Source organism: Carex rostrata, chromosome 18, assembly GCF_964058835.1.
Source record: "Carex rostrata chromosome 18, lpCarRost1.2, whole genome shotgun sequence".
Taxonomy (NCBI): Eukaryota; Viridiplantae; Streptophyta; class Magnoliopsida; order Poales; family Cyperaceae; genus Carex; species Carex rostrata.
Window position 1 is genome coordinate 78,439 of NC_135935.1, and position 72,089 is coordinate 150,527.

Consider the following 72,089-nt stretch of genomic DNA (forward strand, 5'->3'; position numbering starts at 1 on the left):
TTGAAACAGTACAATTGGAGTGCTCTATTAGGGATGTAAATGCCATATAATCTTTCAATCTTGAAACAGTACAAGAGTGCTCCAAACACCTTCAATTGGAGTCTTGTATTAGGGTTGTAAACACCCTATTATCTTGCCATCTGGAGAAACTACAAGAGTGCACCAAACAGCTTCAATTCGAGTGTTGTGTTAGGTTTGTATATGACTTATTATCTCGCCATATAGAGACACTACTAGAGAGCAATGCCCTATAATCATTCCATATAGAGACACTACTAGAGTCCTCCAAACAACTTCAATTGGAGTGTTGTATCCGAGTTGTAAATGCCCTATTATTATCTTGTCATCTGGAGCAACTACAAGAGTGCTCGAAACACCAACTGAAGTCTTGCATTAGGGTTGTAAACGCCATATTATCTTCCCATTTGGAGACACAGCAAGAGTGCTCCAAACACCTTCAATTCGACTATTGTATTATGGTTGTAAATACCCTATTATCTCGCCATATAGGGACACTACTAGAGTGCTCCAAACATCTTTAATTGGAGTGTTGTATTAGAGTTGTAAACGCCCTATAATCTATCAATGTAGAGACACTACTCGAGCGCTCCAAACACATTGAATTGGAGTTTTGTATGAAGGTTGTAAATGCCCTATTATCGTGCCATCTGGAGACACTGCTAGAGTGGTCCAAGCACCTTTAATTGGAGTGTTGTTTTAGGGTTGTAATTGTCCTATAATCTTTCCATATAGAGAGAGACTGCAAGAGTGCACTAAATATCTTCAATTGGAGTGTTGTATTAGGGTTGTAAAAGCTCTACTATCTTGCAATCTGGAAACACTACTAGATTTCTCCAAACACCTTTAATTGAAGTGTTCTATTAGGGTTGTAAATGCCCTATCATCTTGCCATATAGAGACACTACTTGAGTACTCCAAACACCTTCAATTGGAGTGTTATATTAGGGTTGTAAATGTCCTATTATCTTGCCAGCTGGAGACACTACAAGAGTGGTTCAAACACCTTCAATTCGAGCGTTGTATTACGGTTGTAAATACCCTATTACCTCGCCATATAGAGACACTACAAGAGTGCTCTAAACACCTTCAATTGGAATATGGTATTAGGGTTGTAAGTACCCTTGTATCCTGCCATATAGAGACACTACAAGAGTGCTCCAAAGAGCATCAATTGGAGTGTTCTATTAGGGTTATAATCTTTCCATATAGACACTACAAGAGTGCTACAAACACCTTCAATTGGAGCGTTGTATTAGGGTCGTAAATTCCCTATTATCTTGCCTTATAGAGACACTACAAGAGTGTTCCAAACACCATCAATTGGAGTGTTGTATAAGGGTTGTAAATGCCCTATTATCTTGCCATATAGAGACACTACAAGAGTGTTCCAAACACCATCAATTGAAGTGTTGTATTAGGGTTGTAAATGCCCTATTATCTTGCCATATAGAGACACTACAAGAGTGCTCCAAACAACATCAATTGTAGTGTTGTATTAGGGTTGTAAATGCCTTATTATCTTGTCATCTGGAGACACAACTAGAGTGCTCCAAACACCTTCAACTGGAGAGTTGTATTAGACTTGTAAATGCCCTATTATCTTGCCATCTGGAGACACAACTAGAGTGCTCCAAACACCTTCAACTGGAGAGTTGTATTAGGCTTGTAAATGCCCTATTATCTTGCCATCTCGAGACACAACTAGAGTGCCCCAAGCACCTTCAATTCGAGTGTTGTATTAGGGTTGTCAATACCCTAGAATCTTGCCATCTCGAGACGCTACTATAGTGCTCCATGCACCTTCAAATGGAGTGTTATATTAGGATTGTAAATGCCCTATAATCTTTCCATATAGAGACACTACAAGAGTGCTCCAAACACCTTCAATTGAAGTGTTGTATTAGTTTTGTAATTGCCCAATTATCTTACCATTTAGAGACATTACTAGTGCTCCAAGCACCATCAATTGGAGTGTTGTTTTGAGGTTGTAAATGCCCTATTATCTTCCCATAAGGAGACACTACAAGAGTGATCCAAACACCTTCAATTGGAGTATTGTATTTGGGTTGTAAATGGCTCATTATCTTGTCATTTAGAGACACTAATAGAGTGCTCCAAACACATTCAATTGAAGTGTTGTATTAGGGTTGTAAAAGCCCTATTATCTTGTTATATAGAGACATTACTAGAGTGCTCCAAAGACCTTCAATTGGAGTGTTGTATTAGGGCTTTAAATGCCAAATTATCTTGCATATAAAGACACTACAAGGGTGATTCAAACACCATCAATGGGAGTGATGTATTAGGGTTGTAAATGCCCTATTATCTCGACATCTGGAGACACTACCAGATAGCTCCAAGCACCTTCATATGGAGTGTTGTATTAGGGTTGTAAATGCCCTATTATCTTGCCATATAGAGACACTACAAGAGTGTTCCAAACACCATCAATTGAAGTGTTGTATTAGGGTTGTAAATGCCCTATTATCTTGCCATATAGAGACACTACAAGAGTGCTCCAAACAACATCAATTGTAGTGTTGTATTAGGGTTGTAAATGCCTTATTATCTTGTCATCTGGAGACACAACTAGAGTGCTCCAAACACCTTCAACTGGAGAGTTGTATTAGGCTTGTAAATGCCCTATTATCTTGCCATTTGGAGACACAACTAGAGTGCTCCAAACACCTTCAACTGGAGAGTTGTATTAGGCTTGTAAATGCCCTATTATCTTGCCATCTGGAGACACAACTAGAGTGCCCCAAGCACCTTCAATTGGAGTGTTGTATTAGGGTTGTCAATACCCTAGAATCTTGCCATCTGGAGACGCTACTATAGTGCTCCATGCACCTTCAAATGGAGTGTTATATTAGGATTGTAAATGCCCTATAACCTTTCCATATAGAGACACAACTAGAGTGCTCCAAACACAATTAATTGAAGTGTTGTAATAGGGTTGTAAATGCCCTACTATCTTGAGATCTACAGATACTGCTAGAGTGTTCCAAACAACATCAATTGGAGTCTTGTATTGGGGCTGTAAATGCCCTATTATCTTGTCATATAGAGGGACTACAAGGGTGCTCCAGATAACATCAATTGAAGTGTTGTATTAGGGTTGTAAATACCATATTATCTTGCCATATAGGTCTACAAGAGTGTTCCAAACACCATCAATTGGAGTGTTGTATACGGGTTGTAAATACCCTATTATCTTGCCATCTAGAGACACTACTAGAGTGCTCCAAACAACATCAATTGGAGTGTTGTATTAGGGTTGTAAATGCCCTATTATCTTGTTATATAGAGACACTGCAACGGTGCTCCAAACAACATCAATTAGAGTGTTGTATTAAGGTTGTAAATGTCCTATTATCTTGCCATCTGGAGGCACTACTAGATTCATACAAACACCTGCAATTGGAGCGTTGTATTAGGGTCGTAAATGCCCTATTATCTTACCATATAGAGACACTATAAGAGTGTTCCAAACACCATAAATTGGGGTGTCGTATAAAGGTTGTAAATACCCTATTATCTTGCCATTTGGTGACACAACTGGAGTGCTCGAAACACCTTCAATTGGAGTGTTGTATTAGGGCTGTAAATGCCCTATTATCTTGCCGTATAGAGACACTACTAGAGTGCTCCAAACACCTTCAATTGGAGTGTTGTATTAAGGCTTTAAATGCCAAATTATTTTGCCATATATAGACACTACAAGAGTGCTCCAAACACCATCAATTGGAGTGTTGTATTAGGGCTGTAAATGCCCTATTATCTTGCCGTATAGGGACACTACTAGAGTGCTCCAAACACCTTCAATTGGAGTGTTGTATTAAGGCTTTAAATGCCAAATTATTTTGCCATATAAAGATACTACAAGGGTGCTCCAAACATCATCAATTGGAGTGTTGTATTAGGGTTGTAAATACCCTATTATCTTGTCATTTGAAGACACGACTAGAGTGCTCCAAACGCCTTCAATTGAAGTGTTTTATTAGGGTTGTAAATGCTCGATTATCTTGCCAGATAGCGACACTACAAGAGTGCTCCAAACACCATCAATTGGAGTGTTGTATTAGGGCTGTAAATGTCGAGCGGTTCGTATCGACTGTTTGAACTTTGAGAATAAAGATAAAGAGGTGGGGGTATAGTTGGGGCACAAAACCAATGGTGCATTTTAACCCTACTCTATATATATATGTTCATGAATGTTATGTACAATTAATATTTTCTTTAAGTTTAGATTGGTATTTTTGAAATTACAGCAATTAATGTTGAATGATGAATCTGAATTAATTATATGTATTTGTGCATGCAATGTGTGTTATTATTGTTCTGTTAATGATTACAACACACAAGATATTAATTAGAAGCAAGTTAATATTTAGTTAATTTTCTATTGAGTTGATATATCATGTACATGATATTCAATAATTATCTCATTATTCAATATATTATATATGAATTAACTTAATAACACGATACATATAACCATCCGTACTTGAATACATGGAGAAGAAGTTTTTTTTTACTTTTTGGTCTAGCTATATATATATTAGCTCTAGGTACCAACCGCATGTACATATTACCCTTTAGAACATTCCCATCGATTCAAAAAAATAACAGGGTTGGTATTGATCAAACTAATGCTAACGACTCATATACATCACGGATGGCAAAGATCACCACATCTACACGATCGGATTAATAGTCCCACCGATGTCGCAAGTCAATCAAAACCAACGGTTGGGTAAAAATTAACCGATGGAAAAAAGGGACAATCAGTGCTATCGGTTTTTTAAACAACAACCGATGGTAAAAAGTTCAACGTAATTACAGCGCTGCCATTCGTGACGAACACCATCTGTGCGGAAGCACATCCGATGGTAAAGGAGCGATGGAAAAAATGGCTTTGTAGTAGTGTATATTTGTTATATTCCTATTCAGATATTAACAAAATAAAAGCTTTACGAGGTTAAAAAAGATTAAATTAAGAATAACATCAATTAATCTTATCTTCATATCAAACATTCAACCAAATAAGAATTTAGTCACGAGATTTTCTTTCCCTCCCTTCTTCTACTCTTCATCGAAACAAGGTGTTAATGTGTCTAAACTCGACAAAGATTATCGATTGGATGAGAAAAGTAGATTTTTCTTTTTCAAAAAAAAGACACAACAAATTTTTTTCGGAGGTAAGGAATGAGAAGATAACCGGCCATTTTTTTAATACCAAAAAAAAAGAAATTACAAAACTGCTCACTATATCATTTTTTTTTAAATCTACCCAGACCGCCTGGCCTATGGGCAGTCCAGATCTCTAGTGAACCGTCTGGGGCTGGGGCGGTCCATTAGAGACCTGACCGCCCACTGCCCGGGTGGTCCTCTATTTTTTTTTTTAGAGAGAGACCTTAATATTTATGAGTGAGATGTCGTAACTTTTTATAACTTTGATTTGATTTGTCAGTTGGATATCACAAGTCTAATAAAAATACTAATTAAGGACTTTGCCTTGATTCAAAAATTTTCAAGTTCTGACAGCTTGTTGATATTTCAAAAATTTTGATTAAATGATATCTTGGAGCTTTGATATTCTTCTCTTTATTTCTGGTACTAAAACAGTAGTTTAAAGCTACTAAAATATGTTCAAACCTCAAATTAGATCTCTGCCCATGCACAAAGCAACCTAGACTGACCTCTGGTATGGTACCAAGTCCAAACTCAGCAGCCAAGCACTAAGCAAAGGCCACTGGTATAGTGCAATGCACTAAAAATATCAAATTTGACCTCTGCTGGTAAATCAGCAAGTCTTGATTGATACAGGAACCAAACTGCAAAAGTGATTATATCAGCATGTAGAGCATTAAAAAATAGACATAATTGATATAAATTTCAATTTATTTGGATTTTTCTACAGTTAGTTATAAATTTCCAAAATTCAGCTTTCGAAAAAACTTTAAACATCTATAACTTTGGATAGGAAAGTCAGATTTGAGCGTATGATGACTTTTCGGAAAGGGGGGGGGGACGAGACGGATCTAATTTTCCTCAGTGGTGCACTGGGCATCGTCACATCAGAAGCATCAGAATTTCAAAAAAATGTCGTTTACTTCCTCAAAAACTCAGTTGAAGTTTTCGTTCGATGGTAAACGTACAACGATCGGTATTTTGTTTAGTAATGAGCCTAAGATATTATTCAAGAATTATTCATATAATTATTTTAAAATAGATTTATTATTTATTGTGTTCGTTTGCCTATCTCCGAGCAAATGGTATATATTGATATTAATCAAATAATTTAATTATTCTCTCTCTCACTCTCCAATTATTCTCTAAAAAAAAGTTGACATCATTGATACAACCTAAACAAGAAAACATGAAAATATTAAGGTCTCTCTAAAAAAAAAAAAATAGAGGACCGTCCAGGCAGTGGGCGGTCAGGTCCCTAGTGGACCGCTCTAGCCCCAGGCGGTTCACTAGAGATCTGGACCGCCCATAGGCCAGGCGGTCTGGGTAGATTTTAAAAAAAAATCAATACAGTGGGCAGTTTTGTAAATTTCTTTTTTTTTTGGTATTAAAAAAAATGACCGAAAGATAACTCAAGAGGTATTGAAAAGTGAGAATTGTAACTAGACTAACGAAATATTTTGTTTTAATATAGAAATTAAAAATGAAATTATTGAAAAAAATTGATTGATTTTTTTAAATATAGATGGAACTGCATTAATGTTATGATTCTTTCATACCTTAAACCTCATTACAGTGAAATCACTAGTGAAAAAATTGGAATCAGGATCGGCCTATCTGGATCGGCTCTACGAACCAACCGATACTAATACCTATCTGGATCAGTTTTATCAATAAAACTGATACTAAAAGCTAATGAAAGCATAGCACATGAACTAATTGGATCGGTTCTTAGCTTAAAACCGATCCAGATAGTATCAGGATCGGTTGTAAGCTAAGAACTGATCCTAATACTTGATAATTAGGATCCGTTCTTAGCTTAAAACCGATCCTAATAGTGCATATATAGCTTTTTCCAAAGTCTGATTCTTCACAGAATCATTTTTCTTTCCTCCTCATACCTCGCCTCCATTTCTTGGCGCAGCAGCTATCTTACTAGGCATTGATCAGCTATCTCACTCTTCCTTTTCTCAGGTTCATTAATTGATTGATCATCTCTTTTCTCAAGTTTGATGTTAGATATAGCACCATTTAGGCTCTATTCCGCTCATTTTATAAACCCTAGCTAATCTCTCTTTTAGGTTTTAATATATTTTCTATTTGAAGCTTTTCTTTATATGTGAAGATGAGCACATTCATGTTATATATGAACTTTTGATATAACTATATTTGCACATGCATGCTATATATGAGCTTTTGATATATACCCATATATACCCTAGCATGCATCATATATATGTTATCTCTCCTCCTTATTAAGGAGCTTAATGTCTAGATCCTGCAAGGGTCCTGATTTACTGTTTTTTTTTTTTTAATGATGCTCAGCCGTTGAATTTCCAGATCGCACATAGATGAATTTTCCAAATTATGAGCTTCAACACTTAAGTATGCACTGGTCGTGCCACATATGATTCCAATGTCAGTTTACCGCGCGCCGCACCCGTGGAACGCGCCTCTGAACCATGCACAGCTCCTGCGGACCAAGCCTATGCACTGCGCACCCTTTTTCTTTTTTTCTGCTGAAGGCGGGATTCGAACCCAGTTGGGTTCTGTTGGTGCCAAAATTCTTACCACTACACTAGAGTTCACATGTATTATCTTGTTGATAAATATAGTATTTAACTATTTTTCACTACAAATTTGATTTAAATTATCTCTCCTCCTTATGAAGGAGCTTAATAATTTCTACTACATAATTTGCTCCCGTTGTTGTGCACGGGCACGATTACTAGTATATATATATAGGAATATGCTAGCATGCTATGCATAGCATAGAGCCCCTCCATGCAACGCTTTGGATTTTGACTTTTCAAAATTATAACGGTCGATCCGAACCGTTCATCTTGTTCTCCATATTAATATGTGTCTGGGGACCAAATTTTACATTTTTTGGAATTTTTTTACTATTTCTTTAGATTTATTGAAAATCGCTGTTTTTTTATGGTCCAGATTTGCTGAAAACAGCGATTTTCAATAAATCTAAAGAAATAGTAAAAAAATTCTAAAAAATGTAAAATTTGGTCCCCAAACACATATTAATATGGAGAACAAGATGAACAGTTTGGATCGACCGTTAGGATTTTGAAAAGTCAAAATCCAAGCCGTTGCATGGAGGGGCTCTATGCTATGCATAGCATGCTAGCATATTCCTATATATATATATATATATATATATATATAGGAGGGATATATATATATATAGGAGGGTTCAAATGCATTCAAATTTTTGTGCACCCAAATGCACCCTATCTTTCAAATTCTTTTTCTCCGTTTTCAAAGTCTGAATAGTCAATCCAAACCGTTAGATGCGATCTACATATTAAGATGAGCTTGGAGACCAAATTTTACATTTTTTGAATTTTTTTTACTATTTATTAAGCCACTTTGAAAATCGCTGATCCAATGGTCCAGAAAATGTAAAATCAGTGATTTTCAAAATGGCTTAATAAATAGTAAAAAAATTCCAAAAAATGTAAAATTTGGTCTCCAAGCACATCTTAATATGTAGATCGCATCTAACGGTTCGGATTGACTATTCGGACTTTAAAAATGGAGAAAAAGGATAGGGTGCATTTGAACCCTCCTCATATATATATATATATATATATATAGAGGTAGTCTACGGTGAGTTGCGAAGTAAAACGCGTTTCTACTTCACGCTGTATTTTTATTTTGAAAGTCCAAATTACCGAATCCGAACCGTTAGATATTTAATCCATATTGAAATGTGCTTGGAGACCAAATTTTATATTTTTGGAATTTGTTTACTATTTATTAAGCATTTTTAAAAATTGCTGTTTTGCTGTGAACAGTAAAAAAACAGTAAAATTTTCTGGACCATCAGATCAGCGACTTTCAAAATTGCTTAATAAATAGTAAAAAAAATCCGAAAAATGTAAAATTTGGTCTCCAAGCACATTTCAATATGAAGAACAAGATGAACGGTTCGGATCGACATTTTGAACTTTAAAATCGCAAAATATGAGCGTGAAGTAAAATAGTCGCTTTACTTCGCAACTCACCGTAGCCTAGCTCTATATATATATATATATATATATAGAGTTAGGCTGGGGTGCTATGGATAACACAGTGGCCTCTTTGCTACGGCTCAATATTCAAGTTTTCAAAATCCAAACGGTCGATCCGAACCGTTCATCTTATTCTCCATATTAATATCTGCTTGGAGACCAAATTTTACATTTTTCTAAATTTTTTTACTATTTATTAAGTATTTTACAAAATTGTTGATCCAACGGTGGCTGCACAAAACAGTAAAACCGTTGGATTAGCGATTTTCAAAGTGGCTTAATAAATAGTAAAAAAATTTGGTCTCCAAGCAGATATTAATATGGAGAATAAGATGAACGGTTCGGATCGACCGTTTGGATTTTGAAAACTCGAATATTGAGCCGTAGCATAGAGGCCACTATGCTATCCATAGCACCCCAGCCTAACTCTATATATATATATAAAGAGAGAGATGGGCTATGGTGCATTGCAATGCATGAACCCTCTTATGCATTGCACTATAAATCATGGATTTAAAGTCCAAACGACCAATCCGAACCGTTCATCTTGTTCTTCATATTAATATGTGCTTGGGGACCAAATTTTACATTTTTTGGAATTGTTTTACTATTTATTAAGTAATTTTGAAAGTCGCTGATCTGATGGTCCAGAAAATTTTACTGTTTTTTACTGTTCACAGCAAAACAGCAATTTTCAAAAATGCTTAATAAATAGTAAAAAATTTCCAAAAAATGTAAAATTTGGTCTCCAAGCACATTTCAATATGGATTAAACATCTAACGGTTCGGATCGGTCGTTTAGACTTTAAATCCGTGATTATAGTGCAATGCATAAGGGGGTTCATGCATTGCAATGCACCATAGCCCATCTCTATATATATATATATATATATATATATATATATATATATATATATATATATATAGAGAGAGAGAGAGAGAGCTAGGCTACGGTGAGTTGCGAAGTAAAGCGACTGTTTTACTTCACACTCATATTTTGCGATTTTAAAGTTCAAAACGTTGATCCAAACCGTTCATCTTGTTCTTCATATTGAAATGTGCTGGGAGACCAAATTTTACATTTTTTGGAATTTTTTTACTATTTATTAAGCAATTTTGAAAGTCGCTGATCTGATGGTCCAGAAAATTTTACTGTTTTTTATTGTTCACAGCAAAACAACAATTTTAAAAAATGCTTAATAAATAGTAAAAAAATTTCAAAAAATGTAAAATTTGGTCTCCAAGCACATTTCAATATGGATTAAATATCTAACGGTTCGAATCGGTAATTTGGACTCTAAAAATAAAAATACGGCGTGAAGTAGAAACGCGTTTTACTTCACAACTCACTGTAGCCTAGCTCTATATATATATATATAGACACACACACACATCCCTTATTTAGGTTCCGATGGTTTAATTTTGTAGTTTGGCTATTATTGAGAGATTTGGTGCAGCGATCTTCATCTCACTCGGTACGACATCTAAAAAAGTTATAAGTACAACATAAAACTCATGTTTAATTAGTTTTGAGCATGAATGTGTATTTTGATAGCTAGAGTAAATGTATTTATATTAAGTATGTAGTTAGAATAAATGTATTTATATTAAGTATGTAGCTAGAGTATTGTTTTATGAGCCACAACCGTCTGATTAATGCCTTTAGGTTATGATACCCGTTCAAAATTAATCCATTAGGGATTAATTTTGAATAGTCCCCATTTTGGGACTGCTCTTTGAATACTTTGTCTCATTTAGGATGTGGCCACATGTTAGTCATGTTTTAGCATTTAAGAAAATTTCGGCAGCATTTCCCCTCATTAGTTCCCTGAATACTCGGGGAACTAATGGGAAATGCTGCCGAAATTTTCTTAAATACTAAAACACGACTAACATGTGGTCACTACTGAGATAAAGTATTCAGAGAGTGGGATAAGATGGTAACCCGGCCCCATGTAAGCCCTATATATTGTGAACATAATTGAGTACCCCCAACATTGTTCTTAATTAATTGTGTTTTATTATAATTGCAGATGGACCGCATTTGGATGTAAGAAGCATCACGTCTATCTGATGAATATATGACAGGTGTCGAGGAATTTATCAGAGTTGCTATGGAAAATATGGCGAATAAGGGGAGTACACTGATGTCGTGTCCTTGTCGTGATTGTAACAATGGTCAAAAATTTTACAACCCGAACCAAGTGAGGAACCATTTAACCTGTCATGGATTCAAGCAAGGATATAAGTGTTGGATATGGCATGGTGAGAGTTTTGCAACCGACATAGGTACTGGTACTGAGCATCAGGAATACCATACCGGTGGAGATGAGGGGAATGACCTATGGGGATTGGAATCCAACATAGGTACTCTTACTGAGCACCAGGAGTACCATACCGAAGAAAATGTTGATATAGTGGTAGATAAATGTGATAATTTTGATCAAATGTTACGTGATATAGAAGAGGATTTTGATAATGATAAGCGGTATTGTTTATTTGAGAATTTGTACGAAGATTCTAATAAGGAACTGTACCCCTGTTGTTCTCAATTTTCCAAATTGAAAGGTGTATTAAAATTGTATAACCTTAAAGCATCTAACGGTTGGAGTGTTAGAAGTTTTACTGAGTTATTACAAACTTTAAAAGAAATGCTTTCGGATGGAAACGAGATACCACCCAATGTTTATGAAGTGAAGAAAATATTGTGCCCGGTGGATTTGGAAGTTCAAAGAATACATGCGTATCCAAATGATTGTATATTATATCGAAATGAGTATAAAGACCTTCATGAGTGTCCAAAATGTGGTGCATCACGTTATAAACCAAAGTAGGTCGACAGTGATAAAAGTGATGATTGTAAACCAAATAAAGGACCTCCGGCAAAAGTATTGTGGTACCTCCCTGTGAAACCGAGATTCAAACGTTTGTTCTTAAATGCTAAAGATGCAAAATTAGTGCGTTGGCATGCCGATAACCGGAAAAAAGACAGAAAATTACCGCACCCCGCTGATTCTCCTCAGTGGAGGAATATTGACAGAGAGTTTCCCGAATTCAGATGTGATCCTAGAAATCTAAAACTTGGGCTGAGTGCAAATGGAATAAATCCGCACAATAGCATGAGCAGCAAGCATAGCAGTTGGCCGGTTCTATTGTGCATTTATAATCTTCCTCCTTGGTTATGTATGAAACGCAAATACATCATGTTGACCTTGCTCATATCAAGACCCAAACAGCCCGAGAACGACATAGATGTCTATCTAGCACCATTGATCGAGAATTTAAAAGAATTATGGCAAACCAAAGTGCAGATATTTGATGCATACAGCAATGAGAAATTCACTTTACGGGCCATGATTTTCTGCACCATTAATCATTTTTCGGCTTATGGAAATTTGTCAGGTTACAGTGTCAAAGGAGAGAAAGTGTGCCCTGTTTGCCTGGACGATACAGTCGATGTGTGGCTCCTAATTCCTCTAAAAACGTGTACATGGGTCATCGTAGATTTCTTTCTGCCAACCACACACACCGAAAGAGAAAGAAAGAATTCAATGAAAAGACCGAGAATATCAGAGCAAATTATCCATTGACCGGTAAACAAGTTTATTCGCGAGTGAAGGATATCAAAGTTCAATTGGGGAAATTTAAAAAGAAGGTGGTGAGAAAGAAATGGGCTCCGAAAATTAGTTGAAAGAAGAGGTCAATATTCTGGGATCTACCATACTGGGAGCACTTAGAGGTTCGACACTGTCTCGATGTGATGCATGTGGTTAAAAATGTGTGCGATAGCATGATTGGAACATTATTGAATATTCCGGGTAAGACTAAGGACGATGTCAATTCTCAGAAAGACATGCAATTCTTGAACATACGGCCAGATCTACAACCAGCAAAGAAGGAAAAAGAAAATGAAAAAACTTGTACATATCTAAAACCCGTAATGCATACGCTGTCGAAAGCAGAGAAAAAAAAGCTTGTGTGAATGCCTTCATGGTGTGAAAGTTTCATCTGGATATTCTTCAAACATGAAAAATATAGTTTCACTGGATGATTTAAAATTGACAGGAATGAAGTCTCACGACTATCATGTTTTAATGACACAGCTTCTTCCTGTTGCAATTCGGGGCATATTGCCAAAGTGTGTTAGGCAAACCATCATAAAGCTTTGTTTTTTCTTTAACGCAATTTATTGCAAAGTAAATGATCATGATACGCTAGATATCATTTGCAGAATGAGGTTGTTGTCACTCTTTATCATCTTGAAATGTATTTTCCGCCGTCTTTTTTTATATCATGGTTCATTTAATCGTTCACCTAATTAGAAAAATTAAGATGTGTGGACTTGTTTTCTTGCGGTACATGTATCCGTTCGAGAGATACATGGGATTGTTAAAGGGATATGTCAGGAACCGATATCGTCCTGAGGGTAGCATCGTAAGAGCTTATACTGCCGAAGAGGTTATTGAGTTTTGTACTAATTATATGGATGATGTCAAAGCCATCGGCATCCCTAAATCTCGGCACGAGGGTAGACTTCACGGGGTAGGCACAATCGGTGTGAAATTATTCGTGCCCGATAGTACATTAATGTCACTAGCACATTTTCATGTTTTGCAACACTTGATTGACGTTCATCCTTTTTGGGATGAGCAGACTCTCTTGCGGTAACAGAATCCTAAGAAATCCGACAAGTGGTTAATCGGCGAACACAATAAAAAGTTTGAAGGATGGTTTACACGTAGAGTCATGCAAGCTCCGGAGGGAGAAAACATTAAAGAAATTATCAAATTGTTGGCTCTTGGTCCAGTCCATGTCGTGAGGACCTTCCAAGGATATGACATCAACGGGTACACATTTTACACAAGAAATCAAGATTCAAAGAGTACCGTGCAAAACAGTGGAGTGACGTTATGTTACGTTAAAAAAAATATATCGTAAAATGTTATAACGTTTTTAAAACGTTATGTAACGTTTTTCACTGTAAAACTTGATAAAAATGGCGATTTTATGAAGGTTGGATTCAATTAAAACGTCATAACGTTTTATACACTAAATTATGCGTTTTATACGCTATTTCTTACGTTTCTCACCAGCTGAATCGTTATAATGATTTACCAAAACGTTATAATGTTTTATACACTAAATTATGCATTTTATACGCTATTTCTTGCGTTTGTCATCAGCTGAATCATTATAACGATTTACCGAAACGTTATAACATTTTATACACTAAATTCTGTGTTTGATCGCTCTTTTCCTACGTTTTTCACCAGCTGAATCGTTATAACAATTTACCAAAACGTTATAACGTTTTATCCGATAATGTGAGGGTCTATTTAGCAAAATTCTTGCTTTCTCTCCTTCTTTCTCTCCATCCTTTCCCCCCTTCTCTTGTGTGCTCCGCCTAAAAGAAAGAAAAAGAGAGAGAGACCCTCTTCTCCCTCTAAAATCCATCAAAAGCTTAGAGAAATTGAAGAAGGAAGTCGGCAATTGTTGATTCTCTCTCTCGTAACCATCTATTGCTTCAATTGGTACTTCATTTTTCTCCTCTCTTCTCAAAATCTGAAATTCTCACCATTGTTAGAGTTTTTGCTTGAACCAGAATATTGTGTATAATTTGTGAGTAACCCATCTCTATTGAGCTTCTATGTTGTGAATTTGGTAATTTCTTTCTCGATTCCATCTAAACCTTGATTTTCCATCTAGGGTTTGGTCTAAATCCGAAAATTGGCGAAGAATTGTGATTTATCTAGTTTGATCCAACAAATAGAGGTGTTAACCGACAAGTTTTTCTCCCTTCTAAAATCTGAAATTATTTTGGGTTAAATCGAATTAAGGTTTGTGGGTTTAGAGAAATGAATGATTAAATGGGTATTTGTGCAATTGTTCCGATGTGTGGAAATGTATATGGGTTGTAGGACCAAATGGTAAATTGTATGTGATTATAAGGATTTTGTTAAGGAAAGTATGATTTAAACTAATATGACTCGAGTAAACATATTGACAGTTGAAGAAATATTAAACCAAGTATGTATACGTTAATATAGGCGTAGGCTCGGTTGAGCACGATTCCGCGGGACCTCTCGAGACGTCTAAACCTTAAGCGCGAGATACGCTCCTCGTAATCAGGTGCGGGATTCTTGGACTTGTTTGATACTTTATTTTCAGGAATTAAACTGTTTATTCGTTTGTCATGTTGAATGCTTAATTGTTGCATATTTTGGAATTCATGTTGTATATTGATTCTTGCATAAATGAGAATGATTTGAATTGTTCGGTTAAGGTTATTTGGCATGTTGGTATGGTTATTATTTGATTAGTTCTATTAATTGTTCTTTATGTGAATGAATCTGTCAGGCCGACCTGTTTAGGTGGCTGGATAAGGTGACGCTGCTGACTTATGCGTTGACCTGTTATGAATATGCCAGACCGACCTGTATAGGTGGTTGGATAAGGTGACGCTGCTGACTTATGTGTTGACCTGTTGTGAATTTGCAAGGCTGGCCCGTATGGGTGACTTTGATATATTTGATTGAAATTTGCAAAGTTGACCTGTATAGGTAACTTTGATTCCATGTGAATGCATTTGTCGAGTTGAGCTGTATAGCTGACTTGGAACCAGACCTTAGGAAATGGTTAAGCCAAGCAGCTACAGATGGGTGTCAGATAAAGGGTCCAGCTCGGTGGGCCATCTGTAGGTGTTAGTAACCCTACAGATGTGGGTTTGATAAAGGGTCCAGCTCGAAAGAACATATGTAGTTGCTACAAGCCCTAATGAGTCGAGTTAAGCCAACTACGTGTTTACTTTGAAATTCATCTTAGAAATTCTGTAAACTGTGATTCGGTTTATTATTTGTTGTCGAGAATATGCATTCTTTTTTATTATGAATATGTATTTATTTGAATTACTATTGAATGGGTTTCATTTTTGAATATGGAGTTTGATTGCAAGTCCAATAATCTAACTGTGGCAAATTCGCACTGATAATTTATTCTCACCCCCACCCTTCGGGTTATTTTACAGGTTCTGGTGCGACTGATTCCGAGGAGGCACGCAAGTAGTAGGCCTTTGGTAGTATACCCTTATATGACCTATATATATATATATATATATATATATATATATATATAGAGTACGGCTAACGCGCTTCCTCTAGCATATGGGCCGAAATGCTTCCGATGGAAATTTGAAATTTCACAATCCAAAAAGTCGATCTGAACCGTTCATCTCTTTCTCCATATTAATATCTGCTTGGAGACCAAATTTTACATTTTTCTGAAATTTTTTACTATTTATTAAGCCACTTTGAAAATTGCTGATCCAACGGTGGCTTAACAAAACAGTAAAACCATTGGATCAGCGATTTTCAAAGTGGCTTAATAAATAGTAAAAAATTTCAGAAAAATGTAAAATTTGGTCTCCAAGCAGATATTAATATGGAGAAGAAGATGAACGGTTCAGATCGACTTTTTGGATTATGAAATTTCAAATTTCCACCGGAAGCATTTCGGCCCATATGCTAGAGGAAGCGCGTTAGCCGTACTCTATATATATATATATATATAGAGTAATGCTACGCTACTTCATGAATTAAATTGCCTGTTTTAATTCACGTTTCTGACCCTCCGATCTGCTTCAAAAATAGTGCTGATCTGATCTAACAAGGGCGGAACTGGACATCTCCATTTGAGCTCCCTTTGTATATCCCACCTAATTAATATGAAACGGAGATCTCCAATTAAACCCCAGACCTCCCTCCCGCTGTTTCTCCTTCTCTCTCACGTGAAAAAGAAAAGAGCAGCGCCTCTCTAAACCCTAAGTCGCGATCAACGCCTCTCAGGCGATCAGCGCCTCTCTCAGTCTCCTCGCGGGCTCAGTCGCTTCTCTCTCTCAGTCGCCTCCCTCTCTTCCTCTCTTCCTCACGCTGACGGACCCAGCCCCAACTCCAGCGACAGCGTCGCTCTCACCTCTCTCTCTCTCTCTCTCTCAGTCAACTCCAGTGGCAGCGGCGCCTCTCCTACCAGGTAACAATGGTGAAATCATTAACCTATCTTCTGATTTGTTCATTCACAATCATAGCTTCTTTTTTTAGTAGAATTTGATTTGAATTGAAATATTCGTCCATTAAAAAATTAATTTAGGGATTGGTTTGTTAATCTGATATGGCCAGAGCTCTTAACTTGATCCGTTGTTGCAAATAAGATCTCATGTTAATGGGTTAATTTGTAAAAGAAACCTAGACAAAACAGAAAGTGCTAAATTACTCTACTGATGGGCCTGCTTATTTTGGTATTTTGCAGATGAGGTGAGGATAGTAATTAGCTCTCTACCAGCAAAAGAACAAGAGTATTCGCATGACAGTAAACAGGCTTAAGCATGACAGATTGTAGGAATAGACACCTGGTGTATGCTTATGCGCATGTTAGTGTTAGTGTTAGAGAGAGAGAGAGAGTGTGTGTGTGTGTGTGTGTGCTATTGAAGGATATTGTACTTGTGAGTGTTGGTGCTGTAGTGTGTGGTATTAAAGCACTTCATTTTGATTGCTTAAATTCTGAAATTCTGAGATGTTTGTAATTATTGAGGCATTGTTGTTAGATTTTATAATTTATTTGCTAAATCCTTATATGTAATGCACAATTTAGTGTTAATTTAATATCCTAGTATATCAAAATGAGCAAGAGATAATGAGCATATTGAACTTTAGGCATTTTGCAACTTGCCATGTATCACTGGATTAATGATTGCTTGGATTTATAAGAATGTCTTAAACTTGATGGTTCTGTTGAATTGCTAGATTTGAGTGTGTTGAATTGCTAACATGTAAGTGCCCTGCAAGTTGTTATTGTAATACTCTTTTAGCTGATTTAAGTGTGTCTATCATTTGTACTTGTTGTTCTTACTGGCATTGTGCAATGAAACTAATTTTGTTTCCTTTGCCATTGCTTTAGCAATTAAAACTACAGCATTAATAAAATTGTTTACTCTAGGCATTAAACTTTGCCACTTTTGTGTTGTTGTGCTTGGGACTAAAAAATGTTAGATAACAACATATCAAGCAGCAAAATTGACAATTTTTTTTCATGTTGGTACCAGAACATCACTGAGCTAAGATAACATGCGTTCAATACAATACAAAGTAAAAAGAAAACAAGCACCAGTACCTCAATAAACAATAAAGTAAAAAAAAAAGAACTGAATCTTTATTCAATCATTCTGCTTTGACTAACTCTACTTAGCATATGCTTACAAGTTACAAATGCTAAAATTTAAGATCTAAATCTCAAATAAGAAAAACAATTACAATTACCAAAAATTACAACAAAAGAAATTCAAAAACATGCAACTCTATACAACTGATGCTATCCAGCATCTCTAAGAAGACTCCAAGTTGGAGGGCTTCTAGGTTGAAGGAGAGCTTCAAGGCTGTAAATCAATGACACATTTAGATAACTTCACAGATGATTCATGCAAATATAAAAGAAACAGGGGCACGTGCGTACATTTTTTATATGACTGGCAATTCAACCTGAATACAGAACAAATCTCATGCTCCAAAAGAATGTTATCATCCACTATATCTGAACTGTATGTAATAACTACTGGCACAACCACAACAATTGATTTTGTACCCACTTATAATCAGGTCTTTACCTACTTTGAACTCTAGTAAAGTATTATTCTGGTAAAAAGATACCAAAGTCATATGGAAAATCAGCCTTGACAATATCAAGCAGATGTGTGCAAAATCAAAACATACAAAACCAATCAATTCAAATTGAAGATTAAACTTTAACCAAATTAGCATGCATATGGTACGGATCCTTCAAATTGAAGATTAAATGAAAGAAATTTAGTGAGAGAGATAGGATTTATAAATGCAACTCCCCCCCTCTATTTGTCGTTTCTATTTCAAGTCCTTTACAGCATGAATAACAATATACGATAAAAAAATGGAGAAATAAAATTAGTTCAATTTTGTTAACCAGTAAACGGTGCTGAATATTCAGTTTCAGAAAATTTTCAATTTTGTTAACCAGTAAACTTGTATTAAAGACAGGTACAGACTGGTACTAACTGGTACCAGTGACTGGAGAGCCTTCGACTAAGCCTTCTAACCAAAAAAATCACTGGAATAAAAAAAACAGTACATAAAAAGAGAGAGATAGAGAGAGAGCGCACCTGCGACTGAGAGAGAGAGAGCACCTGGCAAGAGACTTCGCGACTGAGAGAGGGGATCGCGACTGAGAGAGAGAGAGAGGCGACTGAGCGAGACAGGTAGAGCGACTGACAGGGAGAGGCGACTGAGCGACTGAGCGACTTAGAGAGGCGCTGATCGCGACTAGGGTTTAGAGAGGCGCTGCCTTTTCTTTTTCACGTGAGAGAGAAGGATAAACAGCGGGAGCGTCTGGGGTTTAATGGGAGACGTCCAGTTCTTTAATTTGGGCAAGGAGATGTAAAGGAGATGTACTGGAGACGTCCATTTCCGCAAATTTTAGATCCGATCAGCACAATTTTGGAAGCAGATCGGAGGGTTAGAAACGTGAATTAAAACAGACGGTTTAATTCGTGAAGTAGGATAGCATTACTCTATATATATATATATAGAGTTAGGCTGGGGTGCTATGGATAGCATAGTGGCCTCCCGTGCTACGGCTCAATATTCGAGTTTTCAAAATCCAAACGGTCGATCCGAACCGTTCATCTTATTCTCCATAGTAATATCTGCTTGGAGACCAAATTTTATAATTTTCTGAATTTCTTTACTATTTATTAAGCCACTTTGAAAATCGCTAATCCAACGGTTTTACTGTTTTGTGCAGCCACCGTTGGATCAACAATTTTGTAAAATACTTAATAAATAGTAACAAAATTCAGAAAAATATAAAATTTGGTCTCCAAGCAGATATTAATATGGAGAATAAGATGACCGGTTCGGATCGACCGTTTGGATTTTGAAAACTCGAATATTGAGCCGTAGCACGGGAGGCCTCTATGCTATCCATAGCACCCCAGCCTAACTCTATATGAGTTAGCCTGGGGTGCTATGGATAGCATAGTAGCCTCCCGTGCTACGGCTCAATATTCGAGTTTTCAAAATCCAAACGGTCGATCCGAACCGTTCATCTTATTCTCCATATTAATATCTGCTTGGAGACCAAATTTTATAGTTTTCTGATTTTTTTTACTATTTATTAAGCCACTTTGAAAATCGCTAATCCAACGGTTTTACTGTTTTGTGCAGCCACCGTTGGATCAACAATTTTGTAAAATACTTAATAAATAGTAAAAAAATTCAGAAAAATGTAAAATTTGGTCTCCAAGCAGATATTAATATGGAGAATAAGATGACCGGTTCGGATCGACCGTTTGGATTTTGAAAACTCGAATATTGAGCCGTAGCATAGAGGCCTCTATGCTATCCATAGCACCCCAGCCTAACTCTATATGAGTTAGGCTGGGGTGCTATGGATAGCATAGTGGCCTCCCGTGCTACGGCTCAATATTCGAGTTTTCAAAATCCAAACGATCGATCCGAACCGTTCATCTTATTCTCCATATTAATATCTGCTTGGAGACCAAATTTTATAATTTTGTGAATTTTTTTACTATTTATTAAGCCACTTTGAAAATCGCTAATCCAACGGTTTTACTGTTTTGTGCAGCCACCGTTGGATCAACAATTTTGTAAAATACTTAATAAATAGTAAAAAATTCAGAAAAATATAAAATTTGGCATACAAGCAGATATTAATATGGAGAATAAGATGACCGGTTCGGATCGACCGTTTGGATTTTGAAAACTCGAATATTGAGCCGTAGCATAGAGGCCTATATGCTATCCATAGCACCCCAGCCTAACTCTATATGAGTTAGGCTGGGGTGCTATGGATAGCATAGTGGCCTCCCGTGCTACGGCTCAATATTCGAGTTTTCAAAATCCAAACGGTCGATCCGAACCGTTCATCTTATTCTCCATATTAATATCTGCTTGGAGACCAAATTTTATAATTTTCTGATTTTTTTACTATTTATTAAGCCACTTTGAAAATCGCTAATCCAACGGTTTTACTATTTTGTGCAGCCACCGTTGGATCAACAATTTTGTAAAATACTTAATAAATAGTAAACAAATTCAGAAAAATGTAAAATTTGGTCTCCAAGCAGATATTAATATGGAGAATAAGATGAACGGTTCGGATCGACCGTTTGGATTTTGAAAACTCGAATATTGAGCCGTAGCATAGAGGCATTTATGCTATCCATAGCACCCCAGCCTAACTCTATATGAGTTAGGCTGGGGTGCTATGGATAGCATAGTGGCCTCCCGTGCTACGGCTCAATATTCGAGTTATCAAAATCCAAACGGTCGATCCGAAGCGTTCATCTTATTCTCCATATTAATATCTGCTTGGAGACCAAATTTTATAATTTTCTGAATTTTTTTTACTATTTATTAAGCCACTTTGAAAGTCGCTAATCCAACGGTTTTACTGTTTTGTGCAGCCACTTGGATCAACAATTTTGTAAAATACTTAATAAATAGTAAAAAAATTCAGAAAAATGTAAAATTTGGTCTCCAAGCAGATATTAATATGGAGAATAAGATGACCGGTTCGGATCGACCGTTTGGATTTTGAAAACTCGAATATTGAGCCGTAGCATAGAGGCCTCTATGCTATCCATAGCACCCCAGCCTAACTCTATATGAGTTAGGCTGGGGTGCTATGGATAGCATAGTGGCTGGGGTGCTACGGCTCAATATTCGAGTTTTCAAAATCCAAACGGTCGATCCGAACCGTTCATCTTATTCTCCATATTAATATCTGCTTGGAGACCAAATTTTATAATTTTCTGAATTTTTTTACTATTTATTAAGCCACTTTGAAAGTCGCTAATCCAACGGTTTTACTGTTTTGTGCAGCCACTTGGATCAACAATTTTGTAAAATACTTAATAAATAGTAAAAAAATTCAGAAAAATGTAAAATTTGGTCTCCAAGCAGATATTAATATGGAGAATAAGATGACCGGTTCGGATCGACCGTTTGGATTTTGAAAACTCGAATATTGAGCCGTAGCATAGAGGCCTCTATGCTGTCCATAGCACCCCAGCCTAACTCTATATGAGTTAGGCTGGGGTGCTATGGATAGCATAGTAGCCTCCCGTGCTACGGCTCAATATTCGAGTTTTCAAAATCCAAACGGTCGATCCGAACCGTTCATCTTATTCTCCATATTAATATCTGCTTGGAGACCAAATTTTATAATTTTCTGAATTTTTTTACTATTTATTAAGCCACTTTGAAAGTCGCTAATCCAACGGTTTTACTGTTTTGTGCAGCCACCGTTGGATCAACAATTTTGTAAAATACTTAATAAATAGTAAAAAAATTCAGAAAAATGTAAAATTTGGTCTCCAAGCAGATATTAATATGGAGAATAAGATGACCGGTTCGGATCGACTGTTTGGATTTTGAAAACTCGAATATTGAGCCGTAGCATAGAGGCCTCTATGCTATCCATAGCACCCCAGCCTAACTCTATATGAGTTAGGCTGGGGTGCTATGGATAGCATAGTGGCCTCCCGTGTTACGGCTCAATATTCGAGTTTCAAAATCCAAACGGTCGATCCGAACCGTTCATCTTATTCTCCATATTAATATGTGCTTGGAGACCAAATTTTATAATTTTCTGAATTTTTTTACTATTTATTAAGCCACTTTGAAAATCGCTAATCCAACGGTTTTACTGTTTTGTGCAGCCACCGTTGGATCAACAATTTTGTAAAATACTTAATAAATAGTAAAAAAATTGAGAAAAATGTAAAATTTGGTCTCCAAGCAGATATTAATATGGAGAATAAGATGAACGGTTCGGATCGACCGTTTAGATTTTGAATACTCGAATATTGAGCCGTAGCATAGAGGCCACTATGCTATCCATAGCACCCCAGCCTAACTATATATATATATATATATATATAAAGAGGTGGGCTACGGTGAGTTGCGAAGTAAAGCGACTATTTTACTTCACGCTCATAATTTGCGATTTTAAAGTTCAAAATGTCGATCCGAACCATTCATCTTGTTCTCCATAATGAAATGTGCTTGGAGACCAAATTTTATATTTTTTGAAATTTTTTTACTATTTATTAAGCAATTTTGAAAGTCGCTGATCTGATGGTCCAGAAATTTTACTGTTTTTTACTGTTCACAGCAAAACAGCAATTTTAAAAAATGCTTAATAAATAGTAAAAAAAATTCCAAAAAATATAAAATTTGGTCTCCAAGCACATTTCAATATGGATTAAACATCTAACGGTTCGGATCGGTCGTTTGGACTTTCAAAATAAAAATACGGCGTGAAGTAGAAACGCGTTTTACTTCGCAACTCACCATAGCCCACCTCTATATATAAATATATATAGAGTTAGGCTGGGGTGCTATGGATAGCATAGAGGCCTCTATGCTACGGCTCAATATTCGAGTTTTCAAAATCCAAACGGTCGATCCGAACCGTTCATCTTATTCTCCATATTAATATCTGCTTGGAGACCAAATTTTACATTTTTCTGAATTTTTTTACTATTTATTAAGTATTTTACAAAATTGTTGATCCAACGGTGGCTGCACAAAACAGTAAAACCGTTGGATTAGCGATTTTCAAAGTGGCTTAATAAATAGTAAAAAAATTCAGAAAATTATAAAATTTGGTCTCCAAGCAGATATTAATATGGAGAATAAGATGAACGGTTCGGATCGACCGTTTGGATTTTGAAAACTCGAATATTGAGCCGTAGCACCCCAGCCTAACTCATATATATATATATATATATATATATATATATATATATATATATAGAGCTGGGCTACGGTGAGTTGCGAAGTAAAGCGACTATTTTACTTCACGCTCATATTTTGTGATTTTAAAGTTCAAAACGTAGATCCGAACCGTTCATCTTGTTCTCCATATTGAAATGTGCTTGGAGACCAAATTTTACATTTTTTGGAATTTTTTTACTATTTATTAAGCAATTTTGAATGCCGCTGATCTGAGGGTTCACAAAATTTTACTGTTTTTTACTGTTCACAGCAAAACAGCAGTTTTCAAAAATGCTTAATAAATAGTAAAAAAATTCCAAAAAATATGAAATTTGGTCTCCAAGCACATTTCAATATGGATTAAACATCTAACGGTTCGGATCGGTCATTTGGACTTTCAAAATAAAAATACGGCGTGAAGTAGAAACGCGTTTTACTTCGCAACTCACCGTAGCCTATCTCTATATATATATATATTTATATATATATATAGAGATAGGCTACGGTGAGTTGCGAAGTAAAACGCGTTTCTACTTCACGCCGTATTTTTATTTTGAAAGTCCAAATGACCGATCCGAACCGTTAGATGTTTAATCCATATTGAAATGTGCTTGGAGACCAAATTTTACATTTTTTGGAATTTTTTTACTATTTATTAAGTATTTTTGAAAATTGTTGTTTTACTGTGAACATTGAAAAACAGTAAAATTTTCTGGACCATCATATCAGTGACATTCAAAATTGCTTAATAAATAGTAAAAAAATTCAAAAAAATGTAAAATTTGATCTCCAAGCACATTTCAATATGGAGAACAAGATGAACGGTTCGGATCGACACTTTGAACTTTAAAATCGCAAAATATGAGCATGAAGTAAAATAGTCACTTTACTTCGCAACTCATCGTAGCCCAGCTCTGTATATATATATATATATATTTATATATATATATATATATATATTGGCAAAGGCTTCTATGGACCAAGGACCTATTTGTAAAATGAATACCCTTTTTATTTTCAAAGTTCAAAAAGTCGATCCGAACCGTTCATCTTGTTCTCCATATTAATATGTGCTTGGAGACCAAATTTTACATTTTTCTGAATTTTTTTACTATTTATTAAGATGGGTACAAAATTCAGACCATTGAATTTTGTACCCATCTTAATAAATAGTAAAAAAATTCAGAAAAATGTAAAATTTGGTCTCCAAGCACATATTAATATGGAGAACAAGATGAACTGTTCGGATCGACTTTTTGAACTTTGAAAATAAAAAGGGTATTCATTTTACAAATAGGTCCTTGGTCCATAGAAGCATCACTCATATATATTTATATATATATATATATATATATATATATATTTATATATATATATATTTATATATATATATATATATTTATATATATATATATTTATATATATATATATATATATATATATATATGTTTTGTTGTATAGCTTTAGGGTAGGCCTTATGGTTAGTATCCAGACGAAATACTTTTGATGTATTATACTCGGACCAGACTGTGTACTCCGATTTATATCTATAAACTCTGTTTTATATTATTTGGTTGTGAATGTTTGAATGTAAAATTGAATTGCCTTGTAAGTATACACGGAGTTGTATGCTTACGGCGGGGTACTGTTGCATCCCGTGGCCGCGGGGTGTGACACGTTAGTAGCTGTTTCGAGTGATTTGTCAGATCCTAAAGGTGTCGGACCATCGCATGCATCGATGTCATATTACTGGTTTATTGAAGAAATTTGGGAGCTCGATTACAGAAGATTTAATATCCCGTTATTTATGTGTAAATGGGTCGATAACCGTAGGGGGGTTAAAGTCAATGATGATGGTTTTATTTTGGTGGATTTCAACAAGGCTGGATACAAGAATGATCCATTTATACTTGCAAGACAAGCCGCGCAAGTGTTCTACGTAACTGATCCGGCCTATCATTCAAGACATGTTGTCCTCTTTGGAAAAAGACGTATCATCGGGATTGATAATGTGGAAGATGAAGAAGCGTACGATCATTTTGATGAGATGCCATCGTTTTCCACTGGCATGGTATCTTTACCAGCCGCTGAGGATAATGAAACAGGTCACATGCGCATCGATCATAATGAATGAGAATGGGTTGAAGTTTCCACTGGCAACAATCCCTGATTTTTTATTGGTATGTCAAAATATATAAAAATGTGAGTTAATATTCTTTAATATTGCTGACTTAAGAAATTTATTTTTTTCTTCAGGATGCATTGAAACACTGGACGCTGGGAAGCATGCAAGTTATTCTTCAATATTCCTTGTGGCTTATTTTTTTTCATGTATATGTAATTTATTAGCTTATTTTAAAAAAATTAATGTTATTTTTTTAGTAGCTTATTTTATTTAATTTTCAAGTTATTAAGTTAATATACTAAAATAATTTTTGAAATAACTAATATACTAAAGTAATTTTCAAACTAATTAATATACTAAAATAATTTTCAGAAACATTTTTATAATATATCATACACATAAAGATCATATTTTTTTTTTTTAAACATACACATACACAAATATAATACACCCACACAAATATAAATCACTATCTGGATCGGTTCCTAGCTTAAGAACCGATCCTGATAGTTATCTGGATCTTTTATTTATTTAAAATAATTAAAATAGGGTATCAGGATCGGCTCCTAGCTTAAGAACCGATCCAGATAACTATCAGGAATGGTTCTTAAGATAGGAACCGATCCTAATAGTTATCTGGATCGGTTCTTAAGCTAGGAACCAATCCTGATAGTTTTAGGTTACATATCCTCCTTACCCGAAATTCAAATCTCATTTGCCTCTTTCTCTCCTCCTAAAACCCTTCTCCTTCCCTAGCCGTCTCCTTCTCCTCCTCCTTCCTTAGCCATGACCTCTTTCTCTCCTTCCTTAGCCGTGACCTCTTTCTCTCCTTCTCCTCCGTTGGCTCTTCTCCTCCATCAACTCCATTGGCTCTTCTCCTCCGTCGGTTCATTGGCTCCGCCTCCCTCTCCCTCTCAACTCGGGTAATTGTTAGACTAATTTGGATAAATAATTATTTTAGTTAATTGTTTAGTTACCAAACCGAAATAATTGTTAGATTAATTTGGATAATTGTTTAGTTATCAAACTGAAATAATTGTTTAGTTACAAATAATTATTAGATTAATTTGTCAGGTTAATTAGTTTAGATTAGTTTGGGTAAATAATTGGTTTAGATACCAAACCGAAATAATTGTTAGATTAATTTGGGTAAATAATTGGTTTAGATTAATTTGGATGAATAATTGGTTTAGATACCAAACAAAAATAATTGTTAGATTAATTTGGGTTAATAATTGGTTTAGATACCAAACCAAACTAATTGGTTTGGATTTATTTGTTGTTTTAATTTGAATTGGTTTGAAGTTGGTTTGGATTTATTTGGACTTGGAACGATAAAGTTACAAGTTAAAAAGGTTTCTTTGTGAGGATTAGGGACTTGTTTGTAATTTTTGGGGATTTATGGTGAAACTGTTGAACAACATTATTTTTTAGATACTTGTTGAAAATTTAGACCGGTTGCAAATTTAGATCCAAGTTTGAAATTGTTAGAAATTGAATTTAGAAACTCGGATTATTAGAAATTGTTAGAAATTACAAATTTTGATACTTGTTATATTGTTAACCTATTTGCAAATTCAGATATGGAAAGCAATAGTGAGACAGCCTCGGTTAAGAAACGAGGAAGAGGGCCTAACCAAATTAAGGAGAAGTTTAACGAGAAAGGCAAAAAGCTGGAACTTGACAAGTTTAACAAGCCGGTTGTTACTCAGGATACAATGTCTTTTTTCAACGGAATTCGGTATATTGGTGAGAAGGAATGCTCCTATAAGTTTCCAACTCTGGAAAGATGTTCCAGAAGAGAACAAGCTAAAAATATGGGAAACACTGAAGGTAAATAACATGGTACTAAGTTCACAAGCTTTCATTTGATATTAACTAACTCTAAATTTTGATTTCTATTTGTTTGGCAGCTGGACTGGTGTATAAAAGATGATGAAAAAGTGAGGGACTATTATTATCATAAAATGGCTACTTGTCACCGGAAGTGGCGAACCGAGATGACTAAAGTGTGGCGTGCGGGTGAGACGCCCAATTTTTCCAAGCAACATATAGAAGAAAAAGACTGGGAGGTATTTGTCAAGTACCGAGAGACGGAGGAATTTGAGGTATGTTTATTTCTGCGGACCACCTACCTTATCTCTAATTAAGAATTCAAATTTTCTTAAAATTAAGGCCTACAATGACTTTCTTGACATTGTAGACTGCCAGCAAGATTGGAAAGGCAAATCAGGCCAAAAACGAGTATTGGCATTTCTTAGGATCTAGAGGTTACAGTGGTGAGGGTTTTCGGAGTAGGCTTACAGATGCTATGCAAGCGATTGCAGACGAGAAAGCATCTAGTGATCCGTCTTCCCAAGGGTCAACAAGTGCATTGAAACCAAAAGAGGTCCTTGATATGTCGATTGAGCATAGACACGTCACATGGAGACTAGGAAGACAAAAGCTCGATAAGGAGACCAATGAACGCTTTTATCCAGAAACATACGTACCGGTCATCAACAAAATTGTGAGGATTTTAGATATTGTCATTTATTGAAACCTCTACTTTAATTTATTACGTTATAACATGTTGTCATTTCAGGAAGAACAAGAGCTCTAAAACAAGGCTTGTTGGCCGTCGAACGATACGACGATGTTCTCGAAAAATCTCTGCCAAATCCGAAACATCCTGGGAGGGTGAGAGGAGTGGGAGGTTTGGTTCCAATCAGAAAAACATACAAGAAGAGCTCAATAAGGAGGAGACGCGCTCCCTCGAGTTCCGAAGCAGAAATTGAAGCGAGAGTAGATAGAAAAGTGGAGGAGAAAGTAAGAGGAATAGAGGAGAGACTACGAGTAGAAATGAAGTCTGAACTTGCACTTTTGCTTCAGCAGACAATGGGCCAACAAGAGAAGACGTTTACCCCAACAGTCCTTTAGAGCAGCTGCCAGTCAGTCAAACCAATTGCAGATCTTTCTAGTGTTCATACGTTTTAGTTTATTCGAGTAAATACATATATTTGAACAGGAGGTAGAACTAAGCTGTAAACTCCAGTCAGTTGTCAATGGGAACACTATTCAAGTGGCCATGGGGACAATTCATGTTCCAGTTGTACCCGGTGGAACAATTCACAGCAGGCCGATGCCGTCCGACCATGCAAGAGTAATGGTGGATGGTATTTGCGATGCAGACTTCATAGACCTCCCATTACCTGTACCAAATGGCGAGCAGGAAACCCTAAAGGATGCCCTCGGCAGTTTCACTGCATGGCCGATGTCCATGATAGTGATAGGTTCAGATGAGGTATATTATTATTACAAGTTCTTATACTTCCGAATTAGTATCTATGTGATAAAGTTATAGTTGATTATGGATTTTATTTCAATTTATTATGAAATTTTGCAGGAACCAGGCAAAGAATTAGGCGTTCCTGGAGGTCCGAAAGCAAGAAGCCACTGCAAGGCATTTGATGGTATCAATTTTGACAAGATGGGACGAACATTCAAGCAGATTTGTGATCGGTTTTTGGCAATGTTATCAGAACCGGATCGGACGTCAACCCGGTAAAACTCCGGTTTAACGGTTCACTGGTCAGACCGATGGTTCAACCGGTTTGACTGCTGATTTTTTAAATACTTACATATTTATTTATAAGATATAATTATTATTATAAATAATTATGTTTTATGTAATAAAATTTCTAATATACATATTAACAATGTACTATAAAAGTAAATTTATATATTAAAAATAATTATTTTTTATTAGAAAATAATATATCTATTGTAGCTGAAATGTAGAACTTATTGTTAGAATTAGTAAAATAATTAAATAAAATATTATGAAATATTTTTTTCATCGAAGAAATTTTATATTTTATACTTCATAAATAAATTGAATAACTACATAAAAAAATTTTAGTTTTTGTGATCAAGTGAACCCCTAATGATCCATATTAGAATTAATATTTAGTTTATAAAAAAATAATATTGCAACAAATGTTGGATTATTCTTAAACACATAATTGTTTACATGTTACAAAATATAAATGACTACACAAAGTTAGGCACAGAATAATACACATTAGATTCCATTTTTTCTCCTAAAAAGTTGTTTCCTTTTCTCCTCAAAATTGTTCATTTCCATTCAAAATTGAAAATAGTCACATGACAACAATGGACAAAAAACCAATATAAAACCAGTTTTTTTTCTTTTACTCCGGTTTTTTATATAAAACCGGCCGGTTTAATTAAATATATCTGGTTCTATTGCATATTCGGTCCAAATAGCGAACCAAATCGTAAAACTGTCTGATTCCAGTTTATTCCGGTCGAACCGGCCGGTCCGGTCCGGTTTTGATAACAATGGTTTTTGGAGCTAGATGGCAGTCCAGTCGAAATTGATTCGCCAGTTGATCTTTTATGTTCAGATGACTCCATATGCGTCTATGGAGATGATTATACGGCCTTGCTTACACCACGGGAGTGGCTCACTGTACCAGTTGTTCAGATCTGGATGCTGTGAGTTAATATTCGTAATAATTGCAGAATTTTAGTACTTGTAATTCAAATTTCACAAAATTGAGATCACCTTTATGTCTTTATTTTGTATGTATTGGCACAAATACCTCAAAGAGTAATATCCCGATGAGCAGGTTGGTTTCATGGACTCCAATCGAACGAATGCCAACCTGTTGAATGATGACCGAGGACGTGTTCTTCAATACATAGGGAAAGCACTCTGAGAAAATCGGGACAAGAGATTGATCTTCATACCTTACCATCAGATGTTAGTGTTATATATATATATATATATTCTAATTTTATTATATTTCTTTCAATTCATATAAATTGAATAATATGACATGCTACAAACCTAACATGCAGAAATCATTGGATATTGGCCGTGCTTATGCTAAGAGAACGTGCATTGTACGTGTACGATTCCGATAAGAAGTGTAAAAGAATGCTAATGATCACTGCTGCTATCGAGGAGTAAGTGTCTTCCTAAATTTTACGTTTGTTTAGAATACTAATGATTTTATTATTATATTATCATTTTAAATATGTCTCGTAAGTACTGATTGTTCAATGTCTTCATATTTCAACAGCGTCTTCATGAGGGAAATGGGTACTTCTTTAATGGTTCGTAACGATTGCAAGGTAATAGTTTCTATTGCGATATGATTATAATGACCTAGATGCACACATTTGTGAATATACATATAAACCATTTGTATGCTCGTAATACAAACATTTTATTTTTTTTGAAACTTGTTATATAGTGCCCACAACAACCAGCCAGCTGGGAATGTGCATATTATACCATGTTGCTCATGCAAGACATAATAAAGGAAATCCTCAATGTTTTTCCACAATTAAAGGTATATATGCATTTATAAATTTTTCAAAAATAAGCATTGTTGCTTCAAATATAATAAAATACACAATATAATTGTATATATATGCTCTTCTAAATTCTAAAAATGCAGGATATTCCCGCTAAATATACGGTACAACGGTTGGCCGACTTTCGCCAAATGTGGGTCCAAATTTTGCTGAAAGAGATAAAGCCGAGAAGAAGTACAATAATTTATGGTGTTTTATCCGAATTTGCATGCATATATGAACATGAATTTTTTGTAATAAGTTAGGATGTGTAAGATATATAATTAATTTAGGATGTGTTTTATTGATAATTTAGGATTTGTGATAAATTAGCATTTTGACCAGCTAAATAAATATGAAAGCTGGCCATTTAATAAAAAATATTTTTTTTAAAATTCAATAAAGCACTAGGATCGGTTCTTATCTAAGAAACCAATCCAGATAGCATTTTTTTTAAAAAGGCAAAATAACTATCAGGATCGGTTCTTATGTAAGAACCGATCCTGATAATTATTTTCTGAATTTAAAAAAAATCTAATTTAAAATATACATCTGGATCGGTTCTACAGTACAACCGATCCAGATAATTATTTTCTGAATTTAAAAAAAAACTAATTTAAAATATACATCTGGATTAGTTCTACAGTACAACCGATCCAGATAATTGTTTTCTAAATTTTAAAAAAAATCTAATTTAAAATATACATCTGGATCGGTTCTACAGTACACAACCGATCCAGATGACTTCTTATCTGGATCGGTTCTTAGCTAAGAACCGATCCAGATAGTCACTATTAGGATCGGTCGTAAAATCGATACAGATTTGTTTGGTATCTGTATCGCCCTGATTAGAAACGATTGTGAACCGATACTAATATGCGTATATAACCGATCTTGATTTTAATTTTTCCAATAGTGAATATTTGTTCGAAAATTAATCTGAATACAAATTGCCCAAAAACCGTTGAGATTGCTCCATCAAAAATGGTACATTTCATCTAATTTTAGAAGAAATAAACACAACTTTTTTTCGAAGATATATTTTTTTTCAAAACTATAAAAACTCTAACGAAGACCTGATGGAAAAGTTTCCTCCCGAACTCATACCTTTTACAAATTTTCATAAGAATAGATGTTGCCGAATAGATTATAGTGTGATTGCATGAGTTAAATTGTTGATCCTAATAAAAATCGAAAAACTTAGCAAAAGTAGTCCGAGCTCCTTTTTATTTCCCTTGCATTTGTTGATGGGCACAAATACTGGGGATTCTGCAAATCATCAGCAACAGCAATGATCAGTTTTGCTCAATAAAATATAGCTCTCTTGAAGTTTCATTTGATATCGTCGTGTAGCATAGATGAAGGATATTGGCTATATATATATTATCTAAATGATAATAGGAATTATATGCTGTCATATAAACCCATGGAAAATTTGAGACGTGTCCTTCTCCATAAGAAAAAGACAAAATAAAATGGAACGTGATATGCAAATGGATCTCTTACGTACTCTCTCTGACCTCGATATGGTCGCATATAGCGGCAATTTGTCCCTTGGGTGTAACACTGTAAGTCAGTAACCTCCTATTTGAAAGCCTAATGATACTTCTAGAACATTAAACAATTCGTTTCTGCATATAGACATGGATTCTTATCTTCGCTCTACACACTGCGGTCGTATATGTTTTTATTAAATATCCTCTTTTAACTAATGTTCAAAAACCCCCGACAGGTTTAGTGGTGGTCGTGTGCATGTTAGACACTTGCTAACGGGTTACCCGTGACCCGTTCCGGGTTACCCGTTACGGGTAACGGGTAGGACGGGTAAAGGGGTAGGTCGGCTACAGGTAAAACCCGTAACGGGTAGACGGGTAATTTTTCCAAAACCTATGTCCGGTCCGTTTATTACCCGTACCCGTTGCGGGTTGACGGGTACGGGTCCGGTCCGCCCGTTTTTTTTTTTTTTTTTTCTGTTTTTTCCTTCTTCTTTTTTCTGTTTTTCTTTCCGTTTTTTTTTCAGTTTTTTTTTTCAGTTTTTCTTTTCCGTTTTTTTTCAGTTTTTTTTTCAGTTTTTTTTTTTTAGTTTTTTTTTTTCTGTTTTGTTTTTCCGTTTTTTTTTTTATGTCTTTGTTTCTGTTTTTTTTTCCGTTTTGTTTAATATTTTTTTTCTGTTTTTTTTACAGTGTCGTATAAATATTATTTGTATTTATAATTCGATTTTTATAATATGAATAGTTCGATATCAAATAGAGTATATATATACATGAAATTATCAAGTCGCGTCTTTATAATTTATAAATGAATAAAATTTGTACCTTATATATAAAAATTATTCGTACGAAAATTTGTATATTTATACGGCTAAGTACAAATCTATTTATTTATTTATTTAAGCAAGTCATTTTATTTTATTTTCAAATTTTCATTATAATTAAAACAATAAAATATAAATAATAATATCTTAAATTAATTTATTACATTAAAAATAATTATGAATAATTTGAAAACAATAGATTAAAAAATAAAAGTTACCCTCCTCCTTTATTCCGGGCTTGGGACCGGCTATGTAAAATAACATAGGCGGAGTTCTAACTTTTTTTTTGTTAGTAATTGTTCTTTAAAATGAATAATTTAAAAACTAATTGAAATGTTTAGAAATTATAATTTTTAAAATAACCATAAATATTAAAAGAGGTTAGAAAATTATACCGACACTACCTATCTAGTAGTTTGGATTCATATACCATTGTTTGTTTTCTTCCGCACCGTCTGAATCTGAATTAGGTTGAGGCTGCGGCTCGTTAACGCTTTCTTCAGTATCAGCTGCAGAAGATGATTCTTGAGCTTGATGTTGGTTGCGCTCGTCAGCATTAATCCAATCTTTCAAGCACACAAGTCTTTCAAAAACATGTGGACCCAATTTACTGCGTTTGTCGGAGAGGATCCTGTTCGCCGAACTAAAACAACTTTCTGAAGGGACGGTTGACACGGGTACGGCAAAGACGTCGCGGGCCATCATCGCCAGTGTTGGATAAGACCTTTGATTCCTCTTCCACCACGTCATGATGTCAACGTTTTCATTTTCATTGCGCATATTCAAATAGCTCACTAACTCGTTTGTGGATGCGTGCGGTTCGCTATCTGATTGAAAATCTGCTAACAATCCACTACTGCTAGTGCTCCTGAAAGTGGAACTATTAAAAAAAAAAATTAGTGGACAAATAATGTAGATATTATAAATAATAAAGATTAAAAGCATAATGTATATTTATTCATACCTAGGACCAGCCCGGGACGAAGAGGGGTTCTGGTTGCCACTAATTCTTGAGTTGTATATGTTAAACATCTCAGCGAACTTCGCATCCACGTATGCCTCGACCCCGGTTGCGACTAAATGTAGATTATCTTTGTACGCTTCAACCATTTTGATCGTGTAATATTTCTTGTATGCCGGGTTGAGGCAGCTTGCAATAATGGCCAAGAGAGGTACATCTTCCCAATATTTTAGAAATTTTAGTTTCATGGCCTCTACAATCGGTGTGAGAGATTTATCGTGGGTTTCTGCTTGTTCCAAATTACGATAAACCTTGGAAATTTGATAGATTTGCCCCAACAACTCAAATGCCGTCGGTGAATATGAGCAGGATAGTTTGACGGTTGCTTCAAAAAAGGTTCCTAGGAATGTTGAAAGCCTTTCTAGTTGGTCTCATTCCCCGACGGTGAGTTCCAATTGCAAACTATTTTTTTATTTCACCAACCAACTTTCTATGATGCATCCTCTTGTACATTGGTTGAGTACACCCCCGAATGACCAACCGGGGAAAGGCTGTGCAACCACCCATACTGATTGGTTGTTCTTTGTGGGTTATGTACCGGGCCAATTCACTAAGCATTCTTTTTTCATCAAATTTTGGGTTGGTTAAAGTACCATCCGGGGTGATTTGGGTTTGAATTTGCGCGGTATTATTCGGGTTATAGTTTTCACCCTTTCTAATATGCACATCAACATGTCTTTTAAAGCTACTCATACCACTAGCTTGTTTATAAACAAAATAAGGTTTCTTGCAATGGTCTACCTTACAATAAAGAGTTTTCAAGTAACCGTCGTCATCTTTGGTCACATCATACCATTCAAACCAATATTGGTTGTATTCGGGAGGTCTTCTAACCTTCTTTGCTGCTGGTTGTTGTGGGGGGCGGGGGACAATTGGCGGAGGAGGAGCGAGACCTTCTTCTTGAATTTCAGTGACACTTGTCGAAGGAGTACCTGAAATAGGGGGGTTGAGTTGACTCGACGATGCAACGGAAGAAGTGCCTCCATATGCATACGGTGGTGGTAGTTGATGTGATTCTTGTGGAATGAATATGTTTGGATCATTTGAAGTATAATACGGTGCACCCGTTTGGGGGTTTTGTTGATAATTTGTTTGTAGCATTTGGTCTCTTCTTTGATAATTTTGGGGAGGTTGTGGATAATTAGGTGGCGGCATTTGAGAGGAACTATCAAAATAATTTTGTGGATAATCTTGTGGATAATTTGTAGTTGGTATTTCGGGGCCAAAAATATCGGCCGACATTCTCGCGATATCTTCTTGCACCGAATCACAATGAGATGACATTTTTTAAAAATGTAAACCTATTCACAAAAATAAATACAATTACTTACCATATTCAACAAATAAATCTAATCTAGTTATATAATGAATTTCAAATACAACTATATTTAAAAAAAAAACAGAAAAAAAAATTAAAAAAATCTGGGAAAAACAGAAAAAATAGGAAAAACAGAAAAAAAAAAGAATTTGAAAAAACAAAGATAAAATCTAACCTATTTAAAATAAACCTAACATATTCAAAAATGAATACAATTACTTAACATATTCAACAAATAAATCTAACGGTCTAACCTAGTTATATAATGAATTTCAAATACAACTATATTTAAAAAAAAACAAAGAAAATTAAAAAAATCTGGGAAAAACAGAAAAAATAGGAAAAAACAGAAAAAAAAAAGAATTTGAAAAAACAAAAATAAAATGATTAAAATCTAATTTATTTAAAAATAAACTAACATATTCAAAAATAAATACAATTACTTAACATATTCAACAAATAAATCTAATCTAGTTATATAATGAATTTCAAATACAACTATATTTAAAAAAATTTAAAATAATCCGGAAAAAACAGAAAAAATAGGAAAAACAGAAAAAAAAAAGAATTTGAAAAAACAAAGATAAAATCTAACCTATTTAAAAATAAACCTAACATATTCAAAAATGGATACAATTACTTAACATATTCAACAAATAAATCTAACGGTCTAACCTAGTTATATAATGAATTTCAAATACAACTATATTTAAAAAAAAAAACAAAGAAAATTAAAAAAATCTAGGAAAAACAGAAAAAATAGGAAAAAACAGAAAAAAAAAAGAATTTGAAAAAACAAAAATAAAATGATTAAAATCTAATCTATTTAAAAATAAACTAACATATTAAAAAATAAATACAATTACTTAACATATTCAACAAATAAATCTAATCTAGTTATATAATGAATTTCAAATACAACTATATTTTAAAAAAAAAACAGAAAAAAAAATTAAAATAATCCGGAAAAAAAATATAAAATAGGAAAAACAGAAAAAAAAAAAAGAATTTCAAAAAACAAAGATAAAATCTAACCTATTTAAAAATAAACCTAACATATTCAAAAATAAATACAATTACTTAACATATTCAACAAATAAATCTAACCTAGTTATATAATGAATTTCAAATACAACTATATTTAAAAAAAAAACAGAAAAAAATAAAATTAAAAAAATCTGGAAAAAACAGAAAAATAGGAAAAATAGGAAAAAAACAGAAAAAAAAATAATTTGAAAAAACAAAGATAAAATCTAATCTATTTAAAAATAAATCTAACATATTCAAAAATAAATACAATTACTTGACATATTCAAAAAATAAATGTTAATAATAAATCTATCATAATCGAAATAAATATAACTTATTCAAAATAAATCTATCATTTTCAAAAATAAATCTAACATGAGGAGGGTTCCACTGCCTCAATTTTTCTTGCCTCCACCGTTCCTCCAATTCTAAACCGTCCATCACTAATAAGATCAACGTATAGGATTAAAAGACTCCCAGCGAAAAATTTCTCTTCTATCATCTCCAGTACCAATTCTTTCTCTCTTCTCTAAGTCTCTCCTCGTTAATTAGCCCAAAATTTGATTCACGCGCCCCTCCCTGACCACTCCGCGCCCTCCTCCGCGCTCCCCTCCCTACCTTTCTCTATCTCTCTTCTCTCACTCCTCCCTCTATTTCGAGCCTTGGAGCCGCACCCACTCTTGAACCCTCCTGACCCCTCTCGACCTCGACCCAACACCACACCTCCGATCAGCTTCGATCTTCTGTCCCCTCTTAGAAATTGGAACCGTAAGTAATCTTCTGTCCCCTCTTACTAGATTGAATCCTTGTTATAGCTCTCGTTTCTAATTTTTAGGTTGATTGGATATCCTTGTTATAACTCTTGAAACAACAGCATATTGTATACACCAATTAAACGATACATGTGTACAACTATTATAGTAGCATTAAAGAAAAAAAAAACAAAAATTGGCAGTGAATCTAGCTTAGCTCTTGTGCTGTACATGCCACTGAATACAAGAATATCAAAAAGAAAGGTTAGCAGTTGTAAAGGTGGCTTGCAATTAGATTAGTGAGGAAGTTAATAAAGGTAGCTTGTAATTAGGCTAGTTAACAAAATTTTGAAATAGGTTCTCTCTGTTAAGCATTTTGTCGAACAGATCATGGGCGTCTGTATGTGCAGCGCCATGTAAAAGAAACAAAAGGTGGAATCACTATGAAGGAAATTTATCTTTGTGGATATCCAATCAACCTAAAGATTAGAAACGAGAGCTATAACAAGGATTCAATCTAGTAAGAGGGGACAGAAGATTACTTACGGTTCCAATTTCTAAGAGGGGACAGAAGATCGAAGCTGATCGGAGGTGCGGTGTTGGGTCGAGGTCGAGAGGGGTCAAGAGGGTTCGAGAGTGGGTGCGGCTCCAAGGCTCGAAATAGAGGGAGGAGTGAGAGAAGAGAGATAGAGAAAGGTAGGGAGGGGAGCGCGGAGGAGGGCGCGGAGTGGTCAGGGAGGGGCGCGTGAATCAAATTTTGGGCTAATTAACGAAGAGAGACTTAGAGAAGAGAGAAAGAATTGGTACTGGAGACGATAGAAGAGAAATTTTTCGCTGGGAGTCTTCTAATCCTATACGTTGATCTTATTAGTGATGGACGGTTTAGAATTGGAGGAACGGTGGAGGCAGGAAAAATTGAGGCAGTGGAACCCTCCTCATCTAACATATTCAAAATATTTCACATATTCACAAAAATGAATCTAACATATTTTTTTAACCAATTAAAAATAAATTCGAATTTCAAAAATAAAATCTAACATATTCAAAATAAATCTAATTATATCACAAGTTCACATAATCACATCTAACAAATCTAACATAAATTAAATAAATCTAACATTCAATAAATCTAACAAATCTAACATAAATTAAATAAATCTAACATTCAATAAATCTAACAAATCTAACATAAATTAAATAAATCTAACAAATCTAACATAAACTAAATCTAACATTCAATTTAAATTATACGTTTATCTACAACAATAAATCTAATATCAAATTTTAAATTACTCTACAAAAATAAATTAATCTAACATAAAATAAATCTAACCTTTAAATTTCGTGGAAAAATCTTGCGGGAGGTGCCGAACTTTGTAATTTCGATACCTTCGTAATTCCGTAATGGGTTTAGCGAACCTCTATTTCCGTTTGCGTATTTGTAAAATGAATTAAATTACAACCATATGTTTTTTAAACAATAAATTTAAAAATTAAGAATAATGAAAAATGAGAATTTGAGATTGAGGTTGAGAGATTGAGAATTTGAGTTAGAAATTTAGAATGTGGAGAGGAAGAGGATTAGAGGGGTGTATTTAAAGAAAAAAAAATGGAGAGGGAATAAAATTTGAAATAAAAAAAAATAAAAAAAAAAAAAAACTGGTTGAGGTGACCCGGGTGGGTCCGGCCGGGTTTGATTTGACCCGGCCCGGGCCCCTCTTGAACCGGCGGAAAAATTCAAAATAATTTGAATTTCAAAATCTGGGTCGGGTACGGGTTATGGGGACGGGTAACGGGTAACGGGTACGGGCAACCGGGTAAAGGCTGGCGGGTACGGGTAGGCGGGTACGGGTTGGCGGGTAGACGGGTACGGGTACAACGGGTTTTTTTTAAAATTATGTTGTCCGGTCCGTTTATTACCCGTACCCGTCTACCCGTCTACCCGTTTGTACCCGGGCAACGGGTACGGGTACCACGGGTAACGGGTACGGGCCGGGCAAAACGGGTTTAACCCGTTTCGGGTATAGCAAACCTCTAGTGCATGTACATTAGTGTTTGAATACTCGGGCGGGTACGGGTACGTCTCGGGTACGGGTATACTCGGGTACAAGGGTATACGGGTACGGGTATGGCGGGTATAATTTTCAAAAACCATACCCTACCCGTCCTATACCCTTACCCGTGTACCCTTGACGGGTAAGGCGGGTACGGGTAGGGCGGGTACGGGTATTTTTTTATTTATTTTTTTTTTGCAGTTTTTTTTCTGGTTTTTTTTGTTTTTTTGTTGGTTTTTTTCTGGTTTTTTCTGGTTTTTTCTGATTTTTCCTGGTTTTTTCTGGTTTTTTTCTGATTTTTTTAAGGGGGCAAAAATACAAATTTTGAATTTTGAAATGGCATGAACAGTGGTCGGGTATACGGGTATGGATACTCAGGTAGTCGGGTACGGGTTTAGTCGGGTACGGGTTTAGTCGGGTACGGGTATGGTCGGGTAGGGTATGGTCGGGTATTGATCAAAAAAACCGGGTCCGGTCCGGTTTTTGCCCTTACCTGCATACCCGAGTACCCGACCCATACCCGGGCTCGGGCACGGGTACCCCGGGCGGCGGGCACGGGCGGGTAGGGTAGGGTATACCTGTTAAGGGTATTGTTAATACTCTAATGTACATGTCCCATTCTGTTAACTAATTAAAAGATGAAATATTAAATTAAATATCAGCTTTCTAGTTAAATTGTTTGTCTTTTTTATTTTTTATACATTTTTTTTATTTTTTTTATATGTAGAAATCTAAATTTTATTAGACACATTCACCTCTTTCTTTATTTTTTTTCCAAAGAATTTTATAAACTCTATTATTTGATTGTCAGATACTTAATTTTTTTATTGGTCCTGAGTTGTTTCCATGTTTTGAATATAATTTAAAAAAATATGGATTGATTGATAATTAACTAGCTATATATCTTCATTCTTTTCAATCTGTTTTTTTATATCATTAATGAATATTGTTGAATGATTAATTTTTTTTATTGGTCTATCTTTTATATATAAAGAGTAAGATTTAGGTGTTATGAATAGCATAAGGCTTTCCGTACTATTGTTTCAAAAAAATTTATGATATAAACTTCAAACTTCGATCTAAGTAGCTCAATAAATTGGTTATATAATGAACTTGTAGAATACCAATATTTATTATTTTTAAATTATTTTTACTATTTTTTATGATTTATGAAAGATTGCAGAAAATAGCTTAAAAATAAAAAATTATCAATATTTTAGAAAAAAAAAATCCATCTTTCATAAATCATAAAAATAGTAAAATTTGATATTCTACAAGTTCCTTATATAACCAATTTATTGAACTACTTAGATCGAAATTTGAAGTTTATACGATATATTTTTAAGAAAATAGTACATAAGGCCTTATGTTATCCATAGCACCTAACCTTACTTCTTTTATAAAAATATATCATTTTATATGATAATTTTTTTATTCTCTTATAATATGTCCCGTTGCAATGTACGAGTAAGATATTAGTATTTATTAATAAATGTGCTAATAACTTTCGTCCCAAACTCACTTTCAATTATTAAACATTCACTTTATTCATAAATATGAATCATGTATAAAATTTAAATCAGCTTACATTAATTAAAAATGTCCAAAATTTATGATGCAACATATATAATTAATGAGCCCGGACGACATTTATGCCAAGTACAAACTCAGTCCATTTTTGTACTACATGAATACCAACATAGTTTGCTTCAGAAACTAAAGAAATATAGAGAGAGAAAGACAGGAGGGTGACCGAATTGTACAACTTAGTTCGATTATCTTGCTCCAAATTATAAGGAAAAGAAAATCAAGAGACCCAGAACAGTATCATTTTCCTCTAATTTATGTCTTTTTACTTGTCCGAATAGATTATGGGCTTAATTGGGCCTATTTTACAAGGCTGTTAGACGTACTTTTGTTTTTCTCTTCTTTCAATCGTAATCGCGTTCCTACTTTTCTACCTTCTCATTCCTCCACTAATTACCAAATTAACGAATAATAAATAAAACTCGAACCTACCTGCTAAAACGGGATTTGTGGAGGGGAAATCGGTACAGTAGCCGAAGCGAACCGGTACTAGAACTAAAACTGCCGAGTACTCTTTCAATTCTTAAGACCTAACTAGCGGGAAACGAGGTTCTGATCAGGTCGAGCAGAGGCGATCGGAGATGGAAGATGCCTGCGGAGGAAGTACGGGCGGCGGAGTGAAGTGGAGCGTGGTGGTGGTGTGTGGGAGTCTGGTGTACTATCACTGTGGCTGGAGAGATGCGAGCCTGTTGTCTCTCTTTGCTGATTTGCTGATCGTGCTTCTCTGCTCTCTCTCGATTCTTGGGCTTCTCTTTCGCAATCTCAACATCTCGTGAGTTTCTCTGATCCGATCTGATTTAGTTTGATCTGTAATCATTGTATGTAGATAGCGTGTATGATTAGAGAATTAGGTTGAAGTAACCCCTAGACTTGGCCCACTTGCTTGCTGTATCTTGATTTTGGGGTAAAGGTGAACCTGTCCACCCTCAATTAAACAACAGCAAAATCAAGAACAAACAATACTAGTATATGGTGCCTATACAAGTCCCGACTAATACGATTATCTTCTCCAAGATTCCTGCACTGTCATCATGCCATATATAAAAGGGTTGGAACTCCAATGATGATGACTTATAAAAAAATCTTACCAATATTTTGCATATGATGCCCAAAAAATTTCCAAAATATAATAGGGCTTTTAGACATGTTTTTTGCCTTGTAGATCGGTTGTATATACAAGTTTCATGAAATCTGGGTGTCATTAGATATTCCATCAAAGACCAAGAAATATGGACCATTGTACATTTTAAGTTGCTTGGGACCGGCAAATTTTGCATGATATTAGATCACATTCCAAAGTCAATTCCAAAGATGTAAGTTATTTTTAATAATTGTCAAGTTTTTAAAGTTAATCCGTTATCAACGGATCAACTCTACTGGACTATACCAGTACTCAATCTGAGCGAAACATTCCAAGACCTGCCTATTCATTTGTACGATCATTGTTGCATTAGTTAACATTAGTAAAATTGTAGGGTACCAGTGGATCCTTTAGAATGGCAGATATCTCAAGACACAGCAAATAGCATAATTGCATGCTGGGCAAATACAGTTGGAGCTGCAGAATCTGTACTACGTGTTGCTGCAACTGGACATGACAAGCGTCTATTCTTCAAAGTAATTGCTCTCTTCTTTATGTCTCTTTTAGATTTCTAACCTTCTGGGGGTTAGGGTATTTGTGATTTTAACAGGTATTGATTGATCTGGGCAGGTCGTGGTTTTCTTGTACTTGCTATCTGCCATGGGAAGAGTTGCTTCGGGTGCTACAATTGCATATTCTGGTAATAATTGCATGATCCTGCAATTCTCCCTTTTTCTGAATATTGTGAATTAGTTTGTTACTTCATTTCAATTCTTTTGATTTTAGAATTTTTGGTACCTCAAATGAGGTGCCTTTTCTTATTGCCACGTTTGTGTCATGTATCTGGTACATTACGACCTGTTAAAAAGATGACAACAGTTACATTTATCCTGGTGATTTTGGATCCAAACCTGAACCTTTATGCACTGTAATATGTTGTTTGTTTACAACTTTCGTAAATATTACCAAATAGACCTGAAGAAACTTTCTCAATTGTCTTTTGATTGGTCTTTTTGAAATTTGAATAGGGCTATGTGTGTTTTGTCTTTACGAACTTGTAAAGAACTCTCGACCAATCGGCAGTGTACCAGGAAGAACTGACTCTTCTGGTGGAATCTAGGATTCTACTTGAGCTAAATTTCTGTTCCACAAATTTTTTTGATTGTTACTCTGTTGGATATCAAAGGTAACGACTCATGTAAAAAGTTGAATGCTTTTAATCAATCACATGGTTATGTAAACAATTGTACATTTTGCATATTATAATGAATACTTTAAGCTGCTCAATTTTCTCATTCTCTTTTTGTTTCAATTTTTTCATCACATGAGCATATATTAAAACTTTATACATTGTGGTCCACCTGGTACTTTGGGGATAATACAGATTGTTATGGGCTGTACTGGCATTAATACTTGTCAACAACAAGGAGCTGACATCAAAATTTTGTTGTGTATAAAAGCATCACCCAAAATTTAAATCAGATATATAAAAGCATCACCCAAAATTTAAATCAGATAAGTGAACTAACAATTACGGCCACTGGTAGTAGTAAAGCCATGTGATTTTACAAAGACTATGAACCTGATGTTTCCTAAAACAAGATGCCAAGATCTCGTGACGATGATGAGGCCTAATTCGTGCACCTCAACTTCCATACCTTTACACCTCTCATGTAGTATATTTTTAGCTGTCCAAAAAGCATAACAACTATGAGTATAACTTTCCTTGAAGTACTCCATCGTTCTGCAAAACTGGTCCATGAATCTTGACAGGTGCTCTGTTGTCAGCCATCTGCTACAACTGTAGCCAGTACCCCACATTCCCATACGCACTACACAATGTTAAAGCTTATATAGTATTAGATCATATTTCAAAAGAAATAACTTTTAGTGTTTCTATTCCCAAAGTCTGGTACAGTTAATATTCTCAATTCTGGTACAACTTTACCTCACCAGATACAGATATTTCCGAAGTATGGAACAAGATTGTTTGTTATAATCTAGTTAATTATAAATTTGGAAGACCACTGCCCTGCATAATTAGCTGCCTGAAAAACTAACGGTTAAAACAAAAAGACAGCTCACCTAACTACAAAAACTATGTTGAAAATATTGAAGATGAGAGGATCCTGGGAGAATTTATCCCTTTCAGTGATGCAAATGACTACAACGAATATGACCAAATATGAGAGTTGTGAAAGATGAACAATCCTGAAGAAGCTCATGCTTTCTGGACAAGAATATCCGGCTCTGGTATTACTTCCTTCATCCTTAGAGGGCATGAATGTTGTGTACGGATGAAGGTACCTGAAAAGAAAAGGAAAAACAGCTTAGCTCAGTATACTACATAATGAACACAAAAAATTTAGAAATTGTCCATAAACAAATCCAGGTTTTCAGTAGATTGTAGTTATTGATCCATAGGAGTTTGCGGCGACTGTTAGCTTATATATGTTAAATCAATTAGGTTTGCAGACGACAGAATAACAGCAAAAAAAATTTCTTTGATTTATCATCAGTTAAAAAAAACCAAAAGCAAAATGAAAAAATTATTATAGCGGACTTGAATTTGATATAATGTAATATTCATCAAAATTAAACAATATCTTTACCATTTATTTATTTTAAAGCTCATATAAATTGAAAAAAAAAAAAAAAGCAAATGTTGCATAGCGCGCGCTATTTGCGCTACACGCTATACGCTATAGCGGACCGCTATTACCGCTATAGCGTCTGTAGCGCAAATAGCGTGTTTTAATGCCATAGCATAGCGTTTGGTCTCCAAAAACGCTATAGCGCGCTATTTAGAACACTGGTAACACCAAATGATAATTACAATATAACGATTTTAGGACTAATGTGAGAACTTAAAACTGATGTCAAAATCACAAACTTGTAAAGCAGTTTCCTCCAAAGAATTAATATGTTCAAGATAATGTACTCACATCATGAGGATGAAGAGAACCAGCACTGCAGCAGTTAATGCTGATAAATCCACAGTGGATTCACCAGTGTGCCTTGCATTAACCGCCAAAAACTAATAATTTACCAACTTCTCATACAAACTCAACCCTTCTGACTCAACATTCCTCCATGTCATTGTACAAATTGCCGCAAATTCCACTAGCAAGATTTGCATTAAAATGGTAGGGGATGTTAAGCCACCCTATGATTTGCATTAAAATGGGCTTAAACGCAAACGAGGAATATGATGAAGTACCGTAAAATTACACAATATAGATCGTTTAAACTTGGCAATTTGTTTCTTCATGAAGTAGATGAGTAGGTTGAAAATTGGGCTTAAATGCAAAAGGATAAACTGATAAATTGCAGTGAAATAGCAACTTATTAGAGATTGTTTAAACCCAGCAAGTCGTTCCTTCATGCGGTGTATATGTTGGTGGTAGTGTATGGTGTATGGCGTATGGCAATCGGAGAGGTGGTGGAGAAACTAGTATAGGAGGTCGAGGTACTTCGTGAAGAAGTATTACAACCTCTGCCTGATGTATACAGTAGAAGAAATTAAGTGGAAACCACACGTCCAAGTGTTGCTTATTGAATGGTTATTTGATTTGTTTCAGACATACAAAACTCCAGTGAATGGGAATCTATGTATATTGGACCTAAAATGAGGACCTTTCCTTTTCAATTAGAAACATCATGAAGTAGCTCCCCCAAAATTTTCTGGACGCAAATAATTAAAATTACTTAGTCAATATGAAATCTCCATGTGTTGAACCATTTTATAAAAAAAAAATACTTGAATTTTATAAACTGCGAACTTAGTGCACTGAGAGCTTCTGTCTCTCCGGAAAGACGCAGATTTAATTATAGGGAAAAAATTTTATTTGCCACTCCAAAATTTGAAAATTAGTTATTTGTCACCCTAAAACTTAAAATTAGTCATTTTCCACCTCAAAGTTATTAAATTATGCTAATTGCCACAAGTATACACTAAATTCAGATTTTTTATTTAAATAATTCTGAAAATTAGCGTATAAAAAACCGTATTTTAGTATTTCCAATGTTACCCTTCAATTTCAATTGAACTGACCTAATTTGGATCGGAAGCTAAACAGATCAGATCCCTTCTTCGCCTCTCTTCTTCTTCGACAATTGAACATATCCCTTCTCCAAAACTCTTCGCCTCTCTTCTTCTTCGCTAAACAAATCCCCCACTTCTTCACCTCTCTTCTCCAACGAGCCTCTCTTCTTCTTCTCTAAACAGTTTCGCGAATTGTCTCTCTTCTTCTTCACTAAACAGTTTCGCGGATTGCCTCTCTTCTTCGACAATTGAGCAGGGGTATTTTGGTCAATATTATAATTTGTTGAATTTTTAGAATAATTTAAATCAAAAATCTGAATTTAGTGTATACTTATGGCAATTAGCTTAATTTAGTAACTTTGGGGTGGCAAATAACTAATTTGAAGTTTTAGGGTGGCAAATAACTAATTTCTAAATTTTGGAGTGGCAAATAAAAAAATTTCCCTTAATTTTAAAAATAGCATACAAAAGATGCTCAAGTCGTCAAGTGTATCGGATCTTTTACCAAAAGAAAGGCTTGTACAAAATGTCCATAATTGAAGTTTGTTATTTATTTTGTACTTCAATTTTTATTTTTTTTATAGTTAGTGGTTAAAATTACCACTAACAAATATTACAAATATATTAATAACAAACTTTTTTTTAAAAAATTCTAAATTTTATCTCCTCATATAATATAAAAGTAAATATTTATATTCATACACAATTTTAAATTTAATTTTCATCTCGCTCTACGATCGGATCTACTTTTTCAACCGTTGTCATGTTCCGATGACGATCGGATCTACTTACCGTCGTGCTCCGATCGAGATAGGGACTATATGCTCCAATGATACCGTACTCTCGGGTCCAATCGGCTCCGCTCAGCCTCAGTGCTTCCCCTCTCGTTCCACGACCAGATTCGCTTCTTCGATCGTCGCCACATTCGAACGATGACCGGATCTACTCACAATCACACTTCGATTTAGATGGAACTCTATACTCCGAGCTCCGATGATACCGCACTCTAGGCTTCGATCGACTCCGATCCCTCCCCTCTCTCTTATTCTCCTTTTCGCTCGAGAATGTAGTACCGAGAGAAAGGGGAGGATGTTGTGTTGAAAATGAGGTCTACAAGAAGTTAAGAATGAAATTGGATGAAGGAATGTGAGTGGGGGTGGCGGTTGGCCTAAAGAAAAATCTAGTATATTTTTTCTATACTTCAGATTTAAAAAATGTTAATTTTGAACGGTTTGTGTCACTTAATGAAACTTGATTTTTTTTGGAACGGAATGCGAAAGCGTTCAAGGAGTGATTTCGTCGAACACCTTACGAGCATACACCAATACTCAACCAAATAGAGAAATAGAAAAGTCAAACAAGAAGCCAATAAAATCAAGCAATCAAGCACAATAAAATAAAAAGAGACACAAGATTTTACGTGGAAACCCTTTAAAAAAAAATCACGGGAGCACACGGCGCAACTTTACTAGATCAAATAATCTTTACAAATACAAAGAAATTAACAAGTCAATAACACTCTCCCTCACACTCTCTTTCAATCTCACACACTAATCTACAAGATTCTCAAGTGTATCAATGGATTGGTACAAAGAGAACAAACCCTATAACAAAGCTTAATTCAACTGAAAAGAAAGCAGCTCTATTTTCTTGCTCAGGAAAATTGGCTCAACTTACCTAAGTCACGGCAGCAGCTTCAATTAAAATAAGCTAACCAAATTACCATTGGTTTGACCCTTTTTACCGATGGCAAAGATACAAAACACCAACGGCTTTGATCTTCCTGCTAAACGAGTCGGGCTGACTCATGGGCATTGAGTTGGACTCTTGAATGAGTCCAATTGAGCTGAGCTCAAACTCGGCTCGAACTTGAAATAAATCTCCGTTTCCCTTAGCGGGTTGATCTGATCGAGCCGAGCTACCCATTGAGCTTTCTTCGCTTCTCCCTGTCGAAGCTGAGCTCTCGCTCTCCAGTTTCGTCGCTCTCTCCAGATCAGACAATCAAAATTCCTGATCCGCTTGTATTATTTAATTCTGAATAAGGAAATAATTCTAACTGTTTGGCAAAGAGTCACTGTCACATGTTGGAATCGCACGCCATCAATGAGCAATTAAAATCCTTTTACTTTTTTTTGTAAATCTTGCTAGTGGCTACATATGCTTTTGTAATCCCTCCTAGCTGGAAATAAATCTGCTACGATCCTAAGCGATTGTAGGGTTCTACCATTCTAAATCCAACATTTCATTTTTTTTGAGTTGCACAAATCTCAAAAATTATAAGTTTTATATTTTTATGATATTACATACATGATGCGTTCAATTTATTTATTTGTTATATTTGTATAATAAACTACATATACAAGTTATTAATTTATTTGATAATTAATCACCATATTATTATACAAGTTTGTCCCCCAATATATGACAGTCGTTACGGGTGTATCACATGCTAGTTCGCGTCCACCACATGATTTTGGACCCATAAACACCATATTATTAGGTTAATAATTGATTGGTGAGAAACGTTATTTTTATTATGATCTTAATTTTTATGAAAAGGCTAAGAACTATTTACATTTATAAAAAGATGTATAAGATCCAAAAAAGAAGACGCAAATTTTTAATTCATAAGATGGATTATCTTTGTTTGATAATAGCATTTTAATAGCATTTGTATGATAATAGCATTCAAAAAAAGTGAAAGACATTGTTTGTTCTTTCATTCATCTACTTATTCCTCCACACTTCGCTTATCAATGATGCTGTCTGCATGTTAGGAGATAAAGAGGATAATCTAACATGTCCTGTGACAGAATGCCAAACAGAAAACCATCTACTTATTCCTCCACACTTCGCTTATCAATGATGCTGTCTGTATGAATAGAGTGAAGAAAGAAAAATTATAACAGTAAATACAGAAACAGTATATATAGAGGTATGAGCGTCATGGTCTCCAGTCATTAGAAAAGAAAATTACACAGCACAGTTTATATAATTGAAAAGAACCATATGAAAAAATACAAATTCAAGAATCAATTAAATCTCAAATTGCATTACAAAAGAACAAGAAATGAATGAATGGAACTTTATACATAGTCAATGCAATTAGCCAGCAGCTTCATGAAGGATTTGAACCTGCCCGAAAGCTTCAATATACTTATTTTGTGATTTTAATTCCTCAAAAGGAGTAAAACTTTAGACTTTCAAAAAATTCAGTGAACCTAGATGCAGCGGTCAAGTACATGATATATTTAAGGCAGGTGGGTGAAAATTCCTCTTGCTTATATTCCAGGGAAAATAATTCGAGCTGAACCATCAGGTTCACAAACTAAAACACGCTTATCATGAGGGATGTGAGACACTAACTCAGGTTGTTCCTTTTCATACTCAGTTCTGACAAACTCTGCTGCCTCGTCAGCATGATCGGCAGCCACAAATGCAAGACAGCATCCCCTGAACCCAGCCCCACTAAAACGGGCCCCATAAACACCAGGGGCTTTTAACAAGATCTCATAGAGCTGTATCATTTCCTTGCCTCCTGCATTGCATTTAAAAATTGATAAGACATTGGATTCGGTCATTAAAATGCTAGGCCCAAAATTTTGATGTGAACTTGGTATCAAGTCCCTAAGCTATCCTATTAATGAGCACAAAACATCATTTTCAAGAAAATGTTACTGCATTTACAACATCTGATCTTGATAATTGATGTCATACAGGTAAAGGCTTGGTATTGTCTAGACCAGTTTGTTGCAGCTCAGCTTTCAAAATTTGAACTTGTACTGTACTCGTATCTTGTGAATATAATTATATTTTTCTTTTTGAGTTCAGAAAATATATATCATTTTTTTTTTGTTAGAGTAAACTAAATAAGGGTCTGGACTCCTAACACTTTCAAGATTGCCATTGTAACTGGTTCGGAATGACTCCTTTCTTTTCATTGGAAGTTTTTTGTAAGGTGATTTTCATTGGAAGTTATTCACCAAAATATCTCATTCTGCATTTACATGTGAAGCAAGATTTCTCTTGAAGTGTTCACTGGAAAATCGTGTAAAGTACCAAATAGCAGAAATGGAATGTTTAGGGAACAAAATGGGAACTTCACATTTATGTAATTGCTCTTGGGTTTAGTTGAGTTATCCAGGTCCAGTTTTGCTAAAGCTTGTCAATAAATCCAATAAAGCAAAACAATATAGTGTTAGAAATAAATTAAGCATCAAGGGTATAGTAACATTAGAAAGTTAAAAAGGAAATTATACCACACTCATATTTGTCAATGGAACTTCGGCCAGACTCAGAAATCAGCTGTCCAAAGTCTTCCAGATTCCCACGGGCCCATGCATCTCTACCTGAGTAAGAAATAAACATAGCACAGTAAAATATCATTTAGTGTTCTTTATTATCATTTCTTTGCAAATGAAACCTATTATGTCAATTTTCTGCTAATAACCCCAAAATTTTGTTGCATCTACAGCATCACACTCCAAATAAAATCAAACTCGTTTTCCAGAAAACAAAATAAGGGTACCACAGATCAACTAATACGGTAAACAAAAACCAGTATTAATATGCATAAAATCAGATGTCAGAATAAGAAAAGTTGGGTACTAGACTTGAAACAAAAATAATAATAAAAAGATAAAACAGATATTTGAAATTCATATAAATGCCTTTTGCAACTCTCTTTGTTTCAGAGAAGTAGTGCTCGGCCCTTTTAGCCAGGTTTTCGTCTAATTTCCCCTGCAGAAGACAAATTCCATGATTATTCATTTTGGTCTTTTTGTTTTTCATCATCGGCAATTAACTTTGGTATTATGTATACTGGACAAGAAAAAAAAAAAAGCCTTATAGTTGAAAATGGTGAATTTTACCTTATGAGCCTCGTATGTACTTGGATCAACTGTTACAAGAAAAAATAAGTTATTAGAAATTCAACATTTAATAGCTTCAGAAATCACATGAATTATTTGTAACTTACCATTGCAAAGCAAAGCCTCTGAGTTCTCGTAACCTTTTACTCTGTAGTTGAATGAAGAAATTATTTTTTTTTAAAATTAACCAAATGAAAAACTTCTGAACCAATGCTGGTTAGCCCAAAATATTTCAGGGTCCAATATAATATGCTGGTAATGGTCCAATGCAATACAAACCAGTTAGCTGACAGTTACTGACCAGAAGCTTAAGCCTCCGGTTAACTGTTACGGCTCCAATGGATGAAAGGTGGATAACAAGTCAGATATCTTCACCTATTTGGTGGTTGGGTCAGTCCAAGATTGTATATTTCAATAAAATGATGCCAATTTGCAAAATCCCTTTAAGAGTTCATTGGTTTCCTTTTCATTGCTTCTTTGGTTTCCTTTTGCCAACGAAACAATTAGACTCATATTCTGAATAGTTTTTCAAAAAATGTCTATAACAGAACACTACACAGAAATGATAATATCTGAACCATTTGTGAAAAACCATCAATTACTGAATAGGCTAATGTGTTAGGTCAAGGTTAGCATTCCTTATTTCATTGGAATGTGGAATTGGAAAAACAGAATAAACCATATTTTATTTTCAAAAAAACAATAACCGACCCAACCAAATCCATTACACTGACTAGCTCTACTAGTACAAGTAAATATTGTTCTGGTACTTCTTTTATATTTGTTTTGATTTCTGCAACTGAGCTTCTGCAGTTACTTACCAACCCTGAAGATGGTGTGTACAAACTAGGCAGCACGGAGATTGTCACACAAATTTTAAAATTGTAAAATTTGAAAAAAGGAATATGTACTTTCCAATGTGCAACCAAAATGACTTACGAAAGAAGGGCATGTGCAGCTGCTTTGCACTCAGCAACCCTTGTGTTGTAGCCACGCTTTTTTGGTAGATTATGCCTAATTCCGGAAAATGCCAATAGAATTTTGAAGCCAAATTCACCATTTATATGTAGGCTTTTATTTTGCTCAGCAAAGCGCGTGTAGAATGGTTCTTTTGTCTACTTTCCAAAATAAATGATAAAGAAGGAACAAAAAAAAGAAAATGCAAAGAAGGTCAATAAAACAATACAACTTTGAGACTTGGAACTTGGAAATTATAAAAAAGGAGAAAAATAACCCAAAAAGTTTGTTAATTAAATTAAGCACCTAATTATGGTATGGTCAAGACGTTGTTATGGAGTCCCAATCAGTAGCAGATACATAAACTTTACAAATACCACTGCAAATAGCCACATGATTACTGGTACCAAAACCTACCACCTTCCATCTCGTGTATGGCAAGATAATCTTCATAAAACCCAATGAGGTAGTAATAGAAAAGTTCTTATCTAAATATAAATATTTAATTACCTTGCAGTCCATGAAGGTGAGATAGCCAGATCTTGACAGTAAAATAGCAGACTGGTCAAGAATCCCATTTTCAAGACCTAGGTAGCTGTTTTCTATTAACCTAAAAGCAGGGGAAATAAAAGTATATGATTTTCTGAAGGTTAATCATTTATGAGAAAATGAAAAAAAATATATAAATAAAACAATGAAGCAACATACTTATCCAGATATATGTTGTCTAATGGAGGTATGATTATGTTGTTTGCATATTCTAAAGCTAACAAATAGGCAATGCCAACCTATTCAAGAAAAAAATAAAAATTAACAAACAGAGCATGAATTAGACAATTCTGTTTATTTTAGGAAATGGAAATAAATAAAGAACTGGCTATTACAGAAGTTAACCTTTCGTAGGAGTAAAATATATCAAAATTGACAATAAAAGTATACAGCAAATAAACAATATAGATTTAAACAAATACAGTTGAGATGTCACGGTCAGAGAACAAACAAAAAGCAAGATTTAACTTAAAGTTGGTACTTAAAATTAACTTAAAGCCTAAAATAAAATAATTACAGCAGCAGATGAGCTTAGCCCAGAACTATCAAGTCCCTCCACACCTGAAACGAAGCCAATTATACCCTAAAAATTGATATTTCAAAAAGAACAATACTGAGTCAAATAATTACAATTTAGATTTTAAAGGCCCTAGATAACAAAAACAAAATATAATTTGGTAAATTACCTTTTGTAGATCATAGCCACTAGTTTGCAATGCATAAACAGCCCCTCGTGTATAACTCTCCCAATTTATATCTTCAGGGTTTTCTATGGGTTTTTGTGAATCTTTAGAGCTGTACAATTGCCCTATTAATTAATCTTAATTTATACTAAGGTTTTTATTGTATAATTACCATTGGCAAAAAAAAAACAAAAGGGGTTCTTACTTAAATTTGAGCTCTCCTTCAAATTGTCCAGATTGTAATAATATCTGAAACAAAAAAGAAAAGAAAAAGATCTGTGTCCGTTCCATCGAAAAAATAACTTTAGAAGTATCAAGAATATAACAATTTCCAGAGTTTTATGAGGAATCAATTGACAATGGTAATTTTTGACAATCTTGATAATTTCTTGGGTAAAGGTTGGAGGTCAAGCCACCCATCTATTTAAAATGCACAAGGGATTTCCGCATCCGGGTTTCGAACCTGTGATCTCCCACATGGAAGGCATTGCCTTTGCCACTAGAACAAAGGCTGGTTCTCGACAATCTTGATAATAGATTTAACAAAAATACCCAAAGAAAATTTAAATTTGAAAAGTGAATTTATTGGTATGTTATTGGTCACATACCTAGCAATCAAATTCTTAATGCAATTTAAGTATTGTTTGATGATGCATCAAGGACCATTAATTTCAAGTTACTTGATGTATGGTGAAACATACACCAATCTCATCATATTTTATAGACATAACATACGGATAATATAGATCATGCCAATAATATTGGATTTCAAATTTAAACTTTATTTTTAAAGCTTGTCGAGATGGTCAAAACAAAGCATGGTTAAGAGATCCCCCTCTTTTTTAAGTACCAGTGATGAGAAGGCACAAATAAAAAAAAAAATCACTAAATTCGAGACCCCTATCATTGAAATAAAGAGAGAAAAAAACACAAAAAGATAAAGATTTCTAGGAAAACCCAGGTATACTCTCGTATCAACCTCAGGTCATTGTTAACAAAAGTAAATAATATAGCTTACCAAATAATTGCATTTTTACCTGACCACTTTCAGAAGGAACAAAACCCAGAAGTATCCCATATTTTATTGTCATAGCAGTGACTACTCCCCCCTGAAAATGAATTTAAAGAAAAATTAAAGTCACATTAAGAAACTCAAACATCACTTAAAGCGCTTATCGTGAAAAGGATGCAGTTTTCTGTGGAATTTCCTTCTGGTACTCTGATAATTCACACTGCAGATTATCTACTTGCTAAAGATATTGCCACACTCAAAATACCACATGACAACCGCAGATGATGAGATATAAGTTTTTAGTGCCACTTATCAGTTAAACATATAGACATGTGTATCAAATTTCTGCATCCCCTGTGCTTCATAACTATCTTTTTAATAGATCAACAAAATGCCCTCTGAAACCACAAACAATGTGCAGTTTGTTTAATTAAAAAAAAATGCACATTGTGCTTTTCTGGCAATCAATCTTTTTAGTTTGTTTTCGAAATATATCCATTTAGTTTATTAAATGAAAAAAAAAATGTGCAGTTTCACAGTGGCTACTCAGTTCCATATTATATCTCTCCGTCACCTCTCATTAGTCTAATTGATCAAAACTGTCAGAAAATTAAAAAAAAAAACAAGGAAAGTAGAAAATTTAATTGAACCTAACCTGGTGATCTATGTGAGCCCCTAGAGGACAGATCCTGTAGGGACAAGCAACCACATTAACTTCCCCCGTGCTTTTCTGGCTCATCAGCGCTACTTTCTTTCTCACGGCATCAAGCTAGGTGGAATTAAACAAAACAAAACAAAAAATTAGGGATGAAAATTGAAAGGGAAAATTTTTATTCAGACTTTCTCTAACAATGTACTTTTTTATTTTATTTTATCTAACAATGTACTTCCCAAATAACATCTCCAGAGGGATTGTAAGGAGCCAGTGCAGAAGCTCAGCTCTATCTTTATAATCAAAGCAACGCATGGATGAAATATTTAAGAGATATGCTGAGAAATGCATCGAACTGTTAAGGGCGAAATGAATGTCCTTCCGCATTTAAGTGCAAAAGTTCGTTTGCAATTAGAAATTCGTGTCCGAAACGCTGAATTATTTTATCAATGGTAATAAACAATACAAAGAAAAAAGAAATCAAATCTTGCTGAACTGTCGCTCTAAATTTGAGGTTCTAAAAAGAACTTTACACAGAGAGACGAATAGAAGAAAGTATTGGCGAAAAAAAAAAGTAAAAGTTGCTCCGGATTGATACCTCTTCGTTGGTTGGCCACGCTGGAGCTGTCTTTCCTTCTGAAACCACCATTGCTTTTGTGGGAGATAGAGAATCAGATGTGTCTGTGGATCTATAGTTTCTAGTTGTTTTGGTCGACTAGAGAATTTTCTTTTTTTTAAACTTAAAATTTGGTAGAGGCTACGAAGGATGGTCGACTCGAGAATTTAGAAGAGGAGATGGGGACAGTGAGAGAGAGAGACAGCGGGGCTTACGAGTGATTGCTAAAATTAGCATAGAGAACAATTATGGGGTAAAAATTTTAACAGAGACGTTTTGGGTTCATGCAGCACACTAACTATCAAATTAAAACAACACTGTATATGGTTCATGCGCTGTATGAAGCTAAAATTGATCTGTTAAATCATTACCCCTATTATGTCCATCCTGATTGTCAAGAATTATAATAACCTGTGTTTCATTAAATGAATGACAAAAATATATCACAAATTTCACTACATGAGAATGAGATCAAATTTTGCCAAATTCGGACTCTCTCTCATGCAAAAAAAATCGTAGTACAGAATCTGTCCATTTATTTGCCTGTAAAATTTACAATCTATAATGATAACTCAATATTGTATGGAACCTGAATCAAATTTATATATATATATCATAACAAAATTTCATCAAGTTGTTATCAAAATGTAAGTTATGTTTAACAAAATTATTATAAGAAAAGAACATGTAAAGATGATTTAGGACGTTTTTATCCTTACTCCAATGGTATGTTATTGTATAATTTATCAGTTAGCTATTTGATTATATATGAGGTGTATTATTGAATTTTTTTTCTAATATTAAAGATAGATGAGTGGTCCTAACAAACGGTGCATATGTTTTATTTACACGTTGATTTCATTAATAAAAGTAAAAACAGATTGTACCATTTATAATTAATAATTCCTCTCATCATTTTTAGTAATTATTAAAACCATTACTTTATTATCAAGAAATAATATCGAAAAACATTAGGGTAATTGTTTTCTCAGATTATTCAATTTTTCCAATATTCGTTGTTGGTTGGTAAATTTTGATTCATCCGATTTTAATTATTGAACTTTGTTTTACATTACCTGTATTGAACTATTGATTTTATACTCTGTTTGCTTATATTTCTATTCACAGTCACACATTCTCCCTTTCCTATATGATCCCTCGTGCCTCTTCACTTTAGCGCTGCCCCACCACCATTGCCGACACCTCTCTCTTTCCCAACTCCTATACTCAAAATTCAAAATGTCTGTATATTTACGCTTAGGTCCCTGATTATTCACAAAATCATAACCCATCGTCTACCCTCACATACGACTTCAACCATCATTTCAAAAGCTTTTAGTGCATGATAAAAACAAAAATCATGTTTGGGCCTTATAATTTGACAAATTATGACCAGTCATGTCAACCCCATAATTGGAGGGAATTAATTGGGAATGGAGGAGAAGCTTGATATTTAAAGAGGTTATGAAGAATTTGAAGAAGTGCAGAATGGAAGCAAATCTGTTGCGATCTTACAGGATCGCAGGTCCTGCGATTTCAATTTCAATCATTCATTTATTACAGTGTGGGAATCTTAAAAAGATATATTTTTTGTGCACGAATCTCAAAAATATAAACGGCTGAGATTAGAATCGCAGCAGATTTATTTTCGTGCAGAATCGGTTATGTGATGAGATTGTCGACATTTCATAAGAATAAAATAGAGATGGTGATATGAAGCAAGATAATAAGGTAATTAACCTAGGAGAAGGAATTCGTATCCTCTACATTAACTCAAAAAAGAATTTTTTGAAATAATGTATTTGGACTGTTCGGTTCACTTTAAGATATGTGCATACTAGATCTACACTAATATTAAAAAGCTCCTGAATTATAAGCTGTAGCCGGATCGACTCCGTTTAAAATCAAACGGCCGAGATACGTTAACTCAATAGATGATATTTTAAGTTAATGCAGACGATGCGGACTAGAGATTAGAAGGGGAAAAGGAAATTTTTATTTGTCCATCCTGATTTTTGAAATAAATAAAATAATATTTAAAATTTTAAAAAAAATAAAAACTTTATACGACTTTTCTAGATACGTTTGTTCGGTAAAAAAATTTCCTTAAAACATGATTTTGGCCCTCCTATGTGTGTTGCACATACTGCGCATATGTTCATGTATATTGTCTCAATGCATGATGCATCAGAGCCCAAAACCATGTCCTTACATACATTTTCTGTAAACATACGTATTTAGAAACCTTCAGTCTCAAACTTAAAACAAAATGAAATATTTGTGATGGATAAGAAGAGATTAATGTGATGAAAGGATTAAAATTAAATAATCGGTTAGTGCAATGAGTAGAATTTAATAAATTAAACTTCATGACCAAATTAGATAGAAGACAAATATGTTTTCTAGAAAAGTTATCCAAATATAAAGTGATGGAAATTTTGACAACGGCTAATTATCTTAACAATTTTGACGCACATTCTCAAATCATATCAAAATAATGATTTATAAAAAATTATAAAAATGTTGTTTTTCTTATATATTAATAATTTGTTGATTTTATGCAATTTAAAGATTATTTGATATTCCAGCAAATACGTTAAATATGGACTGCTACAAATTTGAAATGTCAATTTATGAACAGTGATACTTACATAATATACTTGTTGGGTTTTAAAAATAAAAAGCTATTTTTTATGGTTATCAAACTAGTTATTATCAATATATGTCAAACATAATATCAGATCGGTCATAAAGATTTTGAGATCCGGAGAGGAAAAAAAAAATCATTTATATATAAATTTTTTTTATTGATATGTCAATAGATTATATTTATTTATAGAAAAATTTAAGCCCTTTAATTATATATACAAAATTTAGACCTTCAATATTTTATTTATATTTAATATATACATATTAAAAAATAATAATATATACAAATTAAAAAATAAAATGAACTTTTTAGGTCTTAAGAGTCTGAAGCGATGATCCTGAGTGCCCTGCAGCAGGGCCAACCCTGCATAACATAAGTCGTAATAGTGAACAATGAACACATCGCCTTTTCATTAAAAAATGCGAAAAAATATTTATCAAAGTATGCATTATAAGATAAGGACTAGATAACAAGCCTGTGTCAATTTTTTTACTTGTGTTTAAGCATTGTATAATATCGTCTTTTGCCTCCGTATATATAATCTGCGGGATGGTTACTTTAAACAGTTAATGGAGCTCAGGTACACTCAACAACTAAACCATTCTTTAAGACAAGGAACATTTACCTACGGGTTTCTCTCTCAAAAAAAAAAAAAAAAAGAAAAAAAGACAAGGAACATTAAAAGGCGACGCTTTTAATTATTAACCGTCCGATCTGTCGGTAAAAATGTTATCTTCCCCTTCGAAGGCTTTTCAATATTGCCTTTCTCAAGATTGCATCAGTTCTTCTATCAGTTTTTCAAAAAATAAAAAAATGATTACATAAATTCAAACCAGTGTTATAAATAGCTAGCTATAGCAGCGCTATAGCTACGGTATAGCTTTTTCGACCATAAACGCTAATTAAGTTATGAGATAAAAGTGCTCTAACTCAGCTACGACCGCTATAGCTGTAATAACTGACCACTATTATCGCTATGCGCGAACTCTGTTATCAGCTTATGTGTCAAATTTCTTTAAACTCTACTCTATTTAATTTATTTGTACACACTTGTTTGACTTATCTGTTTAGAGGGTTTAACCGAAACAAATCTAAGAGTTTGTGAGACTCTCTATTTAATCCCCTCTAAGTGTCATTAGGGACTACATTTGTTTTCTCCATTTTGATTTTTAAAATATATAATAACAATATACTAATTTAAAAGAATTCACTTGATCAAAAATTTTGTAAAAATCAATTGATCTAAAAATTATGGAATTACGAAAGTACTAATTTTCTATATATCTAAAATATAATAAATAAATTCTAAAAAAATATAAAATTTAATCTTCAAGTATATATATTTTATATATATAAATCATATTTAATAGTTCAGATTGATTATTTTAACTTTAAAAATAAATATAGATTCATAGTAATATGCATATTACCATAGCCTCATTCTTTAAAACATGTTAAATATGACAATTTGAATCCTGATGCTCGTTCGTCGTTGTGGGAAAGATATCGAGTCCAATTCTTTTTTTTAATGATTTATTATATGATAAGACTTTGGAAAGTGAAAAAAAAAAAATCCAAAACGTAAGTTCAAATTCAATCCATCAAATACTTTTAAGAAAATTGTATCTATAAATTAAAAAATCCACCAAATCTTGTAAAAAGAAATAAGGACGGTTTTACCTTTACTTTTACTCTCTGTTATATCTTCATTTTAAAACTTTAATAACTTAAATGTTAAAAAAATATTAGATGCAAATTATATCTTTTTCACTATACATATATAAAAATTATAATATTTTAATTTTACTTTTATTATTATCAAGAGTTAAAATTCATTTTCAACTTATTAATTTATATAAGAACAAAATCTAAAAGTATTAAAAAAAATATAGATCACAGTTGATGATTTTATTTTAATATATAAATTAAAAAATATATTATTAAAAATAAAAAATAGAAGCAACACACAAAAAAAAATATATATATATAGGAATATGCTAGCATGCTATGCATAGCATAGAGCCCCTCCATGCAATGCCTTGGATTTTGACTTTTCAAAATACTAACGGTCGATCCGAACCGTCCATCTTGTTCTCCATATTAATATGTGTCTGGGGACCAAATTTTATATTTTTTGGAATTTTTTTTACTATTTCTTTAGATTTATTGAAAATCGCAGTTTTTTTATGGTCCAGATTTGCTGAAAATAGCGATTTTCAATAAATCTAAAGAAATAGTAAAAAAATTCCAAAATATGTAAAATTTGGTCCCCAAACACATATTAATATGGAGAACAAGATGAACGGTTCGGATCGACCGTTAGGATTTTGAAAAGTCGAAATTTAAGGCGTTGCATGGAGGGGCTCTATGCTATGCATAGCATGCTAGCATATTCCTATATATATATATATATATATATTTAGATCCTCTTACGAAAAAATGTGCATCCGATCCCCCCATCATATTTCGAATTCAAATCACCCTCAGTATTGTACGTAGAATTATCAAATTCATAACGTTTTTTAATTCTAGCACAAATCTCAAAACAGACTCCCTACATTTAAATAGCCATCCAATTCTTTTTTATCCGGTTGGTATTACAATCCAGACCGTTCTTTAGTCTTTACTGGACAATTAGATACAGTACATGATGATGAGGGAAACAGATTCTCATATTTCATGCTGTCGATCCACTGTCCAAATCAGTGTGCTGTGTGCATGTATACTGTAATTGGAAGCATGCAGGTACCGATCGACATAGCATCTCACTTTCACATGTTACGCCCGATCACGAATTAATTTCTCTAGTTCGGGTCGTTTTCGAGCATTCAATGGTTTAATTTGTCATCTTTCCTGAAAAGTGAAAACACTCCAAGCAAACGCTCAGGTCATTCATTAGAAACAAGGAGAAACGTAAACATAATTGGTAAACATCCTTAAATTGTTTCAAGCATTTTATGACAGAACACTTGATATCTCTAAATTAAATTTGGCTTCCATTTGTTTAATCCCAAAGAAGACGGATGCTTCTTGTATTAAGAACTATAGGCCCATAAGTTTGATTAATTGTAGTTTTAAGATGATTACTAAATTACTTACTAATGGATTATCATTAGTTTTGGATCCTCTCGTTGATGACTCTCAAGCAACCTTTGTCAAAGGTCGATTAATTGGAGATAATATAGTTTGTGCCCATGAGATACTCTATCAGGTTAGATTGACTAAACAAAATGATATTTTGATTAAATTAGACTTTGAAAAAGCCTTTGACAAGGTCAATTGAGATTTTTTTTACTTGAGATATTACATGCTAGAGGATTTGGTTTATTATTCATTAATTGGATTCATGATATCCTTAAATGTTGTAGGACTTGTATTTCGTTTAATAGAGATCAAGGGGAGTATTTCTCTTGTAAACAGGGCCTTAAACAAGGCGATCCCCTCTCTCCTCTTTTGCTTGACTTAGTGGCAGATGCCTTAAATAAAATTTTAAATAGGGCTCAACATGGTGGTTTCATTTCTGGTCTAGGTTCCTTTCACAATACAAGGTGTTAAATTTGCAATTTGCAGATGACACACTTATTTTCTTAGAAGCTGATTCTTTTATGTTAGAGAACTTAAAATTTCTTTTATTAGGTTTTGAAATTATTTTAGGTTTAAAGATCAGTTTTGATAAGAGTGAAATGGTTGCTTTAAACATTTCTGATGCTCATGCTAATTCTTTGACACATGAGCTAGGTTGTAAACTTTCTTCCCTTCCAATTACTTACTTAGGTGTTCATCTTCATTGGAAGAGATTACAACTTTCCGATTGCTCTCCTTTAATTGAAAAATTCGATAGCAAATTACAAACGTGGAAGGGATCCTTACTTTCTCTTGGCGGTCGGGTTACTTTACTTAATTCAGTTCTATCCACATTGCCTCTATATTGGCTTTCTTTATACAAATTACCTGTCGATATTAGGATTTAGGAATCAAATTGATCGAATTAGGAAAAAATTCTTATGGTCTGATGGATGCCAAGGTAGGAGAAAGTATCATCTTATTAACTGGACTACTATTTGTTTACCAAAGGACTAAGGTGGATTAGGAGTTTTAGATTTAAATACAATGAATATTGCCTTTCTAGGAAAGTGATGGTTTCATTTCAAAGACCCAACTGTTACTGGTAAGTGGAAGTTAATACTATCTGCTAAATATGGTTCTAATGGGTTATCTGTACTTCGTTGCTCTTCCTTATGGTCTAGAATTTTAGCCAACTTAGATGTCTATGATATAGGAATAAGACGTGTAATTCATAATGGTGAGAGTACATTTTTTTGGTTAGATCGATGGACAGGGGAGTGTGCATTATATTGTCTTTACCCTCATCTCTTTAGGACTGCCTCTTATCAACACCAATTGGTGTCCAATGCTTTCTCCTCTAATCATCTTACAATTCATTTCAATAGACAACTCACAGGCATATTACTTACGGAATGGCAACATCTTTCTACTTTACTCCCTAATTCTTTTATTACTGACTCCTCTCCTGATAGTATATTTTGGAGATGGACTCCATCTGGATTATTTACGGTTCATTCCCTATATTAGAGCTCGAGCTGAAATTGCAGATATTGATGCTGCATTTTAATCTATTGGACACCATGGAGTTTTAATCCCCCTCTCTTCCTCTACTAACTCGTCTACTGCAGCTTCTAGCCCTTCTTCGATTGATAGTTCTGCTACTTCTACTTACCTTTTATAGTCTTATGATTAGCCACATTTTGTATTAGCTATGACCTTATATTTTGTAGTAGCTGTTTTATGCTGTTATATTACAACACTGATTCAGCAAGCCTCTGTCACAGAAGATTCGGCTTCACAAGATGACATCTCAACGGATTGATTCCATCTGTTTGTATGAGCTGTAATTCTATTTGTCACTTTGTATGCGCTGGTTTTGTATTGTAGTTAGATTACAACTCTATAAATTGAAGGTATCTGGAGATGTAAATCAAGCAATGAAATAATAAAATCAAAACCATTTCAAATATCCATCTTCTTCTTCTCTTAAGTTTTTATGGCATCAGAGCCGTAATAATGGAAATACCTCAAACCTCTTCTTCTCTTCTTATCACAGTTCCTTAAACTCCAAATCCAATCATCCATGTCTTCCCTCCTATCTCCACCAAATTAACCGACGCCAACTATCTCACTTGGAAATCTCAGCTTGTCCCTCTTATCCATGGCTACCACCTCTCCAAATATATCACTTCTCAGCCACCTTCCCCCACCATTACCACCCAAAATGGCGCCTCTATCACCAACCCTGAGTTCCTACCATGGACTCGTCAGGATCAGCTACTACTGGGCTGGTTACGCTCTTCTCTTACAGAACCGATTCAGGCTCAGGTTATCTTCTGTCTTACCTCCTTTGACCTCTGGACAAGCCTCCAAACCACCTTCTCCTCTACATCCAGAGCTCGGATCTCAGAACTTCGCCGCCAGATGCAATCAACAATCAAAGGTACCATGTCTTGCTCCAACTACCTTCAGCGAATGCGTCGAATCTCTGACGAGCTGGCGTTTATTGGGCATCCCATACCTGAGGACGACCTAGTGGTGGCCATCATCAACAGTCTCCCTACTGAATACAACTCCTTCACTGTAGCCATCACCACTGCCTACCACGACTCTCTCTCCTTTGCCGATCTCCATGGTAGGCTTCTAACCTTTGAATCTCGCCTCAACTCTCAAACAGCATCTCCCTCCCTACCCTCTGCATCAAACCCGTCAGCCCTCTTGACCCGTTATCCATCTGGACCCGCTAAGACCAATTACCATCCATACCCCCGACCGACTTCACAGCAAGCTAACAAACCTCTCCTCCCTACACCCCATACTCCACGCCCCCTTACTCTCCTTATCCACGGCCCAATACTCAAAACAGACCTCCATTCAATCCAAATGGGGCCCAATCCGGTTCAGCTTCTAGGCCAACAGGACCCAAACCTACTTGTCAGATATGCACCAAAGTTGGTCATCTAGCTCGTTTTTGTTGGTACAGATTTGATCCTGACCCTGAGTACAAGCCTAGGCCGAACTTTTAGGCTTACTCTACCCAACCAGCTGCTGCCTCTCCACAACCTATGGATTGGGTGTTTGATTCCGGCGCGACTAATCATGTCACGAGCGACTTGAACAATCTCACCAACTTCTACAACTATGCCGGTCAAGACACCTTGCAAATTGGGGATGGAACTGGCCTTCCGATTGCACATATTGGTTCCTCTTCTCTTACTATTTCTTCTCATTTAATTCAACTCGGTGATATACTTCATGTTCCAAATTTTTCTAAACACCTTTTGAGTATATCTAGGCTGTTACGGGATAATCCACATCTGACCCTTGATTTTTCTTCTAATTCTTGTGAATTGAAGGACTGCCGCACCAAGACAACAATCATCACCATCCCATGTTCTAGTGGACTCTACACACTCTCTTTGTCTTCTCAAACCCGATTTCCTCAAGCTTTTCTCGGTTTGCGTACTTCGGCTAACACTTGGCATGCAAGATTGGGTCATCCTTCTCATGCTATTACTTTGCAAGTTTTAAATTCTTATTCTCTACCTTGTAGTTCACATAAACTCGAACTTTTCCATGATTGTTGCATGGCCAAGTCGAACCATTTACCTTTTGCTTCTTTTTCTACTTCTTCTTTTCCATTAGAACTTGTGCATTCCGACGTGTGGGGTCCGTCCCCTATTGAATCTTTTAATGGCTACTATTATTATGTTCTTTTTATCGATGATTACTCAAAATTTACATGGATATACTTCATGTCTCATAAAAGTGAAGTACCAAAAATTTGCGCTCTCTTTAAAGCTCAAATCGAAAACCTTCTCAACACCACTATCAAAACACTTCGCACCAACGGCGGAACCGAATATAAACCCATACACACTCAATTCCCTCAAATACAACACCAAACAACTTGTCCATACACTCCACAACAAAACGGCGTTTCCGAACGGAAACACCGTCACCTTATTGAACTTGCCCTTGCATCAATGTCACATACTTCTATACCACCAAAGTTTTGGGATGAAATTTTTTCAAGTACAATATACCTCATAAACCATCTTCCTTCCACTTCCAACATCCTATACGCCACCTTATTTAACAAAGCTCCCGACTATTCAATTTTACGAGTACTTGGTTGCCTTTGTTTTCCTTACACCCGTGACTACAACTTGCATAAACTCCAACTTAGAGCCTTGCCTTGTATTTTTCTTGGGTATGCGCTTGCTCAAAAAGGATATTGGTGCTTGCACTTGGATACTAATAAAGTTTATGTCTCACGGAATCTTCAATTTGATGAAACCAAATTCCCCTTTGCCTCACCTAAACTTAACTGTGCCTCTCTGTCTCACATTGAGCACCAACAGCCTCTCTCTACTTGCGCAAGCCTCTTCACAAACTAGCTCCCAGTAGCCCAATAATTCAATTCCTCACCCCAATCCACAAATCTCCACTCCTCAGCTCACTTCGCAAATTCCCTCTCCTCAGCCCAATCCGAATTCCCTTAACTCTACTCCTCAGCCCAATCCACTAAATTCCCTAATAACAAATCTGAATTCACCTATAGCAACTCCTTCAAACTTAAACCCCCCAAACACAGATACCGATCCTAGCATATCTACTCACCAGCCCTCTTCCACTCATCCCATGATAACTCGAACACGAGACAATACTCGCCGTCCTCGCACGTTTCCCAACCATGTTGCCTTTTCCGTAACCCTTGATAATGAATCCACTACATTCAAACAAGCCAATACCGACCCTAAATGGCGTCATGCCATGGCTCAAGAAATCGATGCTCTCGCTCACAACCACACATGGACACTTGTTCCCTTTGATTCTAACATGAATGTTGTAGGTTGCAAATAGGTCTACAAGATCAAGTGTAATTCTGATGGCACATTTGAACGCTATAAGGCCCGTCTCATTGCCAAAGGCTTCCATCAACACGAAGGCGTCGATTACCATGACACTTTTAGTCCCATGATTCGCTCTACCACCATTCACCTCATAATATCCCTAGCCGTCTCCTATCAATGGCCCATCCAACAACTTGACGTTCAAAATGCCTTCTTGCATGGAGACCTAGCCGAAACTGTCTACATGTCACAACCTCCGGGATTTATAGACCCCTCTCAACCTCACCACGTATGTCGACTCTCCAAGTCAATATACGGTCTCAAACAATCTCCCCGCTCCTGGTTTCACAAACTCACCTCAGCCCTACTTGAGTTCGGCTTCACACCCTCTCAATGTGACCATTCTCTTTTCATGTCTTTTGCTCATGGCCATAGCACTTTTCTTCTGATTTACGTGGATGATATTCTCATCACTGGCAGCAACTCAAACATTATTCAATCCTGCATCTCTCATCTCCAATCTCACTTTGCCATCAAAACCCTTGGCCGACTCCACTACTTTCTGGGTATAGAGGTCACTTATGGTGCTCATGGCCTTCACCTTACACAAACCAAATACATCCACTCCCTCCTTACCCGAACCAACATGCTTCAATGCAAACCCAGCAACACTCCCATGACTGCTAGCACACCACTCTCTCTTACCGATGGTTCTCCTTTTGAAGATCCTCATCTTTATTGCAGCATTGTTGGGGCAGTCCAATACGCAACAATTACCAGGCCTGACATCTCCTTTGCAGTCAACCGTGTGTCTCAGTTCATGCACAATCCTACCATTCCTCATTGGGTAGCAGTAAAAAGGATCCTACGGTATCTCCAAGGGATTATGTCTTATGATTTGACTCTACAACCCTCCAAGTCTCTCTTACTCGATGCTTATTCTGACGCTGATTGGGCTGGTTGTCCAGACGATAGACGCTCCACCACTGGCTTTTGCATATTTTTGGGACCAAACCTCATATCTTGGAGTTCTAAGAAGCAATTGACCGTATCACATTCTAGCACTGAGGCTGAATACCGAAGCTTAGCCATCACATGCACCGAAATTTTATGACTGCAATACTTACTTCGAGAACTTCGCATCCCACTACCACATCCACCCACTCTCTGGTGCAATAACATTGGTGCCACTTTTCTAGCAACCAATCCCATGTTTCATGCTAGGACAAAACACGTCAAAATCGACTACCACTTCGTGCGAGAAAGAATTGCTTCAAAAGAACTCTCAGTATGCTTTGTGTGCTCTAATGATCAGCTGGCAGATTTTTTCACTAAGTCTCTTCCTTCACCAAGATTTCGGTTCCTATGCAACAAGCTTACTGTGACTCCTGTCCCATCAGCTTGTGGGGGGGGGGGGGGGGGGGGGGTATTACAACACTGATTCAGCAAGCCTCTGCCACAGAAGATCCGGCTTCACAAGATGACATCTCAACGGATTGATTCCATCTGTTTGTATGAGCTGTAATTCTATTTGTCACTTTGTATGCACTGGTTTTGTATTGTAGTTAGATTACAACTCTATAAATTGAAGGTATCTGGAGATGTAAATCAAGCAATGAAATAATAAAATCAAAACCATTTCAAATATCCATCTTCTTCTTCTCTTAAGTTTTCATGTTATCTTCTTATTGTAGTTTTATTCTATGAAGTTGTGTCCCTATCTTTGTATGAACAATTATGTTTCTAATAAAATAGGTGGTTATCCACTTTTTTTTAAGAAAACCATAATATATTGATAAAAAAAGTTGATTAGAAAGATATATACAATAAACTGACTATTGCTAATCGCCTAATCCCAGATCTTATTTAGCTTCGCTGTTTGCCAGCCACATTTTCCGATTATTAATTTGTTGAAGTGTGTTTCTGGGAGAATGCCTTTTCATTTGATCTAGTCTTTCATCTCAAATGCAATGTAATTGAGAATTATAATGACATTTCGTGTTCATTAAAAGCCCCATTATACGATCTAATGAACATACTATTTTTTGTTGATGAATTTTATTGGTAATTATAGTGTTTGCCGCATCACGTGGGTAACTTAGGTAGATTTTTATAATTGCTACATATGGGTAATTAAGCAGAGACGAACGCAGAAAAAAATTTAAATGGGGATCAATTATTTATTAATTGAAAGGTTGTATAGTAATTTAATGTCACTTGTCAGTTATCATTTTACAATATAAAGTTAAAATAATAAATTTTAATACAAAAATATGAGGGGCAATTGATTTTCATGTAAATCGGCTTCTGTGTAAGAGCATCTCTACCCCTGCTATTATTATAGTTTCTAATCTGAAGCGTTAATTTCTATTTTGATTTCATGAATAAGAGTTTCTTATTTATAAACTGTACAAGAAAGTATTTTATTATAAAATCGTTTATAAACTCCATGCACGCAGGCGAAATCATTGAAAGTTTCTTTAATCATTGACGTGGTCTTAATAGTGTTAGAAATGTACTAACATGTCAGGATATTTTGAGCTATACATAACAATTTATTGTGAAATTATAAATATGGATTAAGTCTTAATGGACTGTATCAGAGCATAGCTCGAAAATTTTGTTTTCTCATCTGATCTGCTATGATTAGATCAGGATAAAGTTTTCTGATTAGGTGCAATGAAGTGGTGTGATCTGAACAGGCGCATAGTATTATAAATATACATGCAGAGTTCATTTTGTGCATACTATTATTCTATTCATTACACTTTAAAAAATGAAAGAGAGAAAGGAAGAGTAAAAGACAGGGTTTTCGTATCGGTACTAGCATACCGATTGACTGTTGATTTGTGGATACTAATAGAGACGTGGTTGTTGTGTTGTTGCATGGATCCGACACGAGATCAAAAAGAAAAGAAGACTGCAGCTAGGACTCGAATTTTCCGCTGCTCGTCTAGTGGTAAAATCTATTTATCTTGGAATTTAATTTATATATGGATTATGGTTTTCGGGTAGTGAATAAAATAGTGAACTGAATCGAATTGTTGCACTATAACCTATCTGAAACATTTTAGTTAGAAACTCTAATTTTAATTTCAGAGATGTGGAGGTTTACAAATTAAGAGAGACTTAATATATATTTAGTAGTTAATATTTATTTAGAAATCAATTAGAGTTGTTGGGATAGAGATGCTCTAAGTATTATTTTGAACAGCCGATAATCTGACTTATTGTGATTATTTGCAGATTTTGGGGGAAATTTTAAGATAAAAAAAATAAAAAATAAAAAGTCATAAAACGAGAAGAAAGCGATGTTGGTCGATCGGCGGAATGTTTGAAGTGGTGGAAACATGCAAAAAGTATCTATAAAAGTCGGTGGGATATTTGGATGTTTGGTGAAAGATTATTTTGATACTTTTTTATAAAATTATTTTTTTGGAAGATTATTTGTTTGGAAAATTAAAAAAAAAAGAACAAGAAAATATAATACAAATGAAAAAGTAACATATAATTATTTTCTTTAAACCATATCAGTCAGGTGGGCTTAGGTCGAGGTTTTTTAAGTAAAAGTTGGAGATCAAACTACTCAACTATTTAATATCCATAAGTGATTTTTTTTTTCATATTTCGAACCTGCAACCTTCACTTCCCATACGGAGTTAGGTCGAGTTAGATAAGAATTATAGAGTAAGACTAGAGTGTTTTTAAGATCATCAAATTCTTAGTGAACTTAATTCCAAAATTTATTAAATTAGCTTCAAATGGTAAATTCAAACTGTTGAAACTCATCTACTTCACAAAGTAATATGTGTTTACATAATTTCTTTTTAAAATTTTTGTATTAATATAGTATAAAGTCAAGTAGTAAAAAATTCAAATATGGTTCAAATCTTTAAAGTTTCTACAGCATTTCTTTCTATGCCTGTATGGTAATTTCACGGTAATGTTAAAAGAATATTTTATTAAAATATTACATAGACATGTAATGTGAATCATGTCATTAATCCATCCAGTGATATTCGAACCATAATTCACAATTTTCTGAAAAGCGCATTCACAAGGGGTGGTCATTTCTTCCCCTTTAACAGCACCACATTTAATACATTATGTATTCCGTAAATCTAATACGGATGCTATCTAAAAAAAAAAATCTAATACGAATGATGATAGACCTAGAATAAAAATAAAATAAAAAAATGAATGTCCGACGCAAGCTTTTATTTAGAAAAAAAAAATACATTATGTGAGAATTACTAATCATCCTTGGTATGTTTGTGACAGCCATGACAGGTTTTCTAGAAGGCCTTTAATTACAGGCCGTGCTGACCCAAATTCTTGTGGGCCTTTAGTTTGTAACTTTGTATCCAGCAGATTGAGATCCACAAAACAAAACGAGGTTCGTCCGGCGCCCATCATCACCGAATATTTGAAACAAATTTCCATCACACACACACACACACACATATATATTTATTTTTCCAAAGTTAATCGAGTTAAAATTTTCACATGGAGACACATCACTCGTAAGGTAGGCGGGTTCCAACGGTTCGGATTCGTCATTTAAAACTGATTTGATGGGTTTTGGAGTTAAGCAAACCAAACAATTCAAATGTTTAAAATTTTCACATGCAGACACATCACTCGTAAGGTAGGCGGGTTCCAACGGTTCGGATTCTTCATTTGAAACCGATTTGATGGGTTTTGGAGTTAAGCTCACCAAACACTTTGGTGAGCTTAAGAACACCCTAGTTCTACTAGTTAATCTTGATCTAGAGTTTCAATTTTCATTCTAATTTTTCTGAAATTTGTTTGGAGTAACAGATGAGACTGTCAAGTGAGAGAAAACTAGAAAATGCGCGCATGAATGGGCACCTCCACTTCCTCAATTGGTACTCTGGATAATGGGCATTGTTCTTTTTGAATGAAATACTTATGGCCTCTTCTTGGTTTATAGTTATTTCTTATTTTCATATGTACCTTTATTTTCTAATTTGAGGCAAATTGTTGAACGATAAAAGTTTAAGTTTTCTGGTTCGAATTCTCAGATGAAAAAGAACGTTAACCTGCAATTGTAACAGGATCTGTTACAGCAAATCTGTTTACACAGGATTTGAATCGGAAGTTGGTGATATAAAATCATTTCCGGGAAAAAATAGTCTGTCAAAGAACAAGGAGCAGGTTTGACTCCTTGAATAACGGCTCTAAAACACATGGAATGCAAATTGCACCAATTTTCTAAAGGGAGAAATGAAGAAATTAGAAACAATAAGAGGTTGCGCTAATTCAGATGTACGCCATATTCTTTGGATCCAAAGAATTAAGAATGTCAAAAGAAAACGATATCAAACTGGTGTAATAAATACCCATTGGAAATATAAAAGAGAGAAGCTTTTTAGAGCAATTAATGGCTCAGTCATAAT

General features: G+C 34.8%; 2 protein-coding genes and 4 long non-coding RNA genes across 8 annotated transcripts; 4 read left to right on the forward strand and 2 right to left on the reverse strand.

Moving 5' to 3' along the window:
* The first annotated feature begins 30,843 nt into the window (after positions 1-30,843).
* LOC144569258 (uncharacterized) lies at positions 30,844-31,552 on the forward strand. The gene is made up of 4 exons (XR_013516030.1): positions 30,844-30,957; positions 31,056-31,163; positions 31,280-31,331; positions 31,454-31,552. It is a non-coding gene; the product is annotated as an uncharacterized LOC144569258 (long non-coding RNA).
* A 10,393-nt stretch (positions 31,553-41,945) lies between these two features.
* Positions 41,946-43,999, forward strand: LOC144569477 (reticulon-like protein B23). Its single transcript, XM_078319847.1, has 4 exons — positions 41,946-42,403; positions 43,107-43,248; positions 43,343-43,412; positions 43,741-43,999. The coding sequence occupies exons 1-4, from the start codon at positions 42,213-42,215 to the stop codon at positions 43,830-43,832; spliced, it is 495 nt and encodes a 164-aa protein (XP_078175973.1). The 5' UTR covers positions 41,946-42,212; the 3' UTR covers positions 43,833-43,999.
* A 182-nt stretch (positions 44,000-44,181) lies between these two features.
* LOC144569478 (uncharacterized) lies at positions 44,182-46,418 on the reverse strand. The gene is made up of 3 exons (XR_013516066.1): positions 45,658-46,418; positions 44,798-45,019; positions 44,182-44,544 (listed from the first exon to the last, which is right to left on the reverse strand). It is a non-coding gene; the product is annotated as an uncharacterized LOC144569478 (long non-coding RNA).
* A 3,239-nt stretch (positions 46,419-49,657) lies between these two features.
* GALAK (galacturonic acid kinase) lies at positions 49,658-56,284 on the reverse strand. 3 transcript variants are annotated; one of them, XM_078319794.1, is made up of 14 exons: positions 56,080-56,284; positions 55,485-55,598; positions 54,855-54,926; positions 54,023-54,066; positions 53,821-53,929; positions 53,652-53,717; positions 53,294-53,373; positions 53,096-53,195; positions 52,568-52,743; positions 51,736-51,776; positions 51,629-51,657; positions 51,428-51,497; positions 51,017-51,106; positions 49,658-50,295 (listed from the first exon to the last, which is right to left on the reverse strand). In XM_078319794.1, the coding sequence occupies exons 1-14, from the start codon at positions 56,128-56,130 to the stop codon at positions 50,039-50,041; spliced, it is 1,299 nt and encodes a 432-aa protein (XP_078175920.1). In that variant the 5' UTR covers positions 56,131-56,284; the 3' UTR covers positions 49,658-50,038. The 3 variants fall into 3 exon arrangements, with proteins under 3 accessions (XP_078175920.1, XP_078175923.1, XP_078175921.1); XM_078319797.1 differs by having other exon boundaries at positions 53,821-53,903; positions 56,080-56,141; XM_078319795.1 differs by having other exon boundaries at positions 53,821-53,942; positions 56,080-56,141.
* On the forward strand, positions 49,790-50,606 carry LOC144569443 (uncharacterized). Its single transcript, XR_013516061.1, has 2 exons — positions 49,790-49,921; positions 50,014-50,606. It is a non-coding gene; the product is annotated as an uncharacterized LOC144569443 (long non-coding RNA).
* Positions 56,285-64,682: 8,398 nt separating the features above from the next.
* On the forward strand, positions 64,683-65,424 carry LOC144569594 (uncharacterized). The gene is made up of 2 exons (XR_013516101.1): positions 64,683-65,014; positions 65,170-65,424. It is a non-coding gene; the product is annotated as an uncharacterized LOC144569594 (long non-coding RNA).
* Positions 65,425-72,089: the final 6,665 nt, after the last annotated feature.

Bases quoted from the DNA above. Each gene is read 5' to 3' on its own strand.
- LOC144569477 (XM_078319847.1), top strand. From the start codon at position 42,213: ATGGAAGATGCCTGCGGAGGAAGTACGGGCGGCGGAGTGAAGTGGAGC. The intron at 42,404-43,106 runs GTGAGTTTCTCT...GTAAAATTGTAG, and splicing joins TTTCGCAATCTCAACATCTC to GGTACCAGTGGATCCTTTAG. The intron at 43,413-43,740 runs GTAATAATTGCA...AAATTTGAATAG, and splicing joins TGCTACAATTGCATATTCTG to GGCTATGTGTGTTTTGTCTT.
- GALAK (XM_078319794.1), bottom strand. From the start codon at position 56,130: ATGGTGGTTTCAGAAGGAAAGACAGCTCCAGCGTGGCCAACCAACGAA. The intron at 54,067-54,854 runs GTAAAAATGCAA...TTTTTGTTTCAG, and splicing joins TTCCTTCTGAAAGTGGTCAG to ATATTATTACAATCTGGACA. The intron at 53,374-53,651 runs GTAATTATTTTA...TTTCTTGAATAG, and splicing joins GGCTAAGCTCATCTGCTGCT to GTTGGCATTGCCTATTTGTT.